General features: G+C 44.4%; 2 protein-coding genes and 2 non-coding genes across 4 annotated transcripts; 3 read left to right on the forward strand and 1 right to left on the reverse strand.

Annotated features, from left to right (window-relative positions):
* The first annotated feature begins 606 nt into the window (after positions 1-606).
* On the forward strand, positions 607-50,354 carry LOC105467710 (eukaryotic translation initiation factor 3 subunit A). Its single transcript, XM_071069051.1, has 22 exons — positions 607-797; positions 8,381-8,571; positions 9,045-9,181; positions 9,578-9,741; positions 11,198-11,397; positions 12,633-12,841; positions 16,363-16,534; positions 21,281-21,385; positions 21,768-21,866; positions 22,903-23,019; positions 23,223-23,408; positions 24,364-24,711; positions 26,730-26,834; positions 26,915-27,028; positions 32,076-32,198; positions 32,728-32,881; positions 33,717-33,901; positions 39,977-40,065; positions 41,647-42,485; positions 46,053-46,254; positions 47,483-47,673; positions 49,125-50,354. The coding sequence occupies exons 1-22, from the start codon at positions 749-751 to the stop codon at positions 49,352-49,354; spliced, it is 4,209 nt and encodes a 1,402-aa protein (XP_070925152.1). The 5' UTR covers positions 607-748; the 3' UTR covers positions 49,355-50,354.
* LOC112424332 (small nucleolar RNA SNORA19) lies at positions 21,498-21,626 on the forward strand. The gene has a single exon (XR_003015069.1). It is a non-coding gene; the product is annotated as a small nucleolar RNA SNORA19 (small nucleolar RNA).
* On the forward strand, positions 22,480-22,611 carry LOC112424331 (small nucleolar RNA SNORA19). The gene has a single exon (XR_003015068.1). It is a non-coding gene; the product is annotated as a small nucleolar RNA SNORA19 (small nucleolar RNA).
* A 3,823-nt stretch (positions 50,355-54,177) lies between the features above and the next one.
* LOC105467702 (nanos C2HC-type zinc finger 1) lies at positions 54,178-56,048 on the reverse strand. Its single transcript, XM_011717370.2, has one exon. The coding sequence runs from the start codon at positions 55,883-55,885 to the stop codon at positions 55,019-55,021; it is 867 nt and encodes a 288-aa protein (XP_011715672.1). The 5' UTR covers positions 55,886-56,048; the 3' UTR covers positions 54,178-55,018.
* Positions 56,049-70,715: the final 14,667 nt, after the last annotated feature.

Consider the following 70,715-nt stretch of genomic DNA (forward strand, 5'->3'; position numbering starts at 1 on the left):
TTCAAACACCAAGCAAGTCTGCAGTGCTCCAGGGCGTTTCGCCCTTTACCAGGTCGCTCTGTCCCCACTCGGAGAGCCTCAATTTCTCAAGGCAATCCCTGTAACACCAACTTTTTACATTACCAAGACATAAAATAACCTTGCTTGCTTATTTTAGCTGTCACTCTTCCCCATGCTTGTCCCTCACGGTTGAGCGGCGCTGACCTGATGACACCTGCTTACTGTCGTTAAACTCAGCATTTTCAGATGGCCAAGACAGGCCATTCCCTGGTTGGATGGGACCTTATTGTAACAGCACGACTCCGCACAAGCCGCTTTGAAAATCAATCTGCAGACGTTTGCTTGATCTCCAGACAGAAACTCTGAACCCACACTCACCCTTCCCACCCCAATTCTCGCTCGAAGATTGAAGAGCCTGGGAACCGTCTCCCTAACACTACCCAGGACTGGCCCAAGAGGGGAACTGGACCTTGCGCGCCTAGGATCCCGGCGCCGCCACGTCTGTCGGCGTGCGTGACGCCAGCGCGCTTGCGCGCACGGAGGCCCGCCCCTACATCCGGGGCCTGGACGGCAGCAGGGCCGCCGCGCGGAGGTCACGTGGCTCTTTCCTTTCCGTCTCTGGCCGGCTGGGCGCGGGCGACTGCTGGCGAGGCGCGTGGAACCTTACGCTGGTTCCCCTTCGTCTCCTCTCCCGGCCCGGGCCACTAGAGAGTTCGCTGACGCCGGGTGAGCTGAGCCTGCCGCCAAGATGCCGGCCTATTTTCAGAGGCCGGAAAATGCCCTCAAACGCGCCAACGGTGAGTAGCTGATCGGGGCGCGCCGGGTTGGGGCGGCCCGAGGCCTCCGAGGTCGAGAGCGCGGGCCTGTTTCCCACTGCTCTGCCGCCCGGCCCGCGCGGGGAGAGGAGACCGATGCGGCCTGCGAGCTGCTGTCCCAGCCCGTGGTTGGGCATGGGTTTCCTTCTCACTTTATCGACTGGGGTCTGGGAGGCGCGGAGCCCGGAACCGTCGCCCCGGGGGCCCTTCCTTCCCCCTGCCGCCTTCGGGTGCGTCGCTGGGACCGCAGCCCGGGAGACAGCCCCTACGCGGGCTGGAGCTCCCTCCCCGCTGCCTGCCTCCGCTGGCTCTCCAGGTCCCTGGAGCTTTGGTTTGCTTAGGCCCCGCGCCCCCGGCCGCCATCTGGGAGTGCCGGGGAGTAAGAAACATGGCTCCCTCCCGGGGACAATGCACGCGAGAGCCTCGGCTCCACCTCCTGCCCGGGCCGGGAGCACTACGGACCCACCCTCGGTCCTCCCGCAGCCACCCCCGCTCTCCAAACCGCGCTCAGTACTTTGCTGGGTCAGGGTCCACTTACTCTTCACCCAGCCGCTTTATATCCACTTAGGGGCCTCTTGACCCATTTAACCTGATTCCTGTTTTTTTGCTTTGTTTTGTTTTTGTTTTTTCCTTTTTCCTGGCATTGATTAGAAGCATTCCGAAAGCCTGTTTCGAATCACTGGAAGTTGGAATAGAGTTAATGTAAAGGGACTTCACGTCTCCTCTTAAAGATAACGAAACAGGCCTAGGGAGAGGTTTCCCCAAGGTCACTCCGGGAGTTGTTGAGCCAAGAGACTTAAAACCAACGTCTCTTGACATCCAGATCAGTCCTTTTTTCTCTTTTTTTCTGCCACAGTGCTGCTTTCTGCGATTTCGATTTTCATATGAGTACTTCGGCCATTGGCGCTTGAGGGAAAAACTTCTGTGCCCCGATCTCTCCAAGGCATTTGTTACATTGGCGTTCTGGGGATGCACATGTTCTTGCCTAGTGTCTGGGCTTAAGAAACTTTGTTTAGGGTTTTTTTTTTTTTTTTCTCCCTCTAACCGGACAATTTTAATAATCGTTAGGGCATGGATAGCTCTTCTTTTCATCCTTCCTTCACCGAAATAGAAGTTTTGGGTTTTACCCATGTTGTAGATGAATATACCTTGTGAGTTACAGTTTTATGTTTGCAGAGCTTATTTTGTTAGCTTCTTTGAAAATTTATCTTGTGAAAACGGCAGTTTGAGTCAGCACATAAACTGATAATCTGGCAGGACTAGAGATATGTTGGTCATATACTTTTTAAAGTAAAAGTAACACTTTTGTGGGGGAGGGAACTGGTCTGTGGAACAGGCTAATTCCACATTGTGTGGATGGAGTAATTGTTTTAAAAACTTATTCAAACTACAACATAGGTGTGATCACTAATTCATTCTAATGATAACCAGTGATCTAATGGTTAGAGCAGACAAGAAGTTTTAAGATGTTTATTAATATATCCGAAAGAAGAGATTGAAATGGAACTTTGTCACTATCAACCAAACTGTAGCAAAGTTTATGACTTTTCGACGTTTCAAAACTTAGAATTTGTAGTATACGAAATGATTTGCATGAAATGACTACTCTACATGGCTGTTGTGGATGTTTTACAGTCATTTGCATGCTTTGCCCAACAGGTATTTTTTTTCCTGTGCTAGTAGGCCAAAGCACTGTAATGGCCTGCATACTACGGGCCTTGTTTCCTTTATCGCTTCTCTTTTTGGAATCTTCATAAGAACTTGATACAGAAAAGATATGTAATGTGCATCAAACATTTTTTTCCTGTTTCTAAATTGGCACAGGCTTGATTCATGAAGGGCAGGTTAAGGAAAGGATCTGAAATTAAAGTAGGCAAGATGAGGGACACCGGGGGAAACTTGAGTTTTGTTTGTGTAGCTTTTTAAAAAGGACTGTGGGGACGCCTTGCTTTCAGCCCTTTGAAGCTGTTGGATGGGGATGCATGCGTTACCTTCAGAGTAGAAACTCATACCTTTGATCTTGAGGGATCCCTTCTCAAAGTGAGCAGATCGTGGATGGTCTAGGGCACTGCTTCCAAAACATAAGTGAAGGATCAAAGGGCATTCACCTAATTGGAAATAATCTCATTTTATCTAAATGTTTTATATGTAACATTTGTGATCCCAACAATATTTAGACCTAATCTATTGCATTATCTTAATAAAATGTAAATAAATTTAAGTAGAATAGTCATTCAGGTCACTCTAAACATATATATCAGCAATTTTTTGGGGAAAAATTATAGTAGTCATTCGGGAAGGTGAGAACTTGGACCAGCAGTTACAGGCAAGAATTCCGTATCCTGTAATCATTTAGAGGAGGCCCCTTTTTCGTATTATATTGTTAGTAGTGCCAAACTAACTGCTGCTGACCTTATTATAGTGTATGTTCTACAACCAGTGCCTTTAAGAAATAAAGCTGTTATTAAGTCCACAAATTGAGTAACATTATAGCGTATCTATTTGGTATGTTGCACAATAAACTAGTAAACATCAAGGGCTGATGTAAACTTCTTTATACATACTTTCAATAATAAATTTGAAAGGTATGCTCCAAATGCTCACCCATCCAGTAAGGTTTATAATTCTGGATTTTAATTTTTATTTCTATGATATTAATCTGGAAGTCAATATTTTAAGTATTGAAATAGAACCTTTAGTTTACGATAGTTCTTTCCAGCCTCCAAAGCTTCCCCCGGCCACCATTAAATAATTCAGAGGAACTAAATTCTTGTATATAAATTAGGACAAAGGCAGAAGACTGACTGTCATGGATTATGAAAAATCTGTTCTCATTCCAACTATTTATTTATTTATTTATTTAAGACAGAATCTCGCTGTGTTGGCCAGGCTGGAGTGCGGTGGCACTATCTTGGCTCACTGCAACCTCCGCCTCCTGGGCTTAAGCTCTTCTCCTGCCTCAGCCTCCCAAGTAGCTGGGATTACAGGCATGTGCCACCATGCCCGGCTAATTTTTTTATTTTTTCCAGTAGAGATGGGGTTTCACTATGTTTCCCAGGCTGATCTTGAACCCCTGGCCTCAAGTGATCTGCTCCCCTCGGCTTCCCAAAGTGCTGGGATTTACAGGCGTGAGCCACCGCACGTGGCTAAGGAATCAAGTTTTAATTGACTGTTCAGGAAGTAAAAAATAGTTTCAGTTCCATCTCTAAAAAGCCCTTTTTAGATTAGGAATTGGATACAATAGGTAGTTTTAGTGCTGCTGCTGTGATTTTCTTAAAGTATAAATTCTATTAAACGCATTTACTCCCAAGTTTTTTGCTGATAAGAGAGTGTTTTTGTTAGGAAGAACACCTAATGTACTGTTACATTTTCTTTTCTTTTTTTCTTTTCTTTCTTTTTTTTTTTTGAGACAGTCTCTCCCTCTATTGCCCAGGCTGGAGTGCAGTGATGCAATCTTGGCTCACTGCAACCTCTGCCTCCTGGTTTCAAGTGATTCTAAAGTCTCAGCCTCCAGAGTATTTGGGATTACAGATGTGCACCACCGTGCCTGGCTAATTTTTGTGTTTTTAATGGAGACAAGGTTTCACCAAGTTGCCCAGGCTGATCTCCAACTCCTGATCGCAAGTGATGCCTGGGCCTCCCATAGGACTGGGATTACCCAGGTGTAAGCCAAGGCACCTGGCTGTACTGTTACATTTTAGAAAATAACTTTGCATGCACTATAGGAGAAGACCAGGAGAAGACTGCAAGTTTTTTCCCTCCACTCCCACCCCTGACAACAAGGAAAGGCTTATTTCAACAAAGTATCTAGTTGTATTACATCTTTGTTTCATTTAGTAAGATATTTTTTTTTTGATAGTAAGATTGACTCGATGAAAGATGGACTTTTGGCGGGGCGCGGTGGCTCAAGCCTGTAATCCCAGCACTTTGGGAGGCCGAGATGGGCGGATCACGAGGTCAGGAGATCGACACCATCCTGGCTAACACCGTGAAACCCCGTCTCTACTTAAAAAAAAATACAAAAACTAGCCGGGCAAGGTGGCAGGCGCCTGTAGTCCCAGCTACTCCGGAGGCTGAGGCAGGAGAATGGCGTAAACCTGGGAGGCGGAGCTTGCAGTGAGCTGAGATCCGGCCACTGCACTCCAGCCTGGGCGACAGAGCGAGACTCCGTCTCAAAAAAAATAAATAAATAAAAAATAAAAATAAAAAAAAAAAAAGAAAGATGGACTTTTTCATGCAGTGGTGAAGGGTTTTGTCATTATTTGCATGTGAAAAATGTGATTTCATATAAGGTATTGTGCAAGTATTTCAGTATGTTTTGTGATTTATCCTGTTGCAAACTTTTTTTTGAGACTTGTTGCCCAGACTGGAGTACAGTGGCACTATCTCGGCTCACTGCAACCTCCGCCTCCTGGGTTCAAGTAATTGACCTGCCTCAGCCTCCCAAGTAGCTGGGATTACGGGTGTGCACCACCATGGCCCGGCTAATTTTTTGTATTTTTAATAGAGACGAGGTTTCACCATATTGGCCAGGCTGGTCTTGAACTCGACCTCAGGTGATTTGCCCACCTCGGCTTCCCAAAGTGCTGGGATTACAGGCGTAAGCCACTATGCCCGGCCGCAAACTTTTTGATATATTGGAGAGGTGGGGTATTGTTTGTGGTTTTCCTGGAGGAAAGAATGTTGGGAAGCATCATTTCTGGAAGATGGGATCGTTGAAAGAAAGAGAATTACCAAATCTGTGGATCTAATAAGACCCCCAAATAAGGAACATGTTTGCTGGTTGCTTGCCTAGCACAGAGTTACATGGTAGATAATGCTATGTATTATTGGGTAGCTCTTAAAATAAAAAGTATTGGCTAGGCACGGTGGCTCATGCCTGTAACCGCAGCACTTTGGGAGGCCAAGGTGGGCGGATCAGGAGGTCAAGAGATCGAGACCATCCTGGCTAACATGGTGAAACCCCGTCTCCAGTAAAAATACGAAAAAAAAAAAAAAATTAGCCAGGCGTGATGGCAGGCGCCTGTAGTCCCAGCTACTCAGGAGGCTGAGGCAGGAGAATGACGTGAACCCAGTAGGCGGATCATGCAGTGAGCAGAGATCAAGCTACTGCATTCCAACCTGGGCAACAGAGCCAGACTCCATCAAAAAAAAAAAAAGTCTTGTTCCAAGGAAAATAAGCAATGATTTATATATATATATATATATATATATATATATATATGGTGTTTTAAACCTTTTTAAAAATGTAGTGTTTTAGTTCCACCAAATTATTTTTTAAATCTTCATTGGGAAGTTTGTGTGTGTGTGAGAAATTTGCAATTATGTGTTTTTTTTTTTTTTTTTTGAGACGGAGTTTCGCTCTGTCACCCAGGCTGGAGTGCAGTGGCCAGATCTCAGCTCACTGCAAGCTCCGCCTCCCGGGTTCACGCCATTCTCCTGCCTCAGCCTCCCAAGTAGCTGGGACTACAGGCGCCCGCCACCTTGCCCGGCTAGTTTTTTGTACTTTTTAGTAGAGACGGGGTTTCACCATATTAACCAGGATGGTCTCGATCTCCTGACCTCGTGATCCGCCCATCTCGGCCTCCCAAAGTGCTAGGATTACAGGCTTGAGCCACCGCGCCCGGCCGAAATTTGCAATTATGAATGTTAAGATGAATTTAACCAGTTGACTTAGGGTAAATAACCTCTTTCTCCCCCAGTCTATTAAGTGTACAAAAGAAAAGATGAGGAAATACAAGATAAATTTTAACCTTGGTCAGATAATGTAATGGTAGAGATATTGCTTTTGACTGTATTTCAAAACAAACAATATGCATAAAACTTAAAATTGGAACTAAATTTTGAAATGTTACCACATAGAATGCCTTCGGGCTCAGGGGATAATAAATTCAAAAGAATGTAAGTTGGCTGGGCATGGTGACTCACGCCTGTAATCCCAGCACTTTGGGAGGCCAAGGCGGGTGGATCATGAGGTCAGGAGTTTGAGACCAGCTGGCCAAGATGGTGAAGTCATGTCTCTACTAAACATACAAAAATCAGCTGGGCCGTGTGGCTGGTGCCTGTAATCTCAGCTACTCAGGAAGCTGAGGTAGGAGAATCGCTTGAACCCGGGAGGTGGAGGTTGTGGTGAGCTGAGATCACGCCAGTGTACTCCAGCCTGGGTGGCACAGCGAGACTCTTGTCTCACACATATACTCTTCTTTTCCCCTTTTTCTTTTTTTTTTTTTTTCAAGTTTCATTCTTGTTGCCCAGGCTGGAGTGCAGTGGCACCATCTCAGCTCACCTCAACCTCCATCTCCCAGGTTCATGCTATTCCCAGCCTCCTGAGTAGCTGGGATTACAGGCATGCGCCACTACGCCCTGCTAACAACTTTGTATTTTTAGTAGAGACTGGGTTTTGGTTGTAGAGACTGAGTTTCTCCATTTTGGTTAGGCTGGTCTTGAAATCCCAACCTCAAGTGATCTGCCCTTGTCCTCCCAAAGTGTTGGGATTACAGGCGTGAGCCACTGCGCCCGGCCTCATTTTTCTATTTTTTTATTAAAAAACAAAAAAAACTTCTTTAGAGCAGTTTGAGATTTCCAGAGTGTTGGGAAGAGAGTATATAGTTTCATTGACACCACACCCACTTTCTCCCCTGTTGATTTTGTTTTTGTTTTTTTTTTTTTGTTTTTTTTGAGACGGAGTCTCGCTCTGTAGCCCAGGCTGGAGTGCAGTGGCCAGATCTCAGCTCACTGCAAGCTCCGCCTCCCGGGTTTACGCCATTCTCCTGTCTCAGCCTCCCGAGTAGCTGGGACTACAGGCGCCCGCCACCTCGCCTGGCTAGTTTTTTTTTGTATTTTTTAGTAGAGACGGGGTTTCACCGTGTTAGCCAGGATGGTCTCGATCTCCTGACCTCGTGATCCGCCCGTCTCGGCCTCCCAAAGTGCTAAGATTACAGGCTTGAGCCACCGTGCCCGGCCTCCCCTGTTGATTTTTATTTGTAACAACTAATGAACCAATACTGACACATTATTTATTTATTTATTTTTTGAGACATGGAATTTCACTCTTGTCGCCCAGGCTGGAGTGCAGTGGTATGATCTCGGCTCACTGCAACCTCCGCCTCCTGGTTTCAAGCGATTCTCCTGCCTCAGCCTCCTCAGTAGCTGGGACTACAGGCACATACCACCATGCCCGGCTAATTTTTGTATTTTTGGTTGAGACGGGTTTCATCATACTGGCCAGGGTGGTTTCCAACTCCAGACCTCAAGTGATTGGTCCACCTCGGCCTCCCAAAGTGCTGGGATTACAGACATGAGCCACTGCTCCTGGCCTGGAACTTTTAAATCACAGTGGAATACAGTGAAATTCAGTTTTACTTGTAGATCATATTGCAACACAGTACAAGTCTTTCTGTTGTTTTACTTTTGATAATTATGGCATAGCTTTAGAAGTCAAAAATAAATGTAACTTAGTAAAAAGTTGGTAATGAGTTGGGGAATTGAAATAGCCGTTTAAAAAAGTAAAGTTTAGACTCTTCTGTAGTGTACATAACTAATTTTAATTCTCCTGAATTTTTCAGAATTTCTTGAGGTTGGCAAAAAGCAGCCTGCTCTGGACGTTCTTTATGATGTTATGAAAAGTAAAAAACATAGAACATGGCAAAAGATACACGAACCAATTATGTTGAAATACTTGGAACTTTGCGTGGATCTTCGCAAGAGCCACTTGGCAAAGGAGGGGTTGTACCAGTATAAGAACATTTGTCAACAGGTACAAACAGAACTGGGTTGTATTTTTTTTTTTTTTTTTTTTTTTTTTTGAGACCGAGTCTCGCTCTGTCGCCCAGGCTGGAGTGTAGTGGCCAGATCTCAGCTCACTGCAAGCTCCGCCTCCCGGGTTTACGCCATTCTCCCGCCTCAGCCTCCGAGTAGCTGGGACTACAGGCGCCCGCCACCTCGCCCGGCTAAGTTTTTGTATTTTTTAGTAGAGACGGGGTTTCACCGTGTCAGCCGGGATGGTCTCGATCTCCTGACCTCGTGATCCGCCCGTCTCGGCCTCCCAAAGTGCTGGGATTACAGGCTTGAGCCACGGGTTGTATATTTTTAACAAATGCTTTTAGTAATCTGCAGGAGAGCTTACCTTTCAAAGTTAATATATTGTATTTCTCTTAAAATTTGCCTTTAAAACATCTTATGTTTCAATGGAAAAATAAGTTCTGAAGAGTTTTTGTATTTTTGGATTAGGTGAACATAAAATCTCTGGAGGATGTTGTTAGGGCATATTTGAAAATGGCAGAGGAAAAAACTGAAGCTGCTAAAGAAGAATCTCAGCAGATGGTCTTAGATATAGAAGATCTGGATAATATTCAAACTCCTGAGAGGTATGTGGGTTAGACCTCTAATAAATGCTTTAATAGTTAACTTAGTATTTTCCTTTACATGGGTCTTCATTTCCTTTTGAAGTAGATGTTTATCAGAAAAAAATGCAAATCTTCGAAGTTTTAAATGCATAGTAACCAATAAATTTATGTAGGTAATGAAAATTCATAGAAGTGGAAAATGACGGCCGTAAGATAGAAGGGCAAATACTAATTTAAACGATCATAATGCAGATTGGGAATTCAGGGAGTGGTTAGTGACACCTTTGCAGTGTGTACAAAGTTGTGGGAAGAATTTGCACTGTTTTCTGATGAACATTGTTGGTTTTGGTTTTTAATCACATGGCAAAGTAGGAAACTGTCTAAAATTGTTTTCAACATTTTTTTCTGTCTTTGTAGTGTTCTCCTAAGTGCTGTAAGTGGTGAAGACACTCAGGATCGTACTGACAGATTACTTTTAACTCCATGGGTTAAATTCCTGTGGGAGTCTTACAGGCAGTGTTTGGACCTTCTTAGAAACAATTCTAGAGTAGAGCGCCTTTATCATGATATTGCCCAGCAAGGTAAGATGAGAAGATCAAATCTGAGTGAAGTGCTTTGAAATTGAGGAGTAAATTTTCTGAAAAGTGCTTAAAATGAACTAGTTTTTATCCTTATTGAAATGTTGGCATTCACATGATATTAAATGACTGCGGCCGGATGTGGTGGCTCACACCTGTAATCCCAGCACTTTGGGAGGTCAAGGTGGGTAGATCACTTGAGGTCAGGAGTTCAAGAGCGGCCTGGCCAACATGGTGAAACCCCTTCTCTACTAAAAATACAAAAAATTTAGCCGGGCATTGTGGTAATCCCAGCTACTCAGGAGGCTGAGGTGGGAGGATTGCTTAATCCCAGGAGGCGGAGGTTGCGGTGAGCCAGGATGGCACCGCTGCACTCTAGCCTTGGTAACAGCAAGACTCCGTCTCAAAAAAAAAACAAAAAACAAAAAAAAAAAACAAAAAACAAAACCAAAATGACTGAGTAAGGAATTTGTTTTGCTCGTTAAAGGAGTTTTGTGTGAATTGTATTTTATTGATACCTGAAAAATTTTTTTTCTTTTTTCACAAATATCAGTAACAATGAAAGACATTTTAAAGTCCTTTTGGAATTCTCCATGTGACTGAAAAAATAAACTTTTCCTTTTTTTTTTTAGTAAACTTGAATCCTCTACTTTGGGTTTTTTTAAAATTTATTTTTATTTTTTAAAAAAGAACTGGGATTTTGCATTGTTGCCCAGGCTGGTCTCAGACTTCTGGACTCAAGTGATCCTCTTGCTTTGGCCTCCCCAAGTGCTGAGATTACAGCTCTGCCCAGCCTGAATTTTCACTTTAACACAAGTAAATTTGGACTTTTTGGCGGCTGTTGATACAAATATTAAGTTGAAGTTAAACTGCATCTCTGTTTTAGGTCTGTTAAAATAGACATACTGTTTTTAAGGGGAAAGGAAATCTAAAATATAATCCAGTATCGCATATGTGACAGTAAAAAAATTAACGTGTCCATTTAAATGACAGGGAACAAATAGTTCATCCATCTGTAATCAGTTGAAATTAGGTTACTATAAGCCCTCAATTTGTATTATGTAGTTTTAATTAGTACAGAACCTTGTTGCTTTCCGTGTAAGTTAGATATCAAAGTTCATTATATTTCAGACTAGATTATTTTTACTCTTAGGATTTAAAGTGGTGGGTCTTTGAAAGGTGACTCTTAGATCTAAATTTTAGTTTCCCGTTTGTAAACTCTGCCAGCACCACATTTTAGTTCTAGGCAAGGACCGATGATTATGTTTTTGGTTTTGTTAGGGTTCACTCAAAAGATAGTCTGGATGAAATAAGTTGATTTTCATTGCATCACAAAGACTAATGATGAGTTTGATGAGTCCCGTTAAAATAACTGATTTTAATGTGTGAAATAAAACCTAGTCAAATATTTAAATAGATAGTGGAAGATACCTAATATATTTTACAATTATGCTTATAGCTTTCAAATTCTGCCTCCAATACACGCGTAAGGCTGAATTCCGTAAACTGTGTGACAATTTGAGAATGCACTTATCGCAGATTCAGCGCCACCATAACCAAAGTACGGCAATCAATCTTAATAATCCAGAGAGCCAGTCCATGCATTTGGAAACCAGACTTGTTCAGTTGGACAGTGCTATCAGCATGGAATTGTGGCAGGTATGTTGGACCTATTAGCTTTTCTTTCTAGAAATAATAGTCTGTGTTATTTTTCTCCCCCCTTAATGAATAGCTTCATCTTGGTATGCATTGGTTAATTTCAGTAGATAAGGTAAGGAATTAAAGTTGCCTGATGGGCTGGGAAAAGTTCTGAACAAGAAATCTCAGAATATTTTGTTTCTAGTTGCCTTCTATGAGTTGTGGACCAAACCGTATAATCTCTTTCAGACGCAAGTTTCTTGATGTACAAAACAAGACATTGCCACTGCTGCTCGAAGTGTGGTTTCATGACTGGTGTCATTTGTGAACTGTCTGGTCTGTGATGAAATAAGTATAGCATAGAGAAGCATATGTAAAGTTTCTTAGTTGCAATTTTATTGTAAATTTTTTGTGTGTTTACTCTGATAAAAAGTGAACTTTTTCTGTTTCATTTTTGTGGTAATTTTGTATTTTATATTCTTTGGTAAGAGGTTAGAAAAAAAAAAAGAATCCTTTACTACTGATTGTTGGAGAAGCGCTGCTGTAGATTATTCTAGATTTCTTAGTAGTGCTTTAACTGACTGTCTTGCATTGGAGATCTTGGTGGTGGTAGGAAGTTAGTCCTCACCTGGCCCTTTTTCTCTAAGAATCCTCCAAAAACATTCTATATAATTTTGTAGTCATGTGACCTTGAAGTCTTTTGTATATTTGATGGACAATATTTGATTGAAATTATAGAGGAAGAAACTAAAGATTGGGAGTCTTTGAGCCCAGTGAAAGTGTGATTTGATGTCTTGTTCTTGCCCATGTTTCCTTTTCTATAGGGACACCCATCTTAAAATACTACCTGTAGAAGATGAGTAAACATGCTCCATTATAGAAAAAAATGCATAAATTAAAAGAAGAGACATATTCATCCATTATCTTATCACTCAGAAATAACCTGTTGTATGTCTTTCTAGATTTTTTTCTTTATATTGTCCCAAGTGATGGGATAATATGCCGATATTTTCTTGAGTCTGTTCTGTCTACTTTCCAATATTTCCTAAAGAACTTTTAAAAAGTTTAAGGAGTTAGTGTTTTTGTAATTGTGGCAGTTTTCTAAAATAGATATTATACATGAGTAAAGAGAACCACACAAAGGTATTTTATTTGCTATTTTTATGTTTTCTGTGTTGTAGGTTTCATAGAAATTTGAATTAGATTTTTTTCATGTTATAGAATGCAATGACTTTAATTTGTACTACTAATTTTAGGAAGCATTCAAAGCTGTGGAAGATATTCATGGGCTATTCTCCTTGTCTAAAAAACCACCTAAACCTCAGTTGATGGCAAATTACTATAACAAAGTCTCAACTGTGTTTTGGAAATCTGGAAATGCTCTTTTTCATGCATCTACACTCCATCGTCTTTACCATCTCTCTAGAGAAATGAGAAAGAATCTTACACAAGATGAGATGCAAAGGTAAGAATGTTATACTTGGATAATGTTGAAATTTTGTAACAAATACCTGTTATATGACATGGTATATTCTAGGCCATGGTTTCTCAGCCTCTGCACTGCTGACATTTTGGGTTAGATAATTCTCAGTCGTGGGGCTGTCCTGTGTACTGCAGGTTGTTTAGCAGCATCTCCAGCTTCTCCCCATTAGATGCTAGTAGCAACCACCGCCAGTTGTGACAATTACAGACGTCTCAAGACGTTGCCCTTCCTGAACAGTATTCTTGGACTTTAGTAGTTGGTCTTGAACTCCTCACCTCAGGCGATAAGTAATTCCACTAAAAGCCCAATTGAGAAATTTGAATATTAGCAAAAACACGTTTAACGGATGAGCTTTCTATCCACATACAGGTATTTAGAGTCTATTCTTAGAACAGATAGAAAATTAAGAAAAACCCTTTTTTCTTTTCTTTTTTTTTTTTTCTTTGGTGAGACGGAGTCTTGCTTTGTTGCCCAGGCCGGAGTGCAGTGGCGCGATCTTGGCTCACTGCATCCTCTGCCTCCCATGTTCAAGCGATTCTTCTGGCTCAGTCTCTGGAGTAGCTGGGATTACAGGCACCCACCACCATGCCTGGCTAATTTTTGCATTTTTAGTAGAGACGGGGTTTTACCATATTCGAGGCTGGCCTCGAACTTCTGACCTCATGATCCACCTGCCCCCACCTCTCAAAAGTGCTGGGATTACAGGTGTGAGCCACTGCACCCAACTTTTTTTTTCCTCTTGAGACAGAAGCCTTCGCTCTTGTTGCACAGGCTGGAGTGCAGTGGTGCGATCTCACTCCGCCTCCTGGGTTCAAATAATTCTCCTGCCTCAGCCTCGCGAGCAGCTGGGATTTTAGGTGTGCACCACCATGCCCGGCTAATTTTTTGTATTTTTGGTAGAGACGGGATTTCATGATGTTGGCCAGGCTGTCCTCAAACTCCTGTCCTCAGGTGATCCTCCTGGCTCGGCCTCCCAAAGTGCTGGGATTACAGGTGTGAACCACCATGCCCAGCAAGGTAAATACAAGTCATTTTTTTCCTGATTGCAAAATATTAACTGTAGAATATATGGGACATATTTATTCTTATATAAATACATATGAATGTAAAAAGAAGGGTCTGTAACCCAACAACCTACAGACCATTTTTTCCTCGTGCTCCACACGTTCAGAGAAACTTCTGTAGCAACAAACTACAGAAATGAGCCCTGACGGCATAGTCTTCCATTTTATTATTTATAACATTACATATAACCTGTTTCCTGTCACTTAAAAAAAAATACATTTCTGGCTGGGCGCAGTGACTCATGCCTGTAATCCCAGCACTTTTCGGAGGCTGAGGTGAATGGATCACTTGAGGTTAGGAGTTCAAGACCAGCCTGGCCAACATGGCAAAACCCTGTCTCTACTAAAAATACAAAAATCAGCTGGGTGTGGTGGCACACGCCTGTAATCCTAGCTACTCGGGAGGCTGAGGCCAGAGAATGGCTTGAACCTGGGAGGCGTAGGTTGTGGTCAGCTGAGATTGTGCCACTGCACTCCAGCCTGGACGATAGAGCAAGACTCCGTCTCAAAAAAAAAAAAAAAAAAAGCTATTGAACTTACATAACACACATACCACCTGTTTTCTTGTATTGGTAGACCAATTATTTTGTTATCCAGTAGAATTGTGTACAGCAAATTGTCTTTCTTATGTAAAACTATTTTAGAGCAATTCATGGGACCAATTAAATGAGTCCCGCTAGTATATTTTCTTTCTTTCTCTCCTTTGTTCTCTTTTTCTTTGCTTTCTGATACGGTCTTTCTCTTTCCTTTCTAATAGGATCTTGCTTCCTTGCTCAGGCTGGAGTGTAGTGGTGTGTTGTAGCTCGCCGCATGCATCCTCGAACTCCTGGGCTCAGGCGATTCTTCCACCTCAGCCTTCTGAGTAGCAGAGACTACAGGCGAGCGCGCCACCACGTCCAGCTAATGTTTAATTTTTTTTGTGGAGACGGTCTCGTTATGTTGCCCAGGCTGGTCTCAAAGCTTCTAGTCTCAAGTGATCTACCTGCCTTAGGCCCCCAATGTGTTGGGATTTATAGGCATGAGCCACTGTACCTGGCCACTAGTATACTTTCTTAGAAACTCTTGAGGATGGTGTCCATTATGGCATCCACTGTCACTTATGTAATTCACATCCTTTTTTTTGAGACAGAATTTCGCTCCCGTTGCCCAAGCTGGAGTGCAATGGCGTGATACCGGCTCGCTGCAACCTCCGCCTCCTGGGTTCAAGCGCTTCTCCTGCCTCAGTCTCCCAAGTAGCTGGGATTACAGGCGCCAGCCATCACGCCTGGCTAATTTTTTTTGTAATTTTTTTTTTTTTGTATTTTTAGTAGAAACAGGGTTTTACCATGTTAGCCAGGCTGGTCTTGATGACCTCAGGTGATCCACCTGCCTCGGCCTTCCAAAGTGCTGGGATTACAGGCGTGAGCCACTGTGCCTGGCCCACATCTGTTTGTTTTAAGGGAAAACATGTTCTTCCAGACACATAGCTTGCTTTCAGAGAGAACTATAATAATAGCATTAGGCTGTCTAGCTCTTAGTACATTATTTGGTTTAATCTTTGCAATAGCCTTATGACTCAGAAAATTGAGTATCTTGCCTAAGGTCACAGTCTTGGAAATGGCGAAGGGGAAATGCTAGCCCTCCAGCTCCAGGGCTCACAGGGTTTGGGGTCCTGCCATGCTCTGAATGCAGCCTGACTTCTTGTTTTCTAGGGATGTGAAAAATTAGCTCCTTGTTTTTGTCTGCGCATCTCCCTCACTACCATAATAGTGTTCACTTGTGATTCTTACAATTTTTTTCTCCCTTATTGCCACTTATTTCCTTAGGGTTTTTTTTTTTTTTTTTTTGAGATAGTCTTACTCTGCCGCCCAGGCTGGAGTGCAGTGGTGCAATCTTGGCTCACTGCACGCTCCGTCTCCTGGGTTTCAAGTGATTCTCCTGCCTCAGCCTCCTGAGTAGCTGGGATTACAGGCGCCTGTCACCGTGTCTGGCTAATTTTTGTATTTTTAGTAGAGATGGGGTTTCACCATGTTGTCCAGGCTGGTCTGGAACTCCTGACCTCAGGTGATCCGCCCGCCTCGGCCTCCCAAAGTGCTGGGATTATAGGTGTGAGCCACTGCGCCTAGTTATTTCCTTAGTTTTTAAACCTGCCTTAATTTTGTAAGGAAATCTGAGGTATATGAATATGCCTTTTCTGCCATTTAATCGCAATCTTTCTGAAGCTAGAAAACACTGACAGTACCGAGTGGATAGATGAAGTTCTGATTCTCTAAGTATTCATTTAAACACAGTCCATTTCTCTTACTCCCGTGCTTTGATGGAATAATATTTATGAATATTGTGCACCGTGGTGATGTACACGTTCTGTCACTAGCACGCCTTAAGATGAAAGAGAAGTGCTTTTCCGCTTATCAAGTATCATTTATAAGCCTAACAGATTGAAAACTTTGTTCTCCATAGAATGTCTACTAGAGTCCTTTTAGCCACTCTTTCCATCCCTATTACTCCTGAGCGTACGGATATTGCTCGACTTCTGGATATGGATGGCATTATAGTTGAAAAACAGCGTCGCCTTGCAACACTACTAGGTCTTCAAGCCCCACCGACACGAATTGGCCTTATTAATGATATGGTTAGTATTAATTTGAGGATTTTTATAGCTTTGGGCAGAAAACTTTGTGGTCAGGTTTAATAACTCATGATTAAATACTAGGAATTCTGATTCAGTGCCGAGGGTTCTGATGTATGGACGGGGAAGCACTGGCGTCAGTCACTGTTCAGTTGAGGCAGTTCCGTCCCAGTAGGTGAGCGGGGGTTAAATTATTGGGAGTTTTGGTGTAGCAGGACTTGGGTTGGCTCTGGGGAATACTGTGGGCCAGTCAGTGAGAGAAAAAGTAATGATGGGCAAGAAGGGTCATGGCTTATTTCATGGGAGCTCTAGGAAAACTAATTAAACTGTGTGTGGGAAATATGAAGAGGCTAGGGGTATTAGTATGTTCTCGCACTGCTATAAAGAGATACCCGAGGCCGGGTGTGGTGGCTTATGCCTGTAATCCTAGCACTTTGGGAGGCTGAGGTATGTGGATCACCTGAGGTCAGGAATTTAAGACCAGCCTGGCAAACACGGCGAAACCTGGTCTCTACTAAAAATGCAAAAACTTAGCTGGGCGTAGTGGCGCACACCTGTAATCCCAGCTCCGCAGGAGCCTGAGTCAGGAGAATTGCTGGAACCTGGGAGGTGGAGGTTGCAATGAGCTGAGATCGTGCCGCTGCACTCCAGCCTGGGTGACAGAGTGAGACTCCTTCTCAAACAAAGAAATAAACAAGAAATACCCGAGACTGGGTAATTTATAAAGAAAAGAGGTTTAATTGGCTCATGGTTCTACAGGCTGTATAGGAAGTATAGTGGCTTCTGCATCTGGGGAGACCTCAGGAAAATTACCGCCATGGTGGAAGGGGAACGGGAAGCAGGTATGGCTTATATGGCTGGAGCAGGAGAAGGAGAGAGAGGGGGAAGGTACTACACATTTTTAAACAACCAGATCTTGAGAGAACTCTTATTCATGAGGATGGGCCTAGGGGGATGGTGTTAAATCATTAGAAACTGCTCCCATGATTTAGTCAGCTCCCACCAGGCCACACTCCAACATTGGAGATTACAGTTGAACACGAGATTTGGGTGGGTACACAGATCCAAACCATATCAGTAGGGGAGAAGGTAAGGTAGACTTACCTTCAGTGTCTGATGTTCAGTGTCTGAACAACTAAAATATTTTCAACGTTTTTCTCTTAAACTTTCATTTTATGTTATTAAATAGTATGGACTTAATTAGGGTTATTCAGTGAAATTGTATGTGAAATACTTTTTAAAATGCAGATTTCTAGGTTTTACCTAGCAAATATAATACAAAAGTTTTAGAGTGTGGAGCCTAAGATGTGGTGGTGGTGGTGGTGGTGGTTTTGAGACGAGGTCTAACTCTGTTGCTCAGGCTGGGGTGCGGTGGTGCGATTTCAGCTCACTGTAACCACGACCTCCCAGGTTCAAGTGATTCTCCTACCTCAGCCTCCCAAGTAGCTGGAATTACAGGCGCACACCACTACAGTGGTTTTTTATATTTTTAGTAGAGATGGGGTTTTGCCACGTTGGCTAGGCTGGTCTGGAACTCCTGGCCTCAAGTGATCCACCCCCCCTTGACTTCCCTAAGTGCTAGGATTATGGGTGTGAGCCACCACACTGGCCAGATTTGTGTGTCTTTTCATTGTTTCACATTGATGGAATTTTCCATTCAGTGGAAATTTGTTGAGTGCCTGTTATGTGCCTAGCAAGTGAAACTGAAGGGAGAAGTTGTATTCTAGGGGAGCTTAAATTCTAGGGATTCTCATTGAAACAGTCTGACTTGGTTATTAGAGTCACCTCCAGTAGATTACTTTGGGATAAGAGACGGAGGGATAAGTATTAGAGAAAAGTATTAAGGAAAAATCAACTTGGCTGTATGTTTACCAAGAATGGAGTTCAAATCATTAACAGTCCCTAATTCATGAATATAGCAATTAAATAAAAAAGATAATGGCAAGCTCTCTCAGATTTTTTTTTTTTTTTTTTTTTGGAGACGGAGTCTCGCTATGTCGCCCAGGGTGGAGTGCAGTGGCCGGATCTCAGCTCACTGCAAGCTCCGCCTCCCGGGTTTTTACGCCATTCTTCTGCCTCAGCCTCCCGAGTAGCCGGGACTACAGGCGCCCACCACCTCGCCCGGCTAGTTTTTTGTATTTTTTAGTAGAGACGGGGTTTCACCATGTTAGCCAGGATGGTCTCGAACTCCTGACCTCGTGATCCGCCCGTCTCGGCCTCCCAAAGTGCTGGGATTACAGGCTTGAGCCACTGCGCCTGGCCGTCTCTCAGATATTTTAAAAATGTGTTCTGAGGAATCACCTATATTCACTCTGGTAAAAGCTAGATAAAAGGCCTAAATTTTCTGCAATAGTCAATTTAAGTAAGAACAAATAGGTTTTCTAGATAGTGGCATTTTTTTTTTTATGACATAGTAATGCAGATTTGCTTTGTAGTTAACTTTTGCGAAGAGTTCCTGCAGAGCAGCTTTTTTTCTACTTTGTATGCCTCCATGTTTTTCTCTGCTGCCGCTGCCCACAGAGTTCAACTGTTTATGGGATAGATGCAGGACTCAGTGTAATAAAGCAATAGCAGTGTCTTGGGGAAGAGGTTTCATTAGCAAATAAAACATTTGCTAATACAAAATTGGCTTCTAATTTTTAAAGCTGAAGAAATGTGCCACACTGGAAGGATAATCCACGTCACCTTGGTGTTAAAGTTGATCTCGGCCAGGCGTGGTAGCTCACATCTTTAATCCTAGCACTTTGGGAGGCCAAGGCGGGTGGATCACTTCAGGTCAGGAGTTCGAAACCAGCTTGGCCACTGTGGTGAAACCACATCTCTACTAAAAATACAAAAAAAAAAAAATTAGCTGGGCATGGCGGTGCGTGCGTGTAATCCCAGTTACTCGGGAGGCTGAGGCAGGAGAATCGCTTGAACCTGGGAGGTAGAGGTTGCAGTGAGCTGAGATCGTGCCACTGCACTCTAGCCTGGGTGACAGACCGAGACTCCATCTCAAAAAAAAAAAAAAAAAGATGTTCTCTTAGACTTAGATTTAATATACTGCAATATGTTGTCCCAGAAGCGAAAGACCTTTACAATTGCCCGGAAGTAGAATTTAAGCCACTAAAGGTCTGTGAGCAAGTCAATCAGTGATCACTCATGGGTAGCATTGGACCGGCAGCTAGGGCGTCTAGATTAGGGTCCTCATTGTGCCTATAGAGTGTAAACTTTTAGGAGGATACCCGTTAGTGTCACGTGAATGGATTAGCTGACTGCCAAGAGGCATTTATCAACTTCTTGAGTTGACCATATATCCAAGGTCAATACCTGAGCGTTAGGCTTCCATCACCAAATTTGTGAGACAGAGTGATTCCCTTATCTCAGGAAAAGACTCAAACATTCCTAAGAGTGACTTTTAAATCAGAAAGTAAACCAGTTGTGTATTTTAGTGAGAAATATAATTTAGTAGATTATGGCAACCTTTCACATTCCCTATTTGGAAGGGGAGCTACATGAATAATCTAAAATAACTTGATAGGAATGAAATTAGAGCTGTTGGCCGGGCGCGGTGGCTCAAGCCTGTAATCCCAGCACTTTGGGAGGCCGAGACGGGCGGATCACGAGGTCAGGAGATCGAAACCATCCTGGCTAACACGGTGAAACCCTGTCTCTATTAAGAAATACAAAAAACTAGCCGGGCGAGGTGGCGGGCGCCTGTAGTCCCAGCTACTCGGGAGGCTGAGGCCGGAGAATGGCGTGAACCCGGGAGGCGGAGCTTGCAGTGAGCTGAGATCCGGCCACTGCACTCCAGCCTGGGCGACAGAGCGAGACTCCGTCTCAAAAAAAAAAAAAAAAGAAATTAGAGCTGTTAAATTTTTTTTTTTTCCTCTTAAAGGTAGATTCCAAGTTAGGGAATTTTATTTGTATGCATATACCACACCTTATTGCAGTCAAGATAAATGGATGCTTATAAGGGGGAAGTGTTAGAATGGTGTCAGTCTTGTACCCATTTTACATTAGAGTTAACCTTAGCCCTGAGTGCTCACGTGTGTGGGCGCCCTCCTGACTTGGGGATGTGATCTGCCAACGTTTGCCTCGGTTTTGTTACCCACTCTCTATGGGTGCACACTTCTGTGCTTTGCTCTGTCCCAGCAGTTATTCTGTCCTTGGATTAACAGTTCCTAAAAAATGACATATTCCATGGTAAAATTGAAGTCTATATAAATGGGGTGATATGTGAAATTCTTTTTCTCACCGTTATGTCTGTGAGATTTATTCATGTGTTCTATGTAGTTGTTCTTTTTTGAGCATTTTTGTTTATTTTATGAACACAGCACTATCCTATTGATGAGTATATGAATTCTCCCCAGTTTGGAGCTATTAGAAATAGTGCTGTCGTGATTATTTTTGTGTGACAATGTATATAAAAGTAAAATTCCGGTATTTTCCTTGTTATTGGTAATAAAATATTCCATTGACCACAGTAGTTGTCTTTGTGAATATTTAATTGGTTGTGGTTGTGTTTTTTAGAGTTTCCTTTTTGCATACCTGTGGGGCTTTTCACTGTAGGTTAGTGTGCATAGCGTGGGGCAAGAGACCCAGCATAGTTGTACTTTGGATTCATTTTTGGTAAATTTAGAGGAGATTGAGGCTTGGTGATTTTTTAAATCGTTTTCCAGATTTCCAATGCTATCATTTATACTAAGTTCAGAATTTTAGTTGGAAAATTTCCTTTGGCAGTTACATCTTTTGTTTTGCTTACTGTAGGTCAGATTTAATGTACTACAATATGTTGTCCCAGAAGTGAAAGACCTTTACAATTGGCTTGAAGTGGAATTTAACCCATTAAAACTCTGTGAGCGAGTCACAAAGGTAAGCCTTTGTATTTTAGTTTTGGTTGTTACCACACAGTTGGCCTTATTGCAGTTTTGGGTTGTATTGATACTTGTTAAGAGAGAAGTTTTGTCCTATGTGTTGGAATTCAGGGCACATTTCATTGTCTTTTTTCTTTATTTCAAGAGGAAAGATATTTCTGATGTGCTAAACAAACATTTGGAGGTTAATTAGCAGCATGACTAATTTAGTCATTGCTGCCAGTCACCTTCAAACAAGTATCAGTAGCTTCATGATACATTTTGTATTTCTTTGCATTGGATGATGTTTTTGTATATTAAAAAAACTGAAAGAGTTTTAGATGTTTTAGTATCTATTATGTAGAAAGTATGATTCTCTTTCAACTTAATGAATTTTATAGGTTCTAAATTGGGTTAGGGAACAACCTGAAAAGGAACCGGAATTGCAACAGTATGTGCCACAACTGCAAAACAACACCATCCTCCGCCTTCTGCAGCAGGTAAAAATAAAGTGTTTTGTGGAAGAACTAGAATTTCCTTGATTGTATGTGCTCATCATGAAACTAAAAACTGGAAAAATCTAGACCTGCCTAGGAAGTGAGAACCTCCCCATGTTCTGCCCCTGCCAAAAATTAGTCTATTTATTAATTTGAAAATCAGAGTTATTATATTCACGTATTTTGTAATGCACTCTTTTTTTTTGGTCAAATACTGTCTTTGGGCATTTTTCCTTGTTAGTAATGTACGGGCTACCTTATTCCATTTAAGGTACCGTGGTGTATTTATTCAGACTCTCTTGATGAAAACCTATATTATTAGATTTTTTTTTTTCTTGTTAGAAGTCTTGTAGCATTGATCATCTTTCATACATGTATCTTTGCACACTTCTATTACTTTCCGTGGCATAAGAAGTGGAATTAGTCATAGTGTTTATGGATTTAAAGCTTTAATAGCTATTCAGAAGCCTGGATTAATAGATCCTCCCACTGTGAGTGAATAAGACAGCCTTTTCATTTATTTTAGTCCAGGGGCTTAAGTAAGTGCTCCCATTTTGTTTTCCATTTGTTTCATTTGGGAAGGAGGGCCTTTTATTATATTTTCATCTCAGTATTTGTGCACATGTCATTGACCTGCTTTCTTCTGTATATGTGAGCAGTGTTATTTCTTATGTGCTATACAAATAATTGAAGGCTAATTAGCAGTATAACTATAAAAAGTAATGCTGCCAGTCTCCTTCAGACAAAAATTCTATAAGAAGTGTTTAAATATATTCGGTAAGTAGCAGGTTTTTAGGCTTTTTTGTTTTACGACAACTAGGATTTGAAAAGATTATAGGTTTGAGAATAGTATGGTAATGGTTCTCAAAGCATGGGGTTTAGAGTTGATAGTCTGGGATTAGCATTCTGGCTTTGACAATGTACTGCTAACATAAATTCTCTGGCATAATTTCTACTTCCCATGACTGTCATGAGATTGCACATAAAAAGTGCTGAATAAATAGTGACTCGTGTTATTAACCCTATGTTTTCTATGCAGGTGTCACAGATTTATCAGAGCATTGAGTTTTCTCGTTTGACTTCTCTGGTTCCTTTTGTTGATGCTTTCCAACTGGAACGGGCCATAGTAGACGCAGCCAGGCATTGCGACTTGCAGGTAGGTATGTGCTGTAAGGAGATAGGAGAAGGCCCTTGAGGACTAGAAAAACACGTATCTTTTGTTTCTCGGCTTTTGGTACAGTGATACCATTTTAAAGTTTACTGAGTGAACTTTTCCAGCTTTTGTATATGACGTTCTTCTGTTACTTTTTGACTTCATGCTTACTTATGGATTTAACCATTGATAATTTAATTTTTAAGGTTCGTATTGATCACACTTCTCGGACCCTGAGTTTTGGATCTGATTTGAATTATGCTACTCGAGAAGATGCTCCGATTGGTCCTCATTTGCAAAGCATGCCTTCAGAGCAGATAAGAAATCAGCTGACAGCCATGTCCTCAGTACTTGCAAAAGCACTTGAAGTCATTAAACCAGCTCATATACTGGTATGCATCTTCCCGGGGAAATAAATCCCAGAAGTTTTGAGGGACTCTTGGGCCATGTCTTTCACAAAGAGGTTTGAGACAATATCTGAGAGAAGGGATTTATGATATATTTCCTATAGAATTGTACTTGGTAGTTTTGTTATTTGATCAAATACACAAATCATTGAGCTTTCTTCCGTCGAACAAAATACTTCTCTGTGTAGGTAATGTAAAAGTGTGGATTATGTTACAGAAACAGCAGAGTAGACATAGGATTCCTCAAATAGTGAAGTACAGTGAGTGGATTTTTCCCTCCTACTTCTTTCTTTCTTTCTTTCTTTCTTTCTTTCTTTCTTTCTTTCTTTCTTTCTTTTTTTTTTTTTTTTTTTTTTTGTTGTTTGAGATGGAGTCTCACTCTGTCACCCATGCTGGAGTGCAGTGACACCATCTCAGCTCACTGCAGTGTCCACCTCCTAAGTTCAAGCAATTCTTGTGCCTCAGCCTCCTGTGTAGCTGGGACTACAGGCACGTGCCACGTGCCCAGCTAATGTTTTGTATTCTTAGTAGAGATGGGGTTTCACCATGTTGGCCATGCTGGTCTCAAAACTCCTGGCCTCAAGTGATCCACCCACCTTGGCCTCCCAAAAGTGCTGGGATTACAGGCGTGAGCCACTACCTGTAACAAGTTATTTCTTGTTTGTGAGCTCTGTTAATGAACACCTAAGGTAGGTTTGGTGCAGTGAAAAGTTGTCTTAGCTAGGAGAGCTTCTTTAGCTGCGTCATTGCTATTAAAAGACTGAGTAGGAGCAACACCATAGCATTTGATACTGAAAACAAACAGCTTGAATAGTGTCATCTTCCATTATCAAATGCAGATACATAGAAAATGCATCAGGATTATTTTGTAATTTCTTTAATGTCTAATACCAGAGGACGTTAATTTTGGTCATTTAAAAAAATTCATTTGGTTTTGAAGCAAGAGAAAGAAGAACAGCATCAGTTGGCTGTTACTGCATACCTTAAAAATTCACGAAAAGAGCACCAGCGAATCCTGGCTCGCCGCCAGACAATTGAGGAAAGAAAAGAGCGCCTTGAGAGTCTGAATATTCAGCGTGAGAAAGAAGAATTGGAACAGAGGGAAGCTGAACTCCAGAAAGTACGGAAGGCTGAGGAAGAGAGGCTGCGTCAGGAAGCGAAGGAGAGAGAGAAGGAGCGTATCTTACAGGAACATGAACAAATCAAAAAGAAAACTGTTCGAGAGCGTTTGGAGCAGATCAAGAAAACAGAACTGGGTGCCAAAGCATTCAAAGATATTGACATTGAAGTATGTAGCATTTTAGTCATTAAAAAGCTAGTTTTATCCAGGTATTTTGTACTCTTAGAACCATAGTCCTGTACCATTTGTTGGCTTGTTATTTCACACATTTTGGTACAGCTGGTCATGACTAAATCTGTGAGTAAGCATATGTTTATTGCTCTGGGAAGTTTTGTGTTTGTTTTTTTGAGACGGAGTCTCTTGTCGCCCAGGCTGGAGTGCAGTGATGTGATCTCGGCTCACTGCAACTTCAAGTGATTCTCCTGCCTCAATCTCCCAAGTAGCTGGCATTGCAGGCACCTGCCACCACACCCAGCTAATTTTTTGTATTTTTAGTAGAGACAGCTTTTCACCACGATGGCCAAGCTGGTCTCGAACTCCTGACCTCAGGTGACCTGCCTGCCTCAGCCTCCCAAAGGGCTGGGGATTACAGGAGTGAGTCACCGCACCCGGCCTGCTCTGTGCAGTTTTTTTTTTTTTTTTTTTTTTTTTTGAGACGGAGTCTCGCTCTGTCGCCCAGGCTGGAGTGCAGTGGCCTGATCTCAGCTCACTGCAAGCTCCGCCTCCCGGGTTCACGCCATTCTCCTGCCTCAGCCTCCCGAGCAGCTGGGACTACAGGCACCCGCCACCTCGCCCAGCTAGTTTTTTGTAGTTTTAGTAGAGACGGGGTTTCACTGTGTTCACCAGGATGGTCTCGATCTCCTGACCTCGTGATCCACCCGTCTCGGCCTCCCAAAGTGCTGGGATTACAGGCTTGAGCCACCGTGCCCGGCCCAGTTTTAACTACTATATATTAATCACAGAACAGGTTGCATATCCCTTACCTACAATGCTTGAGAGCAGATACCTTTCAGATTTTGGATTTTTTTGGATTTTGGAATATTTGCATGTATATATAATGAGATATTTTGGGGATTGGAGTAAAGTCTAAACACGAAATTAATTTGTTTTATAAGACTTTTTTTTTTTTTTTCTTTGTGGGAGACAGTCTCACTCTGTTGCCCAGGTTGGAGTACAGTGGTATGATATTGGCTCACTGCAACTTCTGCCTCCCAGGTTCAAGCAATTCTCTAGCCTCTGCCTCCCAAGTAGCCAGGATTATAGGGGTGTGCCACCACGCCTGGCTAGGTTTTGTATTTTTTGTAGAGATGGGGTTTCACCATGTTGGCCTGGCTGGTCTTCAGCTCCTGACCTCAAGTGATCTACCTGCCTCAGCCTCCCAAATTGCTGGGATTACAGGTGCGACGCACCACACAAGGCCTGTTTCATAGACATCTTATACACGTAGCCTGAAAGTAATTTTATACACTATTTTACATAATTTTGTGCGTGAAACAAAGTTTTTTTTTTTTTTTTTTTTTTTTGGAGACGGAGTCTTGCTCTGTCGCCCAGGCTGGAGTGCAGTGGCCGGATCTCAGCTCACTGCAAGCTCCGCCTCCCGGGTCTACGCCATTCTCCTGCCTCAGCCTCCCGAGTAGCTGGGACTACAGGCGCCCGCCACCTCGCCCGGCTAGTTTTTTGTATTTTTTAGTAGAGACGGGGTTTCACCATGTTAGCCAGGATGGTCTGGATCTCCTGACCTCGTGATCCGCCCGTCTCGGCCTCCCAAAGTGCTGGGATTACAGGCTTGAGCCACCGCACCTGGCCGAAACAAAGTTTTAATGGATTTTTACTGACCTGTCACCTGGGTCAGTTGTGGAATTTTACACTTGTGGCACCATGTTGGTGGTCAGAAAGCTTTAAAATTTGTAGCATTTCAGATTTTGGGTTTTCTGATTAGGTTTGCTTACCCTGTTTAGTAGAATGTGGGTAGATGTAGGTTGGAGGAGTGAGAAAAAGATGTATGGATAATTTTTTTCTTGTGGTCAAGTGGAAATAAGGCTATTGTATGATTTTTTACATTTTCTAAATTATCATCCATTGTAACAATGAAAGCAATTTAGGATTTTATTCTAGAAAGCAGTGAGTTATGTTAGGCATTGCTTGTTTATCCTTGTTAACAATTGTGCATTTGTATTACCTTTTAGGACCTTGAGGAATTGGATCCAGATTTTATCATGGCTAAACAGGTTGAACAACTGGAGAAAGAAAAGAAAGAACTTCAGGAACGCCTAAAGAATCAAGAAAAGAAGGTAAATGAAAGGATTGGTAAAGCTTTAACATACCAAGTTAAGAGATTTTTAAAAACTACATGTGTTATCGTGTCATTCAGATTGACTATTTTGAAAGAGCCAAACGTTTGGAAGAAATTCCTTTGATAAAGAGCGCTTACGAGGAACAGAGAATTAAAGACATGGATCTGTGGGAGCAACAAGAGGAAGAAAGAGTAAGTTTTTAATTTAATTGTAATATTTTTAGATTGTAATTAAATCCTCTGCCAGTGATGGAACCAAGCATTCAGAATTGCTTTATTTTGTATTCTTCTGCTAGAAATGGTGCTCTAATGGCTGCCTATGAACAGATTGGTAGAAAGATGGAACATTTCACGATAGAGATTACAAATGAAACTTGGAAAACAAAGGACAACTGAAAAGCCCATTTTACAAAAAACTGCTTTATGTACACTTTAAATGGGTAAATTGTATGGCATGTTTATACAACTCATAGTTTTCAGTTTACTTGCAGAATTGTGCAGCCATCTCCACAATCTAATTTTAAAACATATCTCAAAAAGAAGTTCTAAACCATTAGCAATAGTCATCCCTATTCTTTCCTACCACCCCAGCCCTAGGCAACTGCTAAACTACTCCTTTAGATTTGCTGCTTCTGGACATTTTATATAAATGGAATTGTGTACTATGTGGTCTTTTGTGACTAAACAGGTCATTCCATAGTTTTGTTAATTTATAGTGTATATTATATTTACTTGATACAAAAGCAGGGTTTACAAATGCTTATGGCACCAAATATGTAGTAAAAGTGAGTGAACAGATCTGGTTTAAAAAAGTAACCATAAGCAGGAGACAAACATCTGTGTAGAATGTAATAGAATGCAGCCTTTTCTTGGTTTTATCTGAATGTTGTCACCTGGAGATTAATGGACCTAGGATTGCCAGCTCTTCCCATTTTTTCAGGAGAAGTTGGAATTTTTGTGATAATTCTCTTAACATGTAAATATTAAAAACTAATTAGAAAAGTGCTGCAGACCAAATTGGGTTATTTGGAGCCTTCCGTTTTTTCACATAGGGCAGAAAGGAAATAGCCATATATCATCTTGCATTGATTAAAATGCCTTTAAAAATTAAACCATGGTGTTTGGTGTTACTATGTCATATTTATTATTTTATTTTATTATATATAGGCAAACCTCGTTTTATTGTGCTTCACTTTATTGTGCTTTTGTGTTGTTACCCAGGCAGGTCTCACAGTCCTGGGCTCAAGTGAATCTCCTGGCTGGGCCTCCCAAAGTGCTGTGATTATGGGTGTGAGCCACCATGCCTCCTCCAGCCCCCCTATATTACTATTTTTATTCTTATTTTTTCTTTTACATATTAAAAGTTTGTAGTAACCTTGTATTGAGCAAGTCTGTTGACACCATTTTTCCAACAGCATGTGTTCATTTCATGTCTCTGTCACATTTTGGTAATTCTCAAAGTATTTCATACTTTTTCATTATTATATTTGTTATAGTGATCAGTGATCTTTGATGTTACTGTTGTAATTATTTTGGGGTGCCACGAACCACACTCATATAAGGCGGAGAACTTAATCTGTAAATGTTGTGTCTCTTCTGACTGTTCTACTGACTGGCCATTCCCTGACTATCTCTCCCTGTCCTTGAGCCTTCCTATTATTCCCTGAGACATTTATTTTTATATATATATATATTTATTTATTTATTCGAGACAGAGTTTCATTCTGTTGCCCAGGCTGGAGTGCAGTGGTGCAGTCTTGGCGCACTGCAACCTCTGCCCCCCAGGATCAAGTGATTCTCCGTCCTCAACATCCCAAGTGTGTTTTCAGTGGAGACGGGGTCACCATGTTGGCTGGGCTGGTCTTGAGCTCCTGACCTCAAGTGTTCCGCCCGCCTCAGCCTCCCAAAGTGCTGGGATTATAGGTGTGAGCCACTATATGCTTGGCTCCTGAGACATAATATTGAAATTAGGCTAATTAACAATCCCACAATGGCTTTTAAGTGTTCGAGTGAATAGAAGAGTTGCCTGTCTCTCACTTTAAATCAAATGCTAGAAATGTTTAAGCTTAGTGAGGAAGGCATGTTGAAAGCTAGGCCTCTTGAACTAATCAAGTTGTGAATGCAAAGGAAAAGTTCTTGAAATTAAAAATGCTACTCCAGTGAACACATAAACAGTGAGAAAGTGAAACAGCCTTTATTGCTGATATGGAAAAAGTTTCATTGGTCTGGATCAAACCAGCCACAACATTCCCTTCAGCCAAGCCTAATCCAGAGCAAGGCTCTAACGCTCAACAGTTAATACTACAAAGGCTGAGAGCGGTTAGAAAGCTGCAAAAGGCGGGGCCCGGTGGCTCAAGTCTCTAATCTCAGGACTTTGGGAGGTCAAGGTGGGCGGATCACTTGAGGTTAGGAGTTTGAGACCAGCCTGGCCAACATGGTAAGACCCCATCTCAACTAAAAATACAAACATTAGCCGGGCGTGGTGGCGGACACCTGTAATCCCAGACACTCAGGAGGCTGAGGCAGGAGAATTGCATGAACCTGGGAGGCAGAGGTTTCAGTGAGCTGAGATTGCGCCACTACACTCCAGCCTGGACAACCGAGGGAGACTCTGTATCAATAAATGTATAAATATATATCTATATATATAAATAAATAAGGGAAGCTGCAGAAGGAAAGTATGAAGCTAGCAAAAGTTGGTTCATAAGGTTTAAGGAAAACTGTTTTTATAACATGAAAGTACAATGTGAAGCAGCAAGTGCTGATGGAGGAGCTACAGCAAGTTATTCAGAAGATTTCGCTGAGATAGTTGATGAAGGTGGCTACACTGAACAAGAGATTTTCTTGCTGTTTTGAGAGACAGGATCTTGCTGTATCACCCAGGCTGGAGTGCAGTGGCGCGACCTCAGCACCCTACAACGTCTACCCCCTGGACTCAAGTGCCAACTTCAGCCTCCTGAGTAGCTGGGACCACAGGCGTGAACCACCATGCCAGCATTTTTTTTTTTTTTGTATTTTTAGTGGAGATGGGGTTTCGCCAGGCTTCCCAGGCTGGTCTCAAACTCTGGAAGTCAAGCAGTTCGCCTGCCTCAGCCTCCCAAAGTGTTGGGATTACAGGGGTCAGCCATGGTGCCCAGCCAATAGATTTTCAGGGTAGATGAAACGACCTTCTGTTGGAAGAAGATGGCCAACTAGGTCTTTCATATGTAGAGAGAAGGCAGTGCCGAGCTTCAGAGCATTGAAGGGTATGCTCACTGTTTAGGGGTTAATGCAGCTGCTAACTGGAAGTTGAGGCCAATTCTCATCATTCCAAAAATCCTAGGGTCCGTAAGAATTATGCTGCATCTACCCTTTCTGTGGTCTGTGCATGAAAGAACAAAGTCTGAATGACAGCATATCTGTTAATAGCATGGTTTGCTGAATATTTTAAGCCCCCTGTTGAGACCTACTGCTCAAAAAAAGAAAGAGTTTTCAGAATATTGCTGCTCATTGACAATGCATCTGATCATATGACAGCTCTGATGGGGATGTATAAAAGAGATTAATGGTTGTATTCATGCCTGTTAACACAGTATGCATTCTGCACCCCATAGATCTAGGAATAACTTTTGTCTTTTGAGTCTTATTATTTAAGAAATATATTTCATAAGACTGTAGCTGCCATAGTGATTCCTTTGATGGATCTGGGCAAAGTACATTGCAAACCTGCTGGAAGGAAGTCTTCATTCCAGATGCCATTAAGACCATTTGTGATTTGTGGGAGGAGGTCAAAATATCAACATTAGCAAGAGTTTGGAAGAAGTTGATTCCAAGCCTCATGGATGACTTGGAGGGGTACATGAGTAGTGTGGAGAAAATAATTGCAGATGTGGTGAAAACAGCAAGAGAAGTAGAGTTAGATGTATACGCTGGGTGGGGTAGCTCACACCTCTAATCCCAGCTCTTTGGGAGACTGAGGTAGGCAGATTGCATGAGTCCAGGAGTTGGAGACCAGCCTGGGCAGCATGGTGAAAACTTGTCTCTACAAAAACATAGGAAAATTAGCCAGGTGTGGTGGAGTGTGCCTGCAGTTCTAGCTACTTGGGAGGCTGAGGTGGGAGGATGTGGAGGTTGCAGTGAACTGAGATGGTGCCATTGCACTCCAGTGCTTGGGTGACAGAGACAGACCCTGTCTCAAAAAAAAAAAAAAACCCCACAAAAAACAAAAAAAGACTATAACCTGAAGATGTGACTGAATTGCTGCAATCTCATGATAAAGCTTGACTGGGTGAGGAGTTGCTTCTTATGGATGAGCAAAGTAAGTGGTTTCTTGAAATCTGGTGAAAATGCTATGAACATTGTTGACCTGACAACAAAGGATTTAGAATATTCCATAAGTGTAGTTGATAAAGCAGCAACAGGGTTTGAGAGGATTGGATCAAATTGAAATTCTGCTCTTAAGTTAAAAACTGTCAACCAGTGCCACATGCTAGATAAATCTTTTGTAAGAGGTTGCAATTGGTGTGGCAAACTTCATTGTTACCTATTTTAAGAAATTACCATAGTCACCCCATCCTTTAGTACCCGCCACTCTGATCAGTCGACAGTTGTCAACATTGGGGCAAGACTCCACTAGCAAAAAGATGATGACTCATTGAAGGCTCAGGTGATCACTAGCATTTTTTAGGAATAAAGTATTTTTTGTTTTCTTTGAGAACAGGAGTCTCACCATATTGTCCAGGCTGATCTTGCACTGCTGGGCTCAAGTGATTCTCTTGCCTCAGCATACTACTGCATCCCACTTACAGTATTTTAAAATTAAAGTTTGTACATTGGTGTTTTAGACATGCTGTTGTATACTTTGATAGATTGTAAACTTTTATATGCATCGGATAACCAAAAAATCTATGTTACTTTCTTTATTGCAATATTTTCTTTATTGTGGTGGTCTAGAACCAAACCTGCAGTGCCTCCAAGGTGTGTCCGTATATCATACTTTTTCCTTTATAAAGTTCCTGGTGTCATGGGGCTAAATAAAAACTGTCTCTCCTAAATGCCTCAGGATTACTTTGTCTACCTCTTGCCCCTAGTTGTCTTCTGGGGACCTGTTGACATGGATGGTAGTTAATGCTTTTTTTATGGCATGATAGAAGGGGCAATGAAGCAGCTTCTAATTTTTCAAGAGTATTTGTCAGTAATTTGGGGTTGATGAGTAAAAAAAAGTGATGCTTTGAAATTTCACTGTATTTTGTACTTGCAGATTACTACAATGCAGCTAGAACGTGAAAAGGCTCTTGAACATAAGAATCGAATGTCACGAATGCTTGAAGACAGAGATTTATTTGTAATGCGACTCAAAGCTGCACGGCAGTCTGTTTATGAGGTGAGCTTGCTGATTTTTGGGAAATGTTGATTCGTGAGCTTTCTAGTATTGGCTGAAGTGTTCTCCCTTAACAAATTGGTATATTCTGTCTTGAGTTACTATGTATAACGGTCATTCAAATAATAGAACTTTTTGGATAATATTTCGTAAGCAAAACAATCACCTAAAGAAATTGTTCTAAAGGTGAAAGTTGAACACACAGTTTAATACAAGTTTTGTGTACTGTTTTTATTAGAAATAAAAAAACTAGATCAAAATGTCCTGGGCTTAGGTTCTAATTTGATCATTGAATTTATTTTGTATAAAGATAAACCCACTGGATGTAGATAATATCAACAATTTAAATTTTTTAAAATTCGGCCTGCTAACAAGTTAGTGGTCATTTGGAAGTTAGAGTTTTTGTTCTGAGAGGTTGCTTTCGATGATTCTAACACACTTGAGAGTCTTTTGTAAACCTAATAGCTTTCTGCTAGTTTGTTGCTCTTGACGAAATGTGTCCTTTTTGGGTTGGGGGTTACCTCGATTGCAGGAAAAACTTAAACAGTTTGAAGAGCGATTAGCAGAAGAAAGGCATAATCGATTGGAAGAACGGAAAAGGCAACGTAAAGAAGAACGCAGAATAACATATTATAGAGAAAAAGAAGAGGAGGAGCAAAGAAGGGCAGAAGAACAAATGCTAAAAGGTACACAGGTTGAAAAGGATTGGAGGGGTGCTAATGCAAGGTTGGTGTTAGATCTAGTTTTTAGTCATCTTATGTAGAAAATACAGGAATCAAGGTAATTGGCCTTTTAGCACTGTAATTAACTGGATCTCAGAACCCAGTTTGCTGTATGTGAAGTTGTTACATCATCTACCAACATTTCCCCACACATTTGATGTTCTTTTAAAAATTAATACTTTTTTTTTTTTTTTTTTTTTTTTGAGACGGAGTCTCGCTGTGTCTCCCAGGCTGGAGTGCAGTGGCGTGATCTCGGCTCACTGCAAGCTCCGCCTCCCGGGTTCACGCCATTCTCCCGCCTCAGGCTCCCAAGTAGCTGAGACCACAGGCGCCCGCCACCACGCCCGGCTAGTTTTTTGTATTTTTAGTAGAGACGGGGTTTCACCATGTTAGCCAGGATAGTCTCGATCTCCTGACCTCGTGATCCACCCGCCTCGGCCTCCCAAAGTGCTGGGATTACAGGCTTGAGCCACCGCGCCCGGCCTACTTTTTGTTTTTTATCACCATGTTCTGTGTATTAACATTTATTGAGGAATACATTCCAGATGATGGCTGTTAAATGATGCTGTATCTGGAATCCCAGATTGCTCAGGAATTTTAGTATCTTATTACAAAACTATAGTTGAGGGGTGTAGTACTTGTTTTATTGACTGTGTTCTGTCATGTAGCTGATTACAAACTATTTTTAAATTCTTTTACTTGTACATTATGCTACCTGTTTAATACCAGAAAAGTAGAACTAGCATTAGGGGGAAGATATGGCTGGGAGGCACACTTAGTAACCTAATCAATGGTCTAGAGCGGGAAGAGAGAGAGCGCGCTGAACGAGCAAAACGCGAGGAAGAGCTACGAGAGTATCAGGAGCGGGTGAAGAAATTAGAAGAAGTGGAAAGGAAAAAACGCCAAAGGGAGTTGGAAATTGAAGAACGAGAACGTCGTAGAGAGGAAGAGAGAAGACTTGGCGATAGTTCACTTTCTAGAAAGGTGAGTATAGGGTTTATTGATTTTATTTTGTTTTAATGTGTGTTTTTTTTTTTTTTTTTGGTTGAGACACAGTCTTGCTCTGTCACCCAGGTTGCCCAGACTGGAGTGCAGTGGTGCAGTCTCAGCCTCCGGATTCAAGTGATTCTTGTGTCTCAGCCTCCTGAGTAGCTGAGATTACAGGCGCATGCCACTATACCTGGCTGATTTTTGTAATTGTGATGTATTTTTATTACTCAGTTCTCTTCCATGATACTGATGTAAATGTATTTAAATCAGTTATTTTCACATCTCTCTCTCTCTCTCTCTCTCTCTCTCTCTCTCTGTTTTTTTTTTTTTTTTTTGAGACAGAGTCTCACTTCATTGCTGAGGCTGGAGTGCAGTGGTGTGATCTCTCTGTCGGCTCCCTGCAACCTCTGCCTCCCGGGTTCAAGCCATTCTCCTGCGTCAGCCTTCCGAGTAGTTGGAATTATAGGCACCCAACACTATGCCTGGCTAATTTTTGTATTTTTAGTAGAAAACACAAAATTTTCTACTAAAATTAGAAACATGGTTTCACCATGTTGGCCAGGTTGGTCTTGAATTCCTGACCTCAAACGATCTGCTTGCCTCGGCTTCCCAAAGTGCTGGGATTGCAGGTGCGAGCCACCGCACCCACCCCATGTTCACCTCTCTTTTTAATGTGATAGTGTTCTCTTCCCAAAGAACAGAAGGCACCTAAGGGGGAAAGAATTATACTTGTCTTAGCAAAGATGGAATTTTATAGGGTTAAGCATACTTTTGCGTGTGCGTGTCATGAAAGTTTTGTCCATGGCACTGCTGAGTTTGCTACAGAAGAGGGACTTGCTGAGTTCCTTGAAAGACGACGTCGTCTGGCTGGGCGTGGTGGCTCATGCCTGTAATCCCAGCACTTTGGCAGGCCGAGGCATGCGGATTGCGAGGTCAGGAGTTCTAGACCAGTCTGACCAACATGGTGATACCCTGTTTCTACTAAAAATACAAAAATTAGCCAGGCGCCGTGGCGGCTCGTGTAATCCTAGCTACTCAGGAGGCTGAGGCAGGAGAATTGCTTGAACTCAGGAGGCGGAGGTTGCAGTGAGCCAAGATCACACCACTGCACTCGAGCCTGGGTGACAGAGCAAGACTGTCTCGGGGATAAAAAAAGACATCATCGTGAATTTAGAGGATGATGAGTTCTGTAGCTCCTTGGGAGGTAAAGACGTGTTTGGTGGCCAGCAGCTGTCAGCAGCACCTGGGAACTTGTTAGAAACGCAGACTTTCAGGTCCAGCCCCAAAACTTCTGAATCAAAGTATGCAATTTAACAGGATTCCTAGGTGATTCAAACTCAGCTCTAAATGCTCATTTTTAATTGCACTCAGGTTCAGAACGGACCTGTGTTCCCTTCTCTGTCTTGTGTCTGGAATTCCCTCTCCTGATTGATGTTACTGGTATCTGCTTTGTCACAGCTTTGAACCTACTCTTCCTTTTTTCTTTTCCTACATTATTGCCTTAATTCAGATTTTTCTTACCTGCAGTACTTGTTGGTCTACTTACTAGTCTCCCTCATCATCATCTTCCTCCAGCTTCAGACCTTCCTCTACGTTGTGGCCTGCTTGATTTTTCATAATACAGCATGTGTGATCACTGTGCCTGCTGTTGGGTTTCAGACCTTTCATTGGCTGATACTCATTACTGAGAGCCAAAGGTTTTAAAACGCGCCTTAGCAGTCTTTCGTGTTGCTGCCGTTTTCATCAGTTTCGTCTGACACTATTTTCTTCTTAGTCACCTGTGCTCCAACCATTGGAGAGCAAGTTTTCTGCTTTATTCTGTGTCTGTGGCATCTGTCTGCACGCTCTTCCTTTTGCTTGGGAGGTGCCCTGTTTGCCCCTTAAAGTATTGCTTGCTTACCTTTCACTCAAAAAGCTCAAGGATGTCTCGATCTGCTCCTCTGTTTTTGCCACACCTGTATCAAATGCTTATCTGTATGTCTAGACTTGATACTAGTTATTTATGTGTCTTTAGTTTAGGTTATTCTTACTGCTAATTTGTAATTTTAATTCCTTGGTATTCAGTAAATGTGGTCTGTATGATTTACAAGTTTTTGGAATTTAATAATACATTTTCCTTTGTGTTCTAAAACTATGGTCAGGTTTTTATGAATGTTTTTTTCTGTTGGGCACAAAGTTCTGTGTATGCATGAAATCAGCTGTTTTGTTGTTTAAATCTGCTGCATCTTGTTAGTTTATGGAAATGTCTCCTTAGGAATGTGAGGAAGCTTACCTTCTGAGATTATCCTTTTAGTTAGCATTTGCAAATGTGTTTGTCCACCCTTTTGTACATTTTCAGCCTCTTGTTTCTGTTTTATGCCCCCTCTGCCCCCCACACACACCTTCCCTATTTTTGGGAGAGTATAGTTTAATTTACTTGCATTTAACATGGTAACTAGTGTATTTGGTTTTGTTCCTAACACTTGCTTTGGAGCTTTTTATTTGCTTCTATGTCCCTGGCACCCCTTCCTTTTTCTTTAAGCCAAACTTGAAGAACTTTTCTAGGTTTTTTTTTTTTTTTGGGACAGAGTCTCTCTCTGCGCCCAGGCTGGAGTGCAGTGGCGCAATCTCGACTCACTGCAACCTCCGCCTCCCAGTTTCAAGCAATTCTCCTGCCTCAGCCTCCCGAGTAGCTGGGATTACAGGCGCGTGCCACCATGCCTGGCTAATGTTTGTATTTTTAGTAGAGATGAATTTCACCATGTTGGCCAGGGTGGTCTCAAATTCCTGACCTCAGGTGATCCACCCACCTCAACCTCCCAAAGTGCTGCGATTACAGGCGTGAGCCACTCTGCCCAGCCACCATTAATTTTTTCCTAAGTTTTTAAAAAAACTTCCAAAGTATAAAATACAACTTTCCTTTGCCTTTCAGAACAAAACAAAATCATGAGCATACCTTGACTTATATTTTATTGCAGTGAACTGGGTATTTTTGTTTCTAGATCATTACATATTATCTTTCCTCTTAGTATTCACTTAAAATTTTATATCCATATTAGCAAACATTATTTAGTCTTAGGTATGTTTACACTGCATCATGTTTTCCCTTTGTGAGTACTTTTTGATTCTTAATCAGTTGTTTTCAGAATGTCTTTGCATATGCCTCAAGTTTTTTCTCTCACGGTTGAACAATGGATGGTTCATTATTTGGCCAGTTCAAAATCATCTTTTCAGAAATAATAGAGATCTTTGCTTCTCTTTGTAGTACACAGTGTTACAGTGGGGAAGATTTTTGATACTAGTTTTCGTCTTATTCTGTAGATACTGTTTCATTCCTTGGGAACGTAATTTTTCTCCGTACTTGCAGTAAAGGAAGTTAAAACTGTCGCTAAACTGTGTTTAGACACCTGAGTGTTTGGTCATCTTTGTTTCTTTTTGGTCTTTTGGCCTTTTGGTCTAAGGATTCAGTTTCCTTAGAGCAGACAAAAATCTCCTAATTTAAGGAAACTTTTCTCCTTTTTCTCTGTTCTTGCTCTTTCAAAGTCCTCTTTATATCTTTAATGTTTCTTTTACTCTCTTCATCTGTTGTTTGTACCAGGTTCTCTGAGATCCTGGTTCAATTTGTTTGCTCATCAGCTGGGACCATTCTGCTCTTGGATCTGCGGGGCCGGGCACATTGGTTCACGCCTATAATCTCAGCACTTTGGGAGACCAAGGCAGGTGGGCGGATCACTTGAGCTTGGGAGTTCGAGACCAGTCTGGCAACATAGTGAGACCCTGTCTCCACAAAAAATACAAAAATGAGCTGGCCATGGTGGTGCATGCCCAACTACTTGGGAGACTGAGGTGGAAGTATGGCTTGAGCCCAGGAGGCAGAGTTATTTCTTTTTGCTTGTTTAATGGCTATAACAGCCATCCTTCAAAAGTCTTTGGCGGTTGTAATAGTTGTACTATATCCTCTAAAATCTTGCTTTCTTTGTTGAGTATAAATTGGCAAGGCAGGCATCGGGAGTGGGAGAAACTTGGCCTTCTGGCTGTGTTTGTTCCCTCGATTATGGTGCCCGTAAATTCCTTTGACTGTTACGTTTCTATTTGTCTCTCAAAGTGTTTACTTGGGAAAGTCTCTTAGAACAACCCCCACCTTAAGAGACAGCCCAGAATCATTAGCTGTGATGACCTGGGACTAACTTTTTTTCTGGCCATTCTTGTCTTTCACTGCTTCTCATCTCTAGTTGTTATTTTAGACTTTCATTGCCAAGACATTTTTTCAAAAATTCAAATAGAGGGGCAGACATGGTGGCTCACACCTATAATCTCAGCACTTTGGGAAGCCCAGGCATGTGGATGAGTTGAGGTCAGGAGTTCGAGACCAGCATGGCCAACATGTTGAAATTCCACCTCTACTAAAAACACAAAAATTAGCTGGGCATGGTGGCAGGCGCTTGTAGTCCTAGCTACCTGGCAGGCTATGGCTCAAGAATCGCTTGAACGTGGGAGGCAGAGGCTGCAGTTAGCTGAGATCATGCCACTGCACTCCAACCTGGGCAACGGAGTGAGATTCCATCTCAAAAAAAAAAAAAAAAAAAAAAAAAAAAAAAATCAAATAAAGGTTCTTTTATTCACAAATTGTTAGAGGCTGTAGCTTATTCTTAGGTTTGTAGTTTTTTTTTTTGTTTGTTTTTTTTTTTGTTTTGTTTTTTTTTTTTTTTTTGAGACAGAGCTTCACGCTCTGGTGCAGGCTGGAGTACAGTGGTGCGATGTTGGGTAACTGCAAGTTTTGCCTCCCGGGTTCAAGCAATTTTCCTGCCTCGCTTCCCAAGTAGCTGGGATTACAGGCACCCGCCACCATGCCCAGCTAATTATTTTATATTTCTAGTAGAGATAGGGTTTCACCATGTTGGCCAGGCTGGTCTCGAACTCCTGGCCTCAAATGATCCACGCACCCCAGCCTCCTAAAGTGCTGGGATTATAGGCGTGAGCTACCGCTCCTGGCCAGCTTTTAAATATTTATTTTAGTCTTCCCACCCTATCATCAGATCTCTTAAAATATCTTCCAGAGTTCTCACTTGTCTGATAATGGCTTTAGGTTACATTTGTATGACCAGCCACAATATATCAGAGGATATTTATGATTAAAATTGTGCATGCATCGTCCCCTGCAAAGGCTGTACCAGATTTACTTTTCACAGTTCTTAATGTCATCAGGGTACCTTTTTTGTTGTTGTTGTTCGTTTGTTTTGTGTTTTTTTTTTTTGAGATGGAGTCTCTGTTGCCCAGGCTGGAGTGCAGTGGCGCGATCTTGGCTCACTGCAAGCTCCCCCTCTTGGGTTCATGCCATTCTCCTGCCTCAGCGTCCCGAGTAGCTGGGGCTACAGGCGCCTGCCGCCACGCCCGGCTCATTTTTTATATTTTTTTAGTAGAGATGGGGTTTCACTGTATTAGCCAGGATGGTCTCAATCTCCTGACCTTGCGATCCGCCCGCCTTGGCCTCCCAAAGTGCTGGGATTACAGGCGTGAGCCACTGTGCCTGGCCCATGCCCGGCTGATGTTTTGTATTTTTAGTAGAGATAGGGTTTCACCGTGTTAGCCAGGATGGTCTTGATCTCCTTACCTCGTGATCCACCTGCCTCGGCCTCCCAAAGTGCTGGGATTACAGGTGTGAGCCCCTGCATCTGACCCATCAGAGTACTTTGAATAGAGAAGTACTTTTAATTTAACCACCGTCATTAGACATTAAATAAAATGTCTCCACCTTTCTTTGCTTAGTAGGCACTGTGATGTCCATTTCAGGGTACGGGGCTTTTTTCACATTCTTCAAAGGGGATTTCTAGTTGAAGGAAATCTGTAGAGGTGTGTGTTCCCAGGTTGCTTTCCAGCGGTGTTTGTAAGGTCACCCACAATATATGAGACTACTAGTTTCCCTGTAGCATCAGTCTGATCTCAGATTAAAAAATAAATAAAATTTTAAAACTTGCTTATTTAAGGGCTTCATATTGTTATAAGTACAAAAAATATTTGAATGGTAATACCAGTAGTTGTAATAGTAAATAGTTACCAATATAATGCCTCTTTTTCACTTTGTCAATGGAGGACTCTCGTTGGGGAGATAGAGATTCAGAAGGCACCTGGAGAAAAGGACCTGAAGCAGATTCTGAGTGGAGAAGAGGCCCGCCAGAGAAGTAAGTAGAGTTGAGGAAAATAATGCTGCTCCAGTTCCTCAGTTCCTGTTAATATCTTTTTTCTTTTCTTTTCTTTTTGAAACGGAGTCTCGCTCTGTTGCCCAGGTTGGAGTGCAGTGGTGCAGTCTCAGCTCACTGCAAGCTGTGCCTCCCGGGTTCACCATTCTCCCGCTTCAGCCTCCTGAATAGCTGGGACTGTAGGTGCCTGCCACCACGCCCGGCTAATTTTTTGTATTTTTAGTAGAGACGGGGTTTCATCATGTTAGCCAGGATGGCCTCGATCTCCTGACCTTGTGATCCGCCTGCCTCGGCGTCCCAGGGTGCTGGGATTACAGGCATGGGCCACCGTGCCCCGCCTCTTGTTAATATTTTATTGGTGATTTTAAAATTTGGTTCATTTTGTAGAGGCAGGGAAAGGAGAGCCATGAAGAATTGTGTGCATGTCTGATTGTGTGTGGGTTTGGTTTTTGTTTTTTTGGGTCTGCTGCCCGGGCTGGGGTGCAGTGGCACGATCTCGGCTCCCTGCATCCTCTGCCTCCTGTGTTCAAGTGCCTCAGCCTCTCGAATAGCTGGGGTTACAGGTGTGTGCCACCATACCTGGCTACTTTTTGTATTTTTTAGTAGAGATGGGGTTTTGCCATGTTGCCCAAGCTGGCTTTGACCTCGACCTCAAGTGATCTGCCTGTCTCAGCCTCCCAGATTGCTGGGATTACAGGCTTGAGCCACTGCACTTGGCTTGTTTCTTTCTTTTTGTTGTTGTTGTTGTTTTGAGATGGTGTCTCACTCTGGAGTGCATTGGCGCAATCTCGGCTCACTACAGCCTCAACCTCCCTGGGCTTAGGTGATCGATCCTCCTGCCTCAGCCTCCTGAGTAGCTGGGACCACAGGTGCGCTCCACCATGCCTGGTTAATTTTGTTTGTTTCTTTGTTTTTGAGACAGAATCTTGCTCTGTCACCCAGGCTGGACTGCAGTAGCGGGATCTTGGCTCACTGCCTCTGCCTCCTGGGTTCAAGCAATTCTTGTGCCTCCCAAGTAGCTGGGATTACAGACATGCACCACCACACCTGGCTAATTTTTGCATTTTTAGTAGACCCGAGGTTTCACCATGTTGGCTAGTCTGGTCTTGAACTCCTGACCTCAAGTAATCTGCCTGCCTTGGCCTCCCAAAGTGCTGGGATTATAGGCGTGAGCCACCACGGCTGGTCAGTTTTTATTTTTTTATAGGGATGGGGTTTTGCCATGTTGCCCAGGCTAGTCTCATGCTCCCGGGCTCAAGCAATCCTCCCGCCTTGGCCTTCCAAAGTGCTGGGATTACAGGTGGGAGCGACTGCGCCAAGCCACTTGTCTTACAATTAAGTAGAGATGGGGTTTTGCCATGTTGGCCAGGCTGGTCTTGAACTCCTGACCTCAGGTGATCTGCCTGCCTCTGCCTCCCAAAGTCCTGGGATTAAAGGCGTGAGCCCACTGCACCCGGCCCATACTGAAGTTTTAAAAAAGCACGTCAAAAAAAAAAAAAAATCCCCAAAGGATCGTGTGCTTTTTTATTTTATGTATTTTTAATTGTTCTTGTTGCTGTGTAGGGAGTGGAGACGTGGAGAAGGGCGAGATGAGGACAGGTCTCATAGAAGAGATGAAGAGCGGCCCCGGCGTCTGGGGGATGATGAAGATAGAGAGTCCTCTCTTAGACCAGATGATGATCGGGTTCCCCGGCGTGGCATGGATGATGACAGAGGCCCTAGACGTGGTCCTGAGGAAGATCGGTTCTCTCGCCGTGGGGCAGACGATGACCGGCCTTCTTGGCGTAACACAGATGATGACAGGCCTCCCAGACGAATTGCTGATGAAGACAGGGGAAGCTGGCGTCACGCGGATGATGACAGACCACCTAGACGAGGACTGGATGAGGACAGAGGAAGCTGGCGAACAGCTGATGAGGACAGAGGACCAAGACGTGGGATGGATGACGACCGGGGGCCGAGGCGAGGCGGCGCTGATGAAGAGCGATCATCCTGGCGTAATGCTGACGACGACCGGGGTCCCAGGCGAGGGCTGGATGACGACCGGGGTCCCAGGCGAGGGCTGGATGACGACCGGGGTCCCAGGCGAGGGCTGGATGACGACCGGGGTCCCAGGCGAGGGCTGGATGACGACCGGGGTCCCAGGCGAGGGCTGGATGACGACCGGGGTCCCAGGCGAGGCATGGATGATGACCGGGGTCCCAGGCGAGGGTTGGATGATGATCGAGGACCTTGGAGAAATGCTGATGAAGATAGAATTCCCAGGCGTGGTGCAGAGGATGACAGGGGCCCTTGGAGAAACATGGATGATGATCGGCTTTCAAGACGTGCTGATGATGATCGCTTTCCCAGACGGGGTGATGACTCAAGGCCTGGTCCTTGGAGACCATTAGTCAAGCCAGGTAAAAGTCTATTTCCTAGAATATGCTTAAGTGTTCACCTGTAAAAGTGAAGTTCTGATAGATAAATGTCAGGGCTATATTGTTATTTTCCAGATAAACTGGTCTTTTATCTTCAGTATCATTTGCAGTGACTTACCTGTCAAAAGTTTGCCTTCAGAATACTACCATCCAAAACATAAATAACCCAACTCCTCTTTCTTCTTTTGTGATGTGCTCTTTATTTTCCTTCTGCTTCGTTGACTGCTTCTTTCAAGGCTCTTCCTGTACTCATCCCTTCAGTATTGGTGTGTTTTTCAGGTTTTACTGGGAACTAGCCTCCTTTTAAAAATAAATAATTGAAACCAAAATGTACTTTATATATTTATTTCTGCCAAATGAGAGATATGCACGGAGGAACTCACTTTACTTTTTTTGAGACAGGGTCTTGCTCTGTTGCACAGGTTGATGTGCAGTGGTGCAATCATGGCTCATTGCAACCTTGACCTCCCTGACTCTAGGGAGCCTCCCGCCTCAGCCTTCTGAGTGGCTAGGACTACAGGCGCATGCCACCACACCCTGCTAATATTTTATTTTTTTGGAGAGACAGGGTTTTGCCATGTTGCCCAGCCTGGTCTCAAACTCCTGGGCTCAATTATCCTTTTGCCTCTCCCTCGCAAAGTGAAGTGCTAGGATTACAGGTGTGAGGCACTGCGCCCAGCCTCGTTTTCTTTCTTAGTCCTGGGCCTGCTTGTTGTTTAACACTTTATTATTTGTGAGCAGTTGTATACATGTCTGTGACACAACATCTATTACCATTTTCTTTCTTTCTTTTTTTTTTTTTTTTTTTTTTTTTGAGATGTCTTCCAGACTGGAATGCAGTTGTGCGATCTCAGCTCACTGCAACCTCTGCCTCCTGGGTTCAAGCAATTCTCCTGCTTCAGCTTCCCAAGTAGCTGGGACTACAGACACATGCCACCATACATGGCTAATTTTTTTTTTTTTTTTTTGAGATGGAGTCTCACTCTGTCACCCAGGCTGGAGTGCAGTGGCGTGATCTCGGCTCACTGCAAGGTCCACCTCCCAGGTTCATGCTATTTTCCTGCCTCAGCCTCCTGAGTAGCTGGGATTGCAGGCACCCGTCACCACGCCTGGCTAATTTTTTGTATTTTTGGTAGAGACGGGGTTTCACCTTGGTAGCCAGGTTGCTCTTGAACTCCTGACCTCAAGTGATCCACCCATCTTGGCCTCCCAAAGTGCTGGGATTACAGCATGAGCCACTGCCCCGGCCAATTTTCTCTAGGTAATTTCTGCGTACTGCACACAGGTGACAGCTGCTTACTGCATATAGCGCATTTCCACTTGGTAGTCTTACTGAATGTCAAACACAGCCTATCCAAAACTGGACTCATCACCATCACATACAGAGGTTGTAGTGATCTGAGATCACGCCACTGCACTCCCATCCTGGGAGACAGAGTGAGACCCCGCCTCAAAAAAAGAAAAACAAATGCTGTTTAGTGGCCTCAAGCACACGGTGGCTAAGGAGAAAATACATGTATTTAGATAAGCTGTGTTCATGAATGAGTTACAGTGCTGTTGACCATGAATTCATGAACACCCATCCCTCTGATTCTCTTCAGGGGCATCACTGGCCATCTAACTGTCTGAGCTACGAATCTGGGAGTTGTTTTGTCTCTGTTTCATCTTTTGTGTTAAATGTTTGTTTAGTTCAGTTTGGCCTTTTTGATGTTCCTGAAATCCACCCTCTTCTCCATTCCCATTGCTTGTACTTGGTCCTGGCTCAGCATCGTTTTCCTCACCCCCTAACTGGTTTTTGCTTCCTCTCTTACTCCCAGTTTTAATTTTGGGTGTGGGGGAAATAACTAGAGCAGTTGTTCTAAGTGCAGATCTAAGTGAGCTGCTTCCTTGCTTTCCCCAGTTGTTTCTGTTGCCTACTTCATCTCTTTTAGTCTCACTCCATTCCACTGTTCAGCTGTTACCTTGTGTAAGCCATTTAATTTTTCTTTGCCTCATGTTAAATGGGGTAACAGTGTAGCAGATTCTTACTGATTTGCTAATTATATTTTATAAAGTTGCCATGAATACTGAACTCCTGTTCCTAGGGGAAATACAAGGTTAGGTTCTTGTGAGCTTGTAGTCATGATATTTTTGTCAACTAGTCAGTACATAAAATGTCTTTTATGTGTTTGTGTTTAAAGACCCCGTATTTCTGATATGTTGTTGACTCATTACCATTGAATTCATGGTCAACAGCATTGTAACTCATTCATGAACAAAGCTTATCTAATACATGTATTTTGTCCTTAGCCACCTTGTGCTTGGGGCCACTAAACAGCATTTGTTTTTTCTTTTTTTGAGGCGGGGTCTCACTCTGTCTCCCAGGCTGGAGTGCAGTGGTGTGATCTCAGATCACCGCAACCTCTGCCTCCTGGGCTCAAGAGATCCTACCACATCAGCTTCCTGAGTAGCTGACTATAGGTGCACACCACCAAGCCCAGCTAATTTTTGTATTTTTTGTAGAGATGTGGTTTTGCCATGTTGCCCAGGCTGGTCTTGAACTCCTGGGCTCCAGGAATCCACCTCCTCGGCCTCCCAAATTCCTGAGATTACAGGCATGAGCCACCACGCCTGGCCACTAGACAGCATTTTAGCACTACGCTTGGAAGCCATTTTAAACAGTGAGGTCACCAACAAATTTATATCTCCATGTAATCTATGTGAAATGTTCCTAGATTCATGTATTCCATGGATAAGTGTGAGCCACTCTACAGGGTTAAAGGATTTATTCATGATTAATGACTAGATAATGGTGGGTGGTAAATGGTGGAGGATAGGAATGTAAAAGGAAAGATTCTTTTTTGAATATGAAGGCCTTGAAAATGTTGCAAGGTATAAATACCTTAAAATTGGGACTCAGAGAATACTCTTGAAGTTTTCTGCTTAAATGAGTGATCTGTTTAACATCACAGCAGATACTATACTGAAATCTGCGTGCAATAGGAAAAATTATGAAATTTTTAGTGATATTTTTGTTTTATGGAGCACTCAAGCCAGATCATTTAAGGTTTTTTTTTTTTTTTTTCCCTGTTGTTTTTTTCAGTCTCACTCTGTCGCCCAGGCTGGAGTGCAGTGGCACTATCTTGGCTTACTGCAACCTCTGCCTCCCAGGTTCAAGCGATTCTCGTGTCTCAGCCTCCCAAGTCAAGTAGCTAGGAGTACAGGCGCACCACCACACCTGGCTAATTGTATTTGTAGTAGAGACAGGGTTATTAACATGTTGGCCAGGCTGGTCTTGAATTCCTGACCTTAAGTGATCTACCTGGCTTGGCCTCCCAAAGTGCTGGAATTACAGGTGTGAGCCCCACCGTGCCCGGCCCATTTTAAGTTTCTTATATAAGTTTAAAATACTGTTAATGATGTCTCTGCAGTGATATACATAGCTTTAGTGTTTTTTTAATCAGTATCTTAAAGTAGCATTTAGAATGATGATGAATTAATGCCAGCGTCTATTCATGATTGCCAATCTGTTTCTTCTTTTAAAAATATTTTGCTTTTTCAAAAAAATAGGTGGATGGAGAGAGAAAGAAAAAGCCAGAGAGGAGAGCTGGGGTCCACCTCGAGAATCAAGGCCATCAGAAGAACGTGAATGGGACAGAGAAAAAGAAAGAGATAGAGATAATCAAGATCGAGAGGAGAATGACAAGGAACCTGAGAGAGAAAGGGAGAGAGAGAGAGATGTGGATCGAGAGGATCGCTTCAGAAGACCTAGGTGTGATGTTCTAATTAAATTATTTGTAGAGGCCGGCCGTGGTGGCTCATGCCTGTAATCACAGCACTTTGGAAGGCCGAGGTGGGCGGATCACCTGAGTTCAGGAGTTCGAGAGCAGCCTGGCCAACATGGTGAAACCCTGTCTCTACTAAAAATACAAAAATTAGCTAGATTTGGTGGTGGTGCACCTGTAATCTCAGGTACTCAGGAGGCCGAGGCTGGAGAATCATTTGAACCCAGGAGGCAGAGGTTGCAGTGAGCAGAGATCGTGCCATTGTACTCCAGCCTGGGCAACAAGAGCGAAACTCCATCTCAAAAAAAAAAAAAAAAAAAAGTTTGTAGAGCTGCAGTTGGGATTGTTTTAGACACCGGCCTGTGTATTTCAAACTGTTTTTCAGAAATGATGTTCCTTGCTATTCCCCAGCACCCCCCTTATCTCTTAGAATCATAATGCAGGCTTTAGAGGCAGGAGAGTTGCTTGAACCCGGGAGGCGGAGGTTGTGGTGAGCCAAGATCGTGCCATTGCACTCCAGCCTGGGCAACAAGAGCGAAACTCCATCTCAAAAAAAAAAAAAAAAAAAAAAAAAAAAAATTTTTTTTATAGATTATCTAACCAAACATTCCCTGTTAAAGCAAGAAAATGGAGGCCCAGACTTCGTGGCTGTCTATAGGCTGTATGACTGTTGGGCAGTGGAACCAGTCCAGCTGTCTTTGTCAGTCCATTGCTTTTCCACCTGTGGTTTAGGGCAGTCAGTTTTTTTGCCCTTAAATTATCAAAAGCCCTTCGATTTTATTGGTAGTAGAAGTTCTAGCTTGCTCCCTCTGCCAGAGTGTCCTTGCACTGATAAATGTAGACCAGCAGTGTTCAATGCAATTTTCTGCAAGGAAGAAAATGTCTGTGTCTGTGTTGGCCAGTATGGTAGTCAGCAGTCACATTTGGCTGCCAAACACTTAGAATATATGGTTGGTGCTCCTAAGGAAATATCTCCATTTTACTTTAAATTTAAGTAACCACATATGGGTAGTGGCTACTGAGTGGGATGGCACAGATCTGAGTGTTCTCGTTTGTTCTCCATGCCCCAGGTATCAGGTAAGGTCAGGTTATGAGTTTAAACTGTCCTGTTACATTTGTAAACTCTAAGCCCCAGCTTGGATTGGATGTACTTATAATTATCCCATTTGGTCTAACAGTAGTAAGAACCTGACTTGTCATTGTAAATGGCTACAGGGATGAAGGTGGCTGGAGAAGAGGACCAGCTGAGGAATCTTCAAGCTGGAGAGACTCAAGTCGTCGGGATGATAGAGATAGGGATGACCGTCGCCGTGAGAGGGATGACCGGCGTGATCTAAGAGAAAGACGAGATCTAAGAGACGATAGGGACCGAAGAGGACCTCCGCTCAGATCAGAACGTGAAGAAGGTATAGATGTTACATACAACTGAAGTATTGGAGAACCGTCATTTCTTGGGGGGGGATTTGGGTTATTTAATTATATCGTAAACTTGTATGAATGCCAACAATAAGAGAGCTGATGTTTATTCCATTTAGAATTCAGGATTTTCATACAGTTAATGGTCGTGTTGTGAAGTGCACTTATCTCTAAATTCAAAGTACAGTAGTAGACTAAATTGGATAGTAGGCAATATATATAAAGTTTACTTAATAAAAATGAAAAAAATTGTTATTTAAAAGCAACTTCTTGAGAAATTAAGCACAAAGTAGAAACATTTTCTCTGAAATTATAACAAGTTTCTTAAAATATATGTATTTTTCATTTTTAAAATACTAATTTTTCTCTTAGTTTTTTTTTTTTTTTTTTTTTTTGAGTCGGAGTCTGGCTCTGTCGCCCAGGCTGGAGTGCAGTGGCCGGATCTCAGCTCACTGCAAGCTCCGCCTCCTGGGTCTACGCCATTCTCCTGCCTCAGCCTCCCGAGTAGCTGGGACTACAGGCGCCCGCCACCTCGCCCGGCTAGTTTTTTGTATTTTTTTTGGTAGAGACGGGGTTTCACCGTGTTAGCCAGGCTGGTCTCGATCTCCTGACCTCGTGATCCGCCCGTCTCGGCCTCCCAAAGTGCTGGGATTACAGGCTTGAGCCACCACGCCTGGCCTCTCTTAGTTTTTAAAAATTTATTTTCCGTATGTCTTGACATCCTGTTAGTGAGAGAATTTTTCTATCATAGCCATAACTTTAAAAACTCCTGTATTTTATGTGGTTAATTTGCTGTTAAAATTCTTCAAGAGCCAAAAATCCTTTCAGTTACATTTTCATTCAGCCAGATTTTTGCTACCTTGTCTTACGGGTTTATACCAGCTGCAGCCCTTCCCAGGCCAGGGTTTGCTGCCTGTTTTCAAATTTCGAGTTTTATCTGTACATCTGTATGTTAAAGATTGTGAGAAATTGGCCGGGCGCGGTGGCTCAAGCCTGTAATCCCAGCACTTTGGGAGGCCGAGATGGGCGGATCACGAGGTCAGGAGATCGAGACCATCCTGGCTAACACGTTGAAACCCCGTCTCTACTAAAAAAAAATACAAAAAACTAGCCGGGCGATGTGGCGGGCGCCTGTGGTACCAGCTACTCGGGAGGCTGAGGCAGGAGAATGGCGTAAACCCGGGAGACGGAGCTTGCAGTGAGCTGAGATCCGGCCACTGCACTCCAGCCTGGGCGACAGAGCCAGACTCGGTCTCAAAAAAAATAAATAAATAAAAATAAAAAAAGATTGTGAGAAATTGTACGAGCTTTAATTATGATTTCTGTATTGTCAGTCTTTAGTACAGGAATTTTGAGTAATTTGAGGCATTTCTTCTGCTTGTTAATTTGTGCCAATAGAATATAGTACTAAATTTTTTTTTTTTTAAATTAAACTTTCTAGTAAGTTCTTGGAGACGTGCTGATGACAGGAAAGATGACCGGGCAGAAGAGCGGGACCCTCCTCGTCGAGTTCCTCCCCCAGCTCTTTCAAGAGACCGAGAAAGAGACCGAGACCGAGAAAGAGAAGGTGAAAAAGAGAAGGCCTCATGGAGAGCTGAAAAAGATAGGGAGTCTCTTCGTCGTACTAAAAATGAGACTGATGAAGATGGATGGACCACAGTACGACGTTAAGTCTCAAGATAATGGATTTAAACTGGTGTCTTAAATAGGTTTGATCACATTCAAGGATTATTATACTTGTGCTTCAACCAATCTAAATTGGATTCTTTAATGTTTCACCATAACACAAAAAGCATGAACTTGTATTAATCCTATATAATAGATTGATCATGCACCATATCCACAGGAGGTTGGAAAAACCATGCCATTTTCTGGAATTTAAGGGTGTTGCATTATTTCATCAATCATTTGTTGACAAAAAAGAAAAACTAAAAAATAAATTTAAAATGTGAACTTTCAGGTATTGAGTAACACCTTTATCTTGGTATAGAACTGATATATTTTTTTTTATTTTGAAATATCTGATATTAATTTGGAATGAAGTAAGGTTCTGTTAAAGAAAATATATTTGAAGACCCTTTAAAGCAGTGAATCTGAAACAATTTTCACACTTTTAAGTGGTTGATATGTACCTATTTTAGGTATTTTGAGGTATTTACCATAAACTAAATTTAGAAAGTTTTTAGATTCACTTGAAGTAAACATTACAAACATTGGATACGGTGGGGTTTTCTTTAGATTTTACTTGAGAGAAGGTGAGTACAAAGCAATTTGCAGTTGTTGTAATGACAAGAAGAATACTGCGCAAGTGTGAATCCAAACAGCATAGCTTTTAAATTTTAAAGCATTTGGTAAACTATCGCTGAGTTTTTTTCTGTTGCCAATAGTAAACTGCTTTTCCATTAATGGAGAATTCATGCCTTTCAAGCATTTTAAATATGACAATATTTATAAATGTATGGTTTGGAGGAATCGTTTAAATTCTTTCCTAATTTTCTTTCTCTTCAAGATAGATTCTTTCAACAAGTAATTTGTAGTAATGACTGTGTTGACTTCAATTTTGGAGTGTAGTAGCTATGTTAAAGATTAACTATTTGGTCTCATTGAAGCCAACACAGAACTTGCTGCTGTGTTTTTTCTTCAGTGATAAATAAAATACTTACAGAATTTGTTTTAGTGTTGATTTGTGGTTATAGTATTTTGTTTATAATGGTAAGTTTGCATCTTCAGTTGAGTTTTTTTACTTGAATTTTTATCAGTGCCATTAAATGTCTGTGTTTAGTATCAATGAATATGAACCTAAATATAACAAAGAAAGCATATGTGGCTAGGATGTCTCCCCTAAAATGTCTTCCTTTGTTAATGCAGAAACTCCTTAGTTTCCTTGTAAAGCTGTCCTCTGAGTTTGTGTGTGCATGTGCGTGTTTGAAGTACCACCTTGGGTTTTCACCTGAAATTAGAAAAATCATAGTTAATTTGAGAAAATGTTACAAATTCATCATGGCTGTAGGCACTTATTATTTCTGTTATTGAGTAGTGGTGAGAATTCCTATTGGTACAGCTGGAGGGCCAGAAGAGGGAGTATTGATGCTTTTTAACTTAACCAGATACAGCCTTTTTTGTTTGATGTTACCAATGACAGAAATCATTTTAAACACCTTTCTTAGTATCTGGTATTTCAAATATGTAGAAGTCTTTAAAGGTCTTTTGTGGGGAGAAGGACTTTTCTTTCATAACAAGAGAATTTCAGATCAGTGATTATCAGTGGGGCAGTAACCTGCTAAGAGTTTGCTTCCTGGAGAGTAGATCTGTATGTGTGACATCACAGGTAAGCCCCAACAATTTATTTAATCAGATTTGTTCAGATGAGTTACTGTTGGCCACGTTAGGGTCAGGTTTTAAGGCTAGTCAGGAAACCCATTCTTTCTGCTCAGTTTCCCATACTGTTCTCCCAAGTTCTTTGTTCTGGGAGCAGAACCCAAGTGCAAGAGGAGGGCAGAAGAGTCTGATGCTGTTACCTTGCGATCCTGCTCTTGGTTTCCACTGTCCAGGCTGTACAACTCTGTCTACTCCCACTAGTATTTACCAACAGGTGTTAAAGGAAAGCTGAACAAGCAGCCTACTCACCGATCTGCTAGGTGGTCTTCCATGTTCCTGGTGGCTTCTGCAGTTTCATTGAGAGTAACATTGCTGTTAATCCAGATAGATCCGATAGTAGAGACATCATCGGTCCGAAAAAGACTCTGCATCTCATTAGTTGTCCATAGTGGCTACCAGGAGGTGGTTGGCATCTATAATGTGTGGGACGTTTTTATGTAAAGAAATGCCTGTTTTTTTTTTTTTTTAAACCAAAGACACTGACCATAGATTGATTTATAATTTTGTAAGTCTAATTGAAATACATGGGGTACTGTGAAAGGACTGTTGCTTGAGTGGCTACGATTAGAAAATCAGGACTAACAAACTTTTCTTTGTCTGGAAGCATATATATTTGTGATAAAATTTTAATATGTATAATTTTGGTTTAATAAATCAAATCTATGACAAAAGTTGTTCTCATCAAAGCTAATAATTCTGCAACTTCCAAAAAGGACTTTGTAGGAAAATTAAAATACAAAGAAAAAAAGCCACTAGAAATTTAAGTCTGTACAGAAAAGAACAGGTTAAGACAATCTGTACCTCTACAGTTGGAGAAGCCCTTTTGACTATTCCTTGTATTGTTTTGTGTACTTGGCCAAGTATGCAGCATGTTCTTTTTTTTTTTTTTTTCTTTTTTCTTTTTTTTTTTTGAGACGGAGTCTCGCTCTGTCACCCAGGCTGGAGTGCAGTGGCCGGATCTCAGCTCACTGCAAGCTCCGCCTCCCGGGTTCACGCCATTCTCCTGCCTCAGCCTCCCGAGTAGCTGGGACTACAGGCGCCTGCCACCTCGCCCGGCTAAGTTTTTGTATTTTTAGTAGAGACGGGGTTTCACTGTGTTAGCCAGGATGGTCTGGATCTCCTGACCTCGTGATCCGCCCGTCTCGGCCTCCCAAAGTGCTGGGATTACAGGCTTGAGCCACCGCGCCCGGCCTGTATGCAGCATGTTCTTAAGATAATTTTGTCATAATTACTTTGTGTATTTCTTAAACTTTGAAAAATTGGGTTTCTCTAAATGTAATTTTGCAAAATGTTGAAAGTTTCATATTGAGTTCCAAGGATTTTTAAATGATGTGTTTGCTTGCATATGCTTTTCATAAGAGAACGCTAGAAAATTAACTATAGTAATATTCTGTGTTTTAACTCCCAGTATTGTCAGCTGGAAAACAGGCAAATTTGGCACAGGGGCTGAACATGGGGTACTGTTTTCTTTTTTGGAGACAGTCGCTCTGTTGCCCAGGCTGGAGTGCAATGGCACGATCTGGGCTCACTGCAACCTCCGCCTCCTGGGTTCAAGGGATTCTCCTGCCTCAGCCTACCAAGTAGCTGGGGTTACAGGTGCCCACCACCACACCTGGCTAATTTTTGTATTTTTAGTAGAGAGAGGGTTTCGCCATGTTGGCCAGGCTGGTCTCCTGACATTGTGATCCACCTGCCTTGCCTCCCGAAGTGCTGGGATTACAGGCATAAGCCACCACGCCCAGCCTGAAAATGGGGTACTTTAAAAACAGAGGAATAGTGGCTGCCTGACTAGTTGGCGAGAGGGTCTTCTGGATACCTTTTCCAATACTCTCTTGCCCTCAGGAAGCTCCAGCTCAGTATGTTCTTAGTTCTGGTAGAACAGTAGCGGTGTCAGACTATCAAATTAACATTAGACACATCTCATCACAGTGACTCCCATATATTCAGGCTATGTCAAAGCCTCCAAGACCTTTGGAAACCGTCTGTAATTTGACTCTAGAAATACACAGGAGCTAAATTGATCTTGCCACCTGGTTAGCCCTTTTGGCCTCGAGAATGCACTGATCTGTTTATGGTGGTCCTTTTGAAAAGGCAGAACAGCAGCAGTGGGAGAGGTAAGAGGATTCATGTTGGCCTTAGAAACTTCAGCCAGAAAGCGAAGCTCATTTAAACCGGTGTATTTTCTAGCAAAAGAAAGGAGAACAAGTAATTACAGGGTTTCATTAAGCTACTTAATTTAGGCCCAATCAGATCAGCAGTTCTCTGGTCTGGGGTTAAGACTAGCAGCGTTGGATTATTTTTCTTTCCCGGCTAAGAAAGTGTTTTCCCCCGCCCCCAAGTTCTTGATATGCTGCACCTTTTCTTTGACCAGAAAGACAGCTATTGGGTATTTACTCCACCCTCTAACACACCTTCAAATGAAGGTTCCTGATTGAGCCAATTTGCTGTGGAGGAAGTTAGCTGTTATTATGAAAGCAGTCTAACTTATAGTAGCCTAGCTAAATCCTACTGGGAGCCTTATACACGTAGACTAAATCTCTTGCTGGTATCTTCAGATAGTGATGTATTTGTGTATTTCAGATGAGTTCATCTTAATTCACTTCTATTTTTTGCCTTCTATTGTCTTGATTGGCAGGTAGCTGCATTCCATAGTGTGGCATTCAGTATGGTGGATTTAAAAGTGAGGGTGGGAGGGTAAAGTAGGGGTTAGGAACTTTTGCCCATCAGGTTTAGTCTTGCTTATGGGGAACTGGTGGGGTTCCGGAAATGGACATGGGTCTTCCAGTAGGAGTGGGAACATGAAAGACCCCCAGCAATTCCTTTAATTAGTGCTTATTCTAGTCTGAGCACTGCCTATATTAAAGTCAGACGCAGCCCACGGTGGAACCTTCTTGAATACGAGTTAATACACGAATAGCTCAGAGCTAGAGATCCATCTTCTATTTAAGAGGCAACAGCTGGAATGGGCTTTCCTCCACTAGGAACCCTGAAATTGAGCAATCTAGGGTGAAGACTGCTGTCTTCCCTTCTTCCCTTTGATCTTAATATCAAACGTTTTGAGAGAACTGGAAGTGAGTGCGTCGAGAAAAGGCCAAGTAGAAAAGCTACAGGTGAGATTGATGAATTCAGTTACTGTATAAATACACATTTTTAAACAGCACCATTTCCAAGTTATACACAATATGATTATGACTTAGCACAACTTTTAAAGGTGGAAAAGGCTAGTTGCTAGTTCAGTAATAAAATATCTGGTACATAAAAGGATAAGGAGCTGTATTCTACCTGCTACAGATTGTGCATTTTACACCTCCATCTAGGACGGAAACAAGCCACAAGGAGGGAATACCCGCCCAAATTAATACTGGAAAGTTTACAAAACCTTCACTTCTCATAAGGGTGATGCTACCAGCGGCTTGCTTCACCTGGAATTAGAGTAACTGATTTTTTAAGGACAACTAAGAATATTACTCGCTTCAAACAATAAAATAGTCATTTTGCCGACATTTCATAAAATCGCCAGTTTTAAGCTCAGTTCAGAGGCTTTTAAAAAAATATTCTAGACCTAGTAAAGTGCCTCCATTCATAAAATGAAACATCCAAGATTAGATTGAGACAATTTCATACTGATGCGCATCTAAAATAGGTCCACGTATACAGTAAATAAACAGCGCCTCTAGGTTGCCGTATTTCAGTTAGTGGAATACACACCCAGCCTTCGCCGTTCTGGATGTGCAAACTAGAAACTGAAGACATGGTGATTTCACCGTCTAGTCCCAATTGCTCGGCACGGAAGTACTCCACACGGTCGGCTGCTTTTGAAAAACCACCAGGACAACGTCCCAAAGTCGAGCCGACCGCTGAGCCGCACGCCTCCCCACGGCGGGGGCAAGATGGTGCGCAGACCAAGTGGTGCGAGGGGCGGCGGCGGCGACTCTGGGTGGCCGGGAGCCCGGGCCCTCAGCGCAGCTTCTTGCCAGGCGGGCCGTCCCTGGCGCTGCGGGGCGGCGGGCGGGCGGGCGGCGGCGGCACTTTGGAGAGCGGGCAGTACTTGATGGTGTGCGCGTTGTCGCCGCTGGCGCCGCACAGGGGACACGTGTAGCGGCGCAGCACTGGGCACAGCACTCGCCCGTCGGGGCCCTTGAGGATATGGGTGGTGTAGAGCGCCATCGCCTCCTTGTTGTTGCGGCAGAATACGCACACCTGCAGCTCCGGCTTCAGCAGCCGGGCGGCCGCCGCCCCGGAGGCCGCGTGCAGCCGGGGCTCGGCCGCCCATGCCGGGGCCCGCTCCTCGCGCGGCGTCGCCTCGCTAGTAGTGGCGGCCGCGGCAGGCGCGCAGCCCAGCAGCACGGCGGCGGCACGACCTGCGAACGGGCTCAGCTCGGCGAAGCGCTCCTCCAGCAGCCCGGCCTCGGCGGGGCCCGCGCACAGCTCCAGCGCGCGCAGCTCCAGCGCGCCCCCCAGGTAGCGGCCCCGGGACCCCGGCTCGTCGCTGTCGTCGTCGTCGTCGTCCTCGTAGTAGTCGGGCGGCCCCAGCGCCGGCCCCAGCGCCCCAGGCCCAGTCCCCGCGTGGGGGGAGCAGCAGGACGAGGAGGAGGGCGGGGAGCCGCTGCCGCCGTTCCCACCGCGGGCGCAACCGAAGCGCGGCTCGCCGTCCACCGCTTTGGTGATGAGCGTGGCGAGCCCCAGGTAGTCGTTCCAGGAGCTGAAGGGCTGCGGGTGCGCCGGGCCCGGGGCGCTCACGTAGCGGGCGCTGGGCACGAGCGCCATGGGCGGGGGGGCGCGGCCGCGGCGGGGCGAGCGGGGCGCCCAGGGGAAAGCCTCCATGGGCGGGCTGCGGGCCGCGCGTCGCCTCCCCGCCGCCGGCGCGGGCCGGACGGAAGGGACACGCCAAGCCTGCCCGCCGGCCGGCCGCGGGGTGGGGCCGCCGCGCCGCCTTTTATCGGGCCCGCTCCTCCCCGCCCCCCCGGCCTCGCCGCCGCGGCCCTGCCCCCTGCGCTCCCCCGCCCCGACCACCTCGCCCGCGCCCCGGACGGAGGCGGAGCGGAGGCGGGCGGGCTGTGCGCGCGCTCCACTCCGGCCCGCGCGGGTCCCGCGCCCCGCGCGCCGCGCCAGCTTCGCCAGCTGTCGGGAGGCCTTCATTCCGGGAGGGGGCGGGCGAGGCGCCGCCTCGGGCCGTGGCGCTCATTGGCTGCAGACCAGAGCCCCCCGGCGCCTCGGGCGCCGCTCCGGACGCTGATTGGTGGGGACTGGGGAGGGGGCGTGCTCTTCACGCAGCTGGTAGGTGAGGAGAAAGTAGCGGAGAGAAGGGCCGGGGAGGGACTGCTGCTAAGGTCCTCCTTCGTTCGCGCGCCGGGCCTGGCCTTGGAGCAGGTGACCAGGCCTGGGTCTCCTCGGCCTGGTGGTGAGGCCCACCGAGGACAGGGGTCAGGGTGGCCACAGGTTTACGCCTCCACCTCCCGGCCTTTAATGGCCCCAGGTCCGCATCCTGAGAATCCCCGCTATCCACCCTCTTCTCACCAACATCAGCATGAAAAGCTGGACGCGATGGGAGGATGCAGCTCTCCCATCACAGCCGCCCAACCAGCCAGTGGCTTCCGTTTGCACCGCGCGTTGGAGCGCTTTCCCCTGAGCGAAATCCGCACACACCGTGAGGTTCGGGGAGGCTGTGGTTCCTGCCGTGGTAAGAGCGGAGGGACGCAGGACTTTCCCGCTCCTCGCAGCAGCCTTCCTCCCAACAGGTGCTCAGGGACCTCAGCCGATGGGTGGCCGATACCCGGTGACTTAGGTCGGGGTTGGGACTGGGCCGGAAAACCTCATGGCTGGAGAGCCTAGGACAGTGACTGGGATGTGTGTGTGTGTGTACCTCCTCGACCCAGAGGCCTGAGTCAAAATGTGGGTTATATGTGCAGTTTGAAAAACAACGTGTGTTCAATGTTATATTTTGTCTTCCTTCCTCCCTCCCTCCCTCCCTTTCTTCCTTCTTTCCTTCCTTCCTTCCCTCTTTCCCTCCTTCCTTTTCTTTTTTTTTTCTTTCCTCATCCCGGGTTCAAGCAATTCTTTTGCCTCAGCCTCCCGAGTAGCTGGGAATACAGATGCCCGCCACCACGCCCGGCTAATTTTTTTATTTTAGTAGAGACGGGGTTTCACTATGTTGGCCAGGCTTGTCTTGAACTCCTGACCTCGTGATCCGCCCACCTTGGCCTCCCAAAGTGCTGGGATTACAGGCGTGAGCCACCGCATCCGGCCTCTTTCTTTATTTCTCTCTCTTTTATCTTCTTGCTTTTTTTTCTTTTAATTTTTTATTTTCTTGAGACAGGGTCTCACTATGTTGCCTAGACTGGTCTTGAACACCTGGCCTCAAGCGATCTTCCTGCCTTGGCCTCCCAAAGTGCTGGGGTTACAGACATGAGCCACCACACCTGCCTCGACGTTATAATTAAATACTTTGAAATGAATAAAACATGTTGTGGAAAAGCCACGGAGAATAAGAGCCAGAAGATGAGTTTTGATTAGGAAGATGGCAGGTGGTCTTACTCTTTCCAACTTTTTAAAAAATTGAAAGTAGGAAAAGCTTTAGATACTGAGGGCTCTTCTAGGACGAAACCTAGAACTGGGATCAGGAAAATGCCTCCCCTGGCAGGTGGGCCCTGGCAGCGTGGGCTTCATGGGGCAGGTGGGGCTTTCCTTCCCCACTCTGGACCATGCAGTGGCTGTGGAAACAATGAGCCCTCACTAGGCCTGAAGACACACTCACAGGTCTTGGCTGTGCCCAGCAGGTTTAGAATGGCTCAGCAGGAGATGCCCAGAACCTAGTGCTGGCATTGGTTAATATTAGAATGAATGAGTGAGGGAATCAGAATGTCAGCATGGGGAGGGATCTTTGGGATCATTCTATTTGATCTTTTCTTGCCTTTTTTTTTTTTTTTTTCTTTTTTAATAGACGGGGTCTTGCTATGTTGCCCAGGCTGGTCTTGAACTCCTGGCCTCAAGTGATCCTCCTGTCTTGGCCTCACAAAGTGCTGGGATTACAAATGTGAGCCACCACACCCAGTTCTATCCAGTCCTTACAGATGAAGAAAATGAGACCTAGAGAAGAGTAGGATTTCTTTTTTTTTTTGAGACAGAGTCTCACTCTGTCACTCAGACTGGAGTGCAATGGCACGATTGGGTTCAAGCTATTCTCCTGCCTCAGCCTCCTGAGTAGCTGGGATTACAGGCATGTGCCACCATGCCCAGCTAATTTTTGTATTTTTAGTAGAGATGGGGTTTCACCATATTGGCTGGTCTCAAACTCCTGACCTCAGGTGATTTGCCCACCTTGGCCTTCCAAAGTGCTGGGATTACAGGCGTGAGCCACTGCACCCAGTCAAGTAGGACTTCTTTAAGGCCACAGTGACTATGTGACAAAACTAAGACTCTGGTCCTGTTACTCCCGGCTGGGTGGCCTTCTCACTACACCCTGGACCCGCAAGGGACTCAGACAATGAGTCTGTGCATGCATCAGCAGAACTCTAAGGCAGAACACAGGGGAAGCTGGAAAGAAGTGAAGTGAGGTGGGGTGATATGGCCTTGGCTGGGGCCCCTGCCCTCAAAGAGCAATCCAGGGCTCTGGCTGGCAGGCACGGAAAAGGACTTGAAGCAGTGAAGTGAGGCCTGTTGTTCTGGCTGCCTCTCTGGGTTAGGGGTTAAAGATCCATGTTTCGGCCTCTTCCTCCTAGCCCCTGATGGTTGATGTAAGTCATGAAACCAGGCAGTAATATTCAGCGCTTGCCAACCCAGCTCCTTTTCCAAGTTTGTGTTGGCATGCAAGGTAGAAAGTCATTCCTTTATTTCCTCCCCCTCTCCACCAAAAATAAATAAAAGAACCTCCATGCCGCAGGGCTCCTGCAGAAGCCTGGCAGGTTTGCTGACCCTGAACTCGGAGCTTTTACCACGAGAACGCCAGCCCCCCAGAGTGGTATGAAGATGATTATTCTATGAATGGAAAATTCCACTTGGTTCACACAGCCCTGCAGCCTGCATCCTTTCAAGATATGCAGACTTTTCAAGCTCTGAAGATGGGGAGCCACAGTTCTGAGAATAACTTTGGCAGGAAAAGTTTAAAACTGCCAGCTGCTGTGTCTGATCCCCCTTGGTCAGGCCAGTGAGGCGACGGCACAGAAGCAGAGGCCTTCTTTCCTCCCCACATGGTTTTCAGCCCTTGTGGTTGTATGGGGAGAATAAAAACTTTTCAGAGATAACAATAGGAACAAACACCTTGGCTGGGACCTGCAGCCTGGGTGTGTGGGAAGTGGAGCTGGGATGGAGATGCCCCAGAAGGAGGTGGAGGAGTGAGTGTGTCTTGGGGTCCACCACATGCTGTTTCCCCAGGCTGCTCCCCTTGACTGCTATACGAGGTAAGTAGACATTTGACCCAGAAGGGAAGTCGGGAAGTGGAGGCCAAGTGCATGAAGGCTTTTGTCCTGGAGCACACGCTGGGCCTCGGTACCCTGGGAGCCTTTGCTTTCAGTGACCATAGAAAGGCTAGTGTGGGCACCTGGCCCAGCTCTGGGTTAAATAAACAGTGACTTTAGTCACCCAGCACAGGCCTCAGCCTGGCTGTGACTAGCTCTTTGAGGTGCTGGCACCGACTCCAGAGATGTTCTTAGCACCTCTGAAGAAGTCTCATTGCCTTTTGCTTACTTTCCAGGAGTCTGGAATGAAACAGATGGAAATAGCCAGTCTGTGAACGTTTCTTCAGGTCTCTGGCAGAGGCGAGAAGACAGGTGGACATGGGCCACACCTCAGAAGTTAGAGGGTGCTGCTTGGTTTCTTCTGGAGTGGGGTCTGCCTGGCACAGGCTGAGGGCTCTGGCAGGGCCGGGGTGGGTGGTGGGGAGGGTGCCTGGGTTCTGTACTCCCACCTCTCCTCATGGCCTCCAGTCTGGGCCATTTCCTTTGCTGGCAGCAGCACTGAACCCTGTGAGGCAGCTCACAGACCTCAGGCTCCTGAGGCTCTTCAGAAACATGAGGTCAGCCTTGGGGAATGAGGCAGCTTGGCCAGGGTCCAGGCGGCCACAGAGATGCTGTTTGTCAGGCTCTGGGTTCCCGCTGACCCCCTGCCAGGCCTTTGCCAGGGACAGGAGGTGCTTTGGCTCCTTCAGCTGTGGGCCTGGAGGTGGGTGAGGCGCATTTGGGCACAAGGGGCCCTCTCCTGGCAGACTTTGTCCACATCATGGCTCTGACAAGCTCAGAGAGTCCTCGGATGGGCGTCCTGCCCTTGGGGGGCTTGGGCTTAGGGTCTGCTGTTGTGGAGAAGCCATATGGTGAAGTGGGGAGAACTTACTGGGCCTTGGGGCTGGGTTTGCACCCTGGCCCTGGTACAAAGTCACGTGTAGTGGACCTCTCTGGGCCCGGGCTGCTGCTTTGGGTCAGTGAAGGGCTCTTGTCAAGTAAAATGGCAGCCACTCCCCCTCCTTGCTGACTTAACTTTGTTCTGATTCCCTCTCTCAGCCTCAGGCCATAACTGTGACAGGTTTAAGCCACGCAGAAATATCCCATTTCCCCTAGTCACCACTGGGTAAGGGGAGGGCTGGTCACCCATTCCGGCCCTGGAGATCTCAGCGGACGTCTGCTGTCTGCTGGGAGGATAGTGGGAAGGGTCTTGCTCCCTTACATAAAAAGGGGGAAGAAATCAAGAACCAGGGCCCTCACCTTCTTCAGCTCAGGCTGTAGAGCTGAGGTGATAAGGCTTAAGGACACAAAGCTGGCACAAGGTGATGGCTTACCGGAAAAGTTAAAACAACAAACCTTAGTGATATTTTTGTTGATGACTTGGTGACTTGTTACATGAGATAATTAAACATATTTATTGTTTCAGCCACTTCCAGTCAGGTATCCTTTTATTTATTTATTTGAAACAGTGTCTCGCTCTGTCACCCAGGCTGGAGTGCAGTGATCTTGGCTCACTGCAGCCTCCACCTCCCAAGTTCAAGCGATTCTGGTGCCTCAGCCTCCTGAGTGGCTGGGATTGCAGGCATGCACCACCACGCCCAGCTAATTTTTGTATTTTTAGTAGAGACAGAGTTTCATCATGTTAGCCAGGCTGGTCTTGAACTCCTAACCTCAGGTGATCCACCTGCCTTGGCCTCCCAAAGTGCTGGGATTATAGACGTGAGCCATCACACCCCGTCCAGGTATCCTTTTATACTTGCAGTTGACTTCATTCTTAAGCTTGTCCAACCTGTGGCCTGCTGGCCATATGTGGCCCAGGATAGCTTTAAATGCGGCCCAACACAAATTTGTAAACTTTCTTAAAACATTATGAGATTATGCACAGACCTTGTTTTATTAAGCCCTTCGGCTGTCATTAGTGTATTTTACGTGTGGTCCAAGACAGTTCTTCCAGTGTGGCCCACGGAAGTCAAAAGATTGGACACCCCTGTTCTAAATGAAACATGTAATACCGTGTCTGGAATTGGTGGGTTCTTGATTTCGCTGACTTCAAGAATGAAGCCGCAGACCCTCATGGTGAGTGTTACAGTTCTTAAAGATGGTGTGTCCGGCGTTTGTTCCTTCAGATGTTCAGATGTGTCCGCAGTTGCTTCCTTCTGGTGGGTTTGTGGTCTCACTGACTTCAGGAGTGAAGCTGCAGACCTTCAGGGTGAGTGTTACAGTTCTTAAAGGCTGCGCGTCTGGAGTTGTTGGTTCTTCCTGGTGGGTTGGTGGTCTCACTGGCTTCAGGAGTGAATCTGCAGACCTTCACAGTGAGTGTTACAGCTCATAAAGGTGGTGTGGACCCAAAGAGTGAGCAGCAGCAAAATTTATTATAAAGAGCAAAAGAGCAAAGCTTCCACAGTGTGGAAGGGGACCCAAGCGGGTTGCCACTGCTGGCTAGGGGAGCCTGCTTTTATTCCCGTATCTGACCCCACACACGTCCTGCTGATTGGTCCATTTTACAGAGAGCTGATTGGTCCATTTTGACAGAGTGCTGATTGGTGCATTTACAATCCTTTAGCTAGACACAAAAGTTCTCCAAGTCCCCGCGCAACTAGGGAGCCCACCTAGTGGATCTCACCCCCAGGCCGCTAGCTGCCTGCTAGTCCTCCTGCTGCAGGCCAGCACTCCTCAGCCCTGGGGCGGTTGATGGGGCCTGGCCTTGCAGAGCAGGGGGCCCCGCCTGGGAGGCTCCAGCCCCGCGGGAGCCCACGGTGGTGATGGGGCTCAGGCATGGCTGCAGGTCCTAAGCCCTGCCCCGCGGGGAGGCGGCTGAGGTCCCATGAGAATTCAAGCGCAGTACGGTGGGGCCCGCAGTGCTTGGGGACCCGGCCCATCCTCCTTAACTGCTGGCCTGGGTGATAAGCTCCTCACTGCCAGGGGCGGCCGCGGCGCCAGGCCAGCCACTCCGAGTGTGGGGCAGGTGGAGCTGGCGCCCACCCAGAACTCCCCGCTGGCCTGCGAGGGTTGCCCAGCAGCCCCAGTTCCCGCCAGCGCTTCTCCCTCCCCACCTCCCCCCAAGCAGAGGGAGCCGGCTCCCGCCTCCGCCAGCCCAGAGAGGGGCTCCCACAGTGCAGTGGCGGGCTGAAGGGCTCCTCAAGTGTTACTAGAGTGGATGCGAAGGGTGAGGAGGCGCAGAGAGCGAGCAAGGGCTACTAGCACGTTGTCACCTCTCAATACTATGAAAAAAATACATTTGGTTATTCCGTCGAAAAGGTAGGCTACCATATTCTGGCCAGGAGGAGGTGACGACCATGTCATAATTCTGTGTGTGGACAGGGCTGGAAGGGGATGCGGAGAATGGGATATGGGTGCTGTGGTGTGGTCTCACACCCCCTACCTTGGGCTAAACTCTCCCAGCTGGTAATAATACCACCACCATCAGTACCAGGTGCTTGACATGCACCATCCCACTTGCCCCCCACCCCACACCCTGCCCTGCGAGGCAGGTGCTCTGGTGACCTTCTGTTGGAGATGGGGGCCAGGCTCAGCGTGGAGTCCAAGGCTGAGAAGCTCAGAAACAGCGGGGCTGAGGTTTGTACCCGTGTTTCTGTCACTCCCTGAAGTCGGGTTTGTGTCTCCTTGGATGCACCGGGTCATTCCTGGGGCTTCTGGGGTCCAGATGTGGGGGAGGCTGGCCAGCAACACACAGCGGCAGGGGCAGGAGAGGACACATTCCAGTCCATGTCAGCAATGTCCCCTGAACAAAACCAACCCCATTTAAAAGCAGTCTGGGTGTTTCTATTTATCCAGTAGTGGGTACTTTGGTAAAGTGAGTAATCCTTTCTCCCTCCAGCACTTGCCCTCCTCCCTGCCATGTGGATTTCTTTTAGAAATCTGGAGTGTCCCAATTTTGTTTAAAGCAGGAGCTGCCTGGAGGCTGACAGGCGGAAGGGCAGATGTCCCTGGGCTGATGATGCTGATAATAGCAATAACAGTAGCTCACAGGTGCTGAGCCCTTACCGTGCACTAAGCATTCACTCATATCATTTCTGAAATCCTCCCAGCAGGCCTACAATGATAAGCATTTCACAAAAGGGAAAATGAGGTTTTGGGAGGCTAAAAGCATGCCCAGCAGCTCATAGCTAGCTGGTGGGTGGCATTTCTTCAAGGCCCGCACTGTTAACCCTCACACCTCCTTGATCATCCCCCAACCCGTGGATACTCATGCATTTGGAATTCACTACGTCCGGCCTCCCCACCTCCTCCTGTGCTTCCCTAAATGGGGCCATCAGCCTTCTCTCACCTGTTGTTAATCCCTGCTGTCTGCAGGGGGAGGGGAGTAGAAAGCTGACAGGAAGGAGTTATACATAAAATGGTAAACGAGATTGTTCTCCAACAGGTCTGAGGGCTCTAGGCAGAGGGAGGGGAAGCCGGGATATGAGGGCCATGGAAGGGATGGGACCAGACTGCCAAGCAGGGAATGCTACATATGGTTCTGCAGGTTGTGTACTGCACAACCGCTTCCCATCTAAGGGGGCACCTTTACTTCATAGGCATAGTAACTCTGATCGTTTTCTGGCCAACCTCGAGTAAAGTATCTGCTAACGAAATCAGCATATTATGACACTTTAATGACAGATGGAAAACGATATCTTGTAGAAGAAGTGTCTTTTCCTAATTTGCTCAAAACCCATAGCTTTGGCTCTGGCCAAGGTGTGAAATGCTAAGCTTCTTGAAGGCGGGCCTCAAGTTTGACATTAGTGCCTGTTTTCCTTGTTTCCCCATTCTGGAGCTTCAGGTGGAGAGTCTCCTGAATTGAACTGATCAGGTGCTGGGCACAGTTCTGCCCTGGTTGTTACTGGTGGATCAGCTGCCCTGTGGGACTAACATTTAACTTTATTTTTGAGTTCTGTCTTACTGTGTCGCCCAGGCTGGAGTGCAGTGGCGCGAGCTTGGCTCACTGCAACCTCTGCCTCCTGGGTTCAAGCGATTCTTCTGTCTCAGCTTCCTGAGTAGCTGGGACTACAGGCATGCAACAGCACACCTGGCTAATTTTCATATTTTTAGTAGAGATGGGGTTTTGCTATGTGGCTCAGGTTGGTCTCGAACTCCTGGGCTCAAGCAGCCCGCCAGCCTCACCCTCCCAAAGTACTGGGATTACAGGCGTGAGCCACCTCGCCTGGCCGGGACTAACATTTTAAAGATTGCTCAAGTCGGCCGGGTGCGGTGGCTCACACCTGTAATCCCAGCACTTTAGGAGGCCGAGGCGGGCAGATTACGAGGTCAGGAGATCGAGACCATCCTGGCTAACACGGCTAACACAGTGAAACCCCGTCTCTACTAAAGAATACAAAAAATTAGCCAGGCGTGGTGGCGAGCGCCTGTAGTCCCAGGTACTCAGGAGGCTGAGGCAGGAGAATAGCGTGAACCCAGGAGGCGGAGGTTGCAGTGAGCCAAGATTGCGCCACTGCACTCTAGCCTGGGTGACAGAGCAAGACTCCATCTCAAACAACAAACAAAAAGATTGCTCAAGTCATTTTAGCCATCTTCTGGTCTTACCTGATTTGCACTGACCCTCTCCCTGCTCTCCTGAGTTCTCCAGGGATTTTGTGTGCTCGGAGCTGCTTCTCCACAGTTGTGTCTGTCTTTAGGCTTCTACGGCTTAGTGACCAGAAGGCAGGTGGGCCCCAGGGAGCGGATGGAGGATCCAAGCTCTGTGTAAATCGAGTAGCCTCGAGCAAAATCAGTTCCCTTCTCTGGATCTTAGTTTTAAATTTCAGTTTAAAATAATCGGGTTGGCCTAAGTGATTTCTTGGCCCTTTCCATCTCTAAAGTTCATTTCTTTACCATCAAGTTCTGGGGATAAGTGGCAGATAAGACTGACATACTTCTGACCTCATGGAGCTTACACTCGAATTGGGCAGACAGACAAGTTAACAGGCGATGACACTTGGTGGGGGCAGGTTCGCTTCCTGTTGTGGTTGTAACGAATTACCACCCATGTAGTGGCTGAAAACACACTGATTTTCTCAGCGCTCTGGATGTGGGAAGTCTGCAGTGGGTCTCACTGGGCTGAATTCCCTCTGGAGGCTCTGGTGGGAGGAACCTGTTTCCTTACCTTTCCCAGTGTCCGGAGGCTGCCTGCCATTCCTGTGGCTCGTGGCCCCTCCCTTCTCAAAAGCCAGGGATAGCAGGTAGCTGAGTCTTTTCCACGTGGCACCTCTCTGTTCTTTCTCCCGCCTCCCTCCTCCACCTTCCAGGACCCTGGTGGTCCCATTGGGTTCACTGGGATAATGCTGAATGTGCAGAATGATCTCCCAATTCTAACTTTTTTTTTTTTTTTTTTGAGACAGAGTCTCGCTCCATCACCCAGGCTGGAGTGCAGTGGCTCGTTCTCGGCTCAGTGCAACCTCTGCCTCCCAGATTCAAGCGATTCTCCTGCCTCAGCCTTCCGAGTAGCTGGAATTACAGGTGCATGCCACCGTGCCCAGCTAATTTTTGTATTTTTAGTAGAGACAGGGTTTTGCCATGTTGGCCAGGCTGGTCTCAAACTCCTAGCCTCAAGTGATCCACCTGCCTTGGCCTCCCAAAGTGGTGGGATTACATGTGTGAACCACTGTGCCAGCCCCCTATTCTAGCATCATTTAATTAGCAACCTTAATTCCACCTGGAACCTCAGTTCTCCTTGGCCATGTTGGGTAACAGATCCACAGATTGTGGAATTAAGATGCCTTTTGGGGTCATTATTCAGCTTACCACGGGGAAAGTACAGAGGGCTGTGAACTCCCTGGCAAGAGCACCCCACCCACACATGGGTGTGTCATGGCTCCCAAGACCTTGGCATAGCCAGAGTGCAGCTGGGCTGGGGAGGTCAGGTTTCCTCTGTCAGTCAGGACCTGACACAGTACAGGGGAAGCTGTGAGGTGAGGGAGTGCTACACAAGGTGTGTGTGTGTGTGTGTGTGCATGTGTGTGGCCCTCAGGCAGATGGAAAGTGATTGCAGAGGAAGGGTCTGAGTTGCAAAGAGGATTAGTGAGCAAAGAAAGGCGTACTTGTGTGGGAGACTCAACATACTTAAAATATTAGGTTGGTGCAAAAATAATTGCAGTTTTAACTTTTTTAATGGCAAAACCCGCAATTACTTTTGCACTAACCTAATAATGATGTTATTTAATTTGTCATTAAAACAACAACAAAAAAGAGGCAAGTACAACAAAAATACCCAGCAATAATAGAACAAGCACCAGGAATGAGAGACTGGAGTGAAGTGCTCTAAAATCCTTATATTGTTCAAGGAGAGGGGAAAGATACTAACTTTAATATTTTATAACCTATGGGAAATTTTAAGAATTACAAAAGTAAAGATCATAGCATAATGAATCTTAACCCAGTTTGCCCTTAATAACTGGCTACTTTTATTTTTATCTCCGCACCTATTTTTTTTTTTAACCCTATCTCCCATACCATGGATTATTTTGGAGAAAATCTTGACTATCAATATTAATTAAGTTTAGATTTTGAGAGGTTGAGCATGTATGTTAACATTTTTAGGGAACCAATTTGGAAAAAAAGAGAAAGGAAATAGAGGGTGTAACTTTCTTTTCTTTTCTTTTTTTTTAGACAAGGTCTTGCTCTGTCACCCCAGCTGGAGTGCAGTGGTATGATCACAACTCACTGCAGCCTCAACCTCCCCAGCTCAGGTGACTCTCCCACCTCAGCTTCTCGAGTAGCTGGGACTAGAGGTACACAACACCATGCCCGGCGAACTTTTGTATGTTCTGTAGAGACAGGGTTTCCCCATGTTACCCAGGCTGGTCTTGAACTCCTGGGCTCAAGTGATCCATCCTCCTTGACTTCCCAAAATGCTGGGATTATAACTTTCAAAATAATAGATGTAAAGAAATGGAATGAAGAAAGAATAATAATTATAAAAGAAAGCATGACAGAGGGAAAAATAATCATAGAAATGGTAGAACAAATTGGAAATACACAATAAGGTGGTTGAAGTACATCCAAACATATAGTTACTGTAATAAATACAAATGGACTAAATGTTTTTATTAAAACACAAAGATTTCAGACTGGATTTAAAAATCTGCTATATGTCCTCCTTAAGAAACTATAATAAAACATAAGGATACAGAAGGGTGAAAGGTAGAAGGATGCAAGAAGTCATGGGAGGAGACACCACCAACGAACAGCTGATGTTGCTGTGCCAACAGCCAACAAAATGGAACCTATGGCCAACACCCTTATTGGCTATGTAATGTGAAAGGTTCAGTTTACCAGGAGGATATAATGGTTCCAAGGTAATATATACTTAATAATTTAACTTCAAAGTATATATATAAAAAACTGATAGAATTACAAGGAGAAATAGACAAATCTACATTAGTGGGAGATGTGACAACTCTTTCATAGGTAGACAATATTATTAAGGATATAGAAGATATTTAGTAATATTGAATAATGATATGTATACAATTATATATACATATAAATATACAAACACTGCCTTAAATAACTGCAGAATTTACATTCTTTTCAAGCACTCAGAGCATTTATAAAAGTTTACTGGGGCTGGTGGTGCATGCCTGAAATACTAGCTATGTGGGAGGATCGCTAGATCCCAGGAGTCTGAGACCAGCTTGTGCAACCTAGTGAGACCCCTCTTTTTTTTTTTTTTTTTTTGAGACAGAGTTTCACTCTTGGTTGCCCAGACGAGTACAGTGGCGTGACTCAATCTCGGCTCACTGCAACCTCTGCCTCCCAGGTTCAAGCGATTCTCCTGCCTTAGCCTCCCAAGAAGCTGGGATTACAGGCATTCGCCACCATGCCCAGCTAATTTTGTATTTTTAGTAGAGACGGGGTTTCGCCATGTTGGCCATGGCTGGTTGACCCTTGACCACAGGTGATCCGCCTGCCTCGGCCTTCCAAAGTGCTGGGATTACAGGCACGAGCCACCGCATCCGGCAACCCTCATCTCTTAAAAAAAAAAAAGTTGATGGGATTCTGTGCCATCAATCAGGTATTAATAAATTTCATAGGATTGGTGTCACATAAGATTCTCTGGTCACAAGTACATTTCATTAGGAATCAACAATGGAAGAAACCAGGAAAGGATACAATACAGAGAAGTGAAGGAATTAGTGAAATAGAAAAGAAAAGATATGATCAATGATTGACAAAGCCCAAAAGTTGATTTTTTAATCTTTTTTTTGTAGAGGCAAGGTCTCACCATGTTGCCCAGGCTGGTCTCAAGCAATCCATCTGCCTCGGCCTCCCAAAGTGCGGGGATTATGGGCATGAACCATGGTGCCCAGCCTAAAAAAGTTGATTCTTATAAAAGGCTAATAACATTAACAAATATTTAGCAAGCTTTATCAAGAATAAAGGCATGACAAACAATTCCGTGACTATAGATACTTCATCAGTTTTAAGATGTGGCCGGGCGTGGTGGCTCATACCTGTAATCCCAGCACTTTGGGAGGCCGAGTCAGGTGAATCAGTTGAGGCCAGGAGTTCGAGACCAGCCTGGCCAACATGGCAAAGTGCCATCTCTACTAAAAATACAAAAATTAACTGGGTGTGGTGGCAGGCGCCTGTAATCCCAGCTACTCGGGAGGCTGAGATAGGAGAATTGTTTGAACCCAGGAGGTGGAGGTTGCAGTGAGCTGAGATCTCACCACTGCACTCCAGCCTGGGTGACACAGTGAGACTCTGTCTCAAAAAAAAAAAAAAAAAAAAAAATTAAAAATGTATATGAATGGGCAAACTGCTGGAAAAGTAAAACAATAATTTAAAAACCTCAGTAATCCTATAACCAGTTAATAAATTTAATCGGAGTTAAAAATTTCCCCACAAAAGGCCGGGCGCGGTGGCTCAAGCCTGTAATCCCAGCACTTTGGGAGGCCGAGACAGGCGGATCACGAGGTCAGGAGATCGAGACCATCCTGGCTAACACGGTGAAACCCCGTCTCTAATAAAAAATACAAAAAAAAAAAAACTAGCCGGGCGAGGTGGTGGGCGCCTGTAGTCCCAGCTACTCGGGAGGCTGAGGCAGGAGAATGGCGTGAACCCGGGAGGCGGAGCTTGCAGTGAGCCGAGATCTGGCCATTGCACTCCAGCCTGGGTGACACAGCAAGACTCCGTCTCAAAAAAAAAAAAAAAAAAAAAAAAACAAAAAACTTTCCCCACAAAGAAAGCACTAGATCTAGATGACTTTGAAGATAAATTCTGCTTTTAAAAAAACAAATAATTCTAATTCTACACCAAACTTTTATAGGAAAAAGAGCATTTTCTAATTCATTTTATGAGGCTAGTATAACCTGTTATAAAGCACAAGAAGCATAAAAAAAGAAAATTACAAACCAAGCTCACTCATGAACCATATGTGTAAAAATCTGAAACACAATATTAAACCAAATTAGTAATTACAAAATTTATAATTAATCAGGTCTAAGATGAATTTGCATCTGGAATGGAATGTTGGTTTAACATTAGAAGTCAATTAATGTAAGGCCCAGCTCAGTAGCTCACGCCTGCAATCCTAGTATTTTGGGAGGCTGAGGTGGGTGGATCACTTGAAGTCAGGAGGTCAAGACCACCCTGTGCAACATAATGAAGCGCCGTCTCTACTAAAAATACAAAAATTAGCCAGATGTGGTGGTGCAGGCCTGCAGTCCCATAGTCTCAGCTGCCTGGTACAAAAATCACTTGAACCTGGGAGAGGGAGGTTGCAGTGACCTGAGATCATGCCATTGCACTCTAGCCTGGGTGACACAGCGAGACTCTGTCTTGAAAAAAACAAAAGTCAATATAATTCACCACATTCATATATTAAAGAAAAATATGATTACCTTGACAGATACAGAAAACGCATTTGATATAATTCGATGTACAGTTATGATTAAGACTCTTGGAAAATTAGAAAAAGAAGGGGATTTCTTTAATTGATACAGCGTGTCTACAAACCTTGTAGCAAGTATATTTAACACCTCTAATCATCGTGTTCCTGGAGGTCTCACGGGTCCTAGCTACTGTAGTATGGCAAGAAGAAATAATTAACATTAAGCGAATCGGGAAGGAATAAACGAAACTGTGTAAGATCATACGTGTTTTCTATGTAAAAAACTAAGAACTACAATCAAGTGCTAAAATGAATAAGAGAGTGTAGTGAGTTTGCTGGATACAAAATCAATACATAAAAATTAATTGCATTTCAATATACCAAAACA

Source organism: Macaca nemestrina, chromosome 9, assembly GCF_043159975.1.
Source record: "Macaca nemestrina isolate mMacNem1 chromosome 9, mMacNem.hap1, whole genome shotgun sequence".
NCBI lineage: Eukaryota > Metazoa > Chordata > Mammalia > Primates > Cercopithecidae > Macaca > Macaca nemestrina.

Excerpts from the sequence above, each read along its gene's own strand:
- LOC105467710 (XM_071069051.1), top strand. The coding sequence starts at position 749 with ATGCCGGCCTATTTTCAGAGGCCGGAAAATGCCCTCAAACGCGCCAAC. Across the intron at positions 16,535-21,280 it reads TTGGCCTTATTAATGATATG|GTCAGATTTAATGTACTACA; the intron begins GTTAGTATTAAT and ends TGCTTACTGTAG. Across the intron at positions 23,020-23,222 it reads CCAGGCATTGCGACTTGCAG|GTTCGTATTGATCACACTTC; the intron begins GTAGGTATGTGC and ends TTAATTTTTAAG.
- LOC105467702 (XM_011717370.2), bottom strand. The coding sequence starts at position 55,885 with ATGGAGGCTTTCCCCTGGGCGCCCCGCTCGCCCCGCCGCGGCCGCGCC.